General features: G+C 51.2%; 3 protein-coding genes across 4 annotated transcripts in view; 1 reads left to right on the top strand and 2 right to left on the bottom strand.

Moving 5' to 3' along the window:
• Positions 1–4,063, bottom strand: part of CUNH1orf159 (chromosome unknown C1orf159 homolog) — a 15,828-nt gene extending 11,765 nt beyond the window's left edge. Inside the window, exons 1-2 of one of the 2 annotated variants that reach the window (XM_027728774.2) lie at positions 3,949–4,063; positions 1,511–1,625 (exon numbers count right to left, since the gene is read on the bottom strand). The gene's annotated coding sequence lies outside the window, so the exon portion shown is untranslated. Of the gene's footprint in view, positions 1–1,510; positions 1,626–2,870; positions 2,941–3,948 lie in introns of those variants that run through there. The other variant, XM_027728770.2, reaches the window with a different exon arrangement.
• A 19,143-nt stretch (positions 4,064–23,206) lies between these two features.
• Positions 23,207–24,749, top strand: RNF223 (ring finger protein 223). Its single transcript, XM_027728581.2, has 2 exons — positions 23,207–23,258; positions 23,576–24,749. The coding sequence occupies exons 1-2, from the start codon at positions 23,207–23,209 to the stop codon at positions 24,430–24,432; spliced, it is 909 nt and encodes a 302-aa protein (XP_027584382.1). The 3' UTR covers positions 24,433–24,749.
• Positions 24,750–27,821: 3,072 nt separating this feature from the next.
• On the bottom strand, positions 27,822–66,635 carry LOC113991889 (tyrosine-protein phosphatase non-receptor type 11-like). Its single transcript, XM_027728590.2, has 16 exons — positions 66,558–66,635; positions 44,999–45,121; positions 41,149–41,343; positions 37,671–37,863; positions 37,307–37,426; positions 36,947–37,060; positions 36,458–36,554; positions 35,791–35,870; positions 34,997–35,152; positions 33,575–33,706; positions 32,542–32,696; positions 30,897–30,964; positions 29,649–29,800; positions 29,348–29,448; positions 28,521–28,632; positions 27,822–28,090 (listed from the first exon to the last, which is right to left on the bottom strand). The coding sequence occupies exons 1-15, from the start codon at positions 66,569–66,571 to the stop codon at positions 28,545–28,547; spliced, it is 1,788 nt and encodes a 595-aa protein (XP_027584391.1). The 5' UTR covers positions 66,572–66,635; the 3' UTR covers positions 27,822–28,090; positions 28,521–28,544.
• Between the last annotated feature and the right edge of the window lie 3,635 nt (positions 66,636–70,270).

Raw genomic sequence — 70,270 nt, 5'->3', positions numbered from 1 at the left:
TTAGATATTTATAATATATAAATATAAATATATATTATATATTTATAATATTATCTATTATATATGAATATATAATATATATTTGATGTATTAAATATATTATATATTTACTATATTATATATTAATATATTATATATTGATATATTATATATTAAATATATATTATATATATAACTCTCTCTGAATGAGGCAGAAATTCAAGGCATGAAGGTCACACTAAATGTCTACTTTTTTTTTTTTTTTGAGGATAATTCCCAGGGAAAAATATCAGACTTCAGCACCTCTATTCTTTAAATGCAACAACATGAAAAACATTAGTTAGAGAGTTCCTAAAAGCACAGCTCTTGGAAAGAGCTCCTGACCTCCGAGTCAGGGAATAAATGGAGGGCAGAATTCCAAGCCAGCAACCTCCAGCAGGGATTTGTGCAGTTCCTTGGCCTCACTGTTCAGAACCATGGAAAGGACACGACTCTTTTCCTGCTTCCCAGCCCCAATCAAAGATAAGTGTCGATATTTTAGGGCCTAATTTTAAATTTAGAAGGCAAAAAAAGCCCTAAAGCCTTCCAAGATATTCAATATCCGGGGATAGTGGCTGAGAGGAGCTGAAGGTTCAGCTTTGAAATGAAGGATGAGAGCAGCTTGGGAGTAAAAATTGGGAAAAAATTCCTTCTTGGGAGGGTGGGGAGGGCCTGGCACAGAGAAACTGGGGCTGCCCCATCCCTGGAAGTGCCCAAGGCCGGGCTGGAAGTGGCTGGAAAAGTGTGGAATGGGCTGAGCTTTAAGGTCCCTCCCGCCCCAAACCATCCCACCATTCCACCATCCACGAATTTTCTCAGGAATCAAACACCCCCAGCAGAGCTCTTTAGCATAAAACACATTTCTCCTCTGGCAGGGCTTTCCCTCTGGACTGTGGGAGAAGGGAGAATGCCACGCACGCAGAGGAGCCCGGATTGGGAAGTGTTTGTGTTCCGGGAGCCAACGCAGGCGCCTCGATGGGAACGAGGATTTCACACCCCGGTTTTCCCAGCTGAAGCAAACCTCAAATCACTGTCAGCTCCACAACACACACACACCCCCCCCAGTGAAACACAGCCACTGAGGGAGTTCTTCCTCTGGCTGCTTTTAAAAAGGAACACAAACAATTCATCAACACCAAGCACTGGAAGACTTCTTCCTCCCACTCCTTTAATTTATCTCTTTGCCTGCAGTTTCTGTGTATCCATGAGTTCTGCTGTATTAGCAGGATCTTTCTTGCTTCAAGTGTTGCTGGAGGTTTTTTAGTTATTATTTTGAGCAAGGGGATTCCCTCAGGTACCTGGAAAAAGGTGGCAACGAAAAGAAACTTCACCTGAAATTCAGGTGGTTTTGTAATTCCCTCAGCTCAGCAGAGTTTGAAACTGTTCCACACTCAAAGCCTTCTTAATTCTGATGAGCCCTGAATTAATCCTGAGAGCAGGAAAGGTCAAAATGCAGTCTCAGAGGGCTGTAAAAGTTTAAACTCTCACTTACCAGCTCACAGGCACACAGGAGTCCTTCTGCATCTTCCTCGGGGAACCCCAAACCCCCGAGGTTTGTGGTTTAGCTGCTAATTCCTCCCCGCCACTGCCACTGTTTCCCAACAAACCTGCAGTGGCAGAACATCAGACAGGGAACAGAACAATCTTTTATCAAGTTAAAGCACAAGGAGGACTCGTTTTTCCAGCTTCCTGAACGTGCCCCAGTGAAAAGAACCCCCGTCCTACCCCTCCATCCCCAGGATTATGCAACCAGCAATTAAACCCACACACCTCCTGCTCCAAGGGGGATCTACCTTAAGCCAGGCTTTGCTGCAAAAGCTGTTTTTATTTCAAGGCACACCTGCCTTGGGCAAACACTCATTAACACCACCATTTACTGCTGTTACAACAGTTGTTGCAGCCCAAAAAAACCCAGAGCAGGAATGAATACGCTACAGGGAAAGACTAGAAAAAGGGACATATCATAGAATGGTGGAATGGTTTTGGTGGGAAGGGAACTTCAAAGTCATTCGGTCCCACCCCCTGCCACGGGCAGGGACAGCTTCCACTATCCCAGGGTGTTCCTACCTGGCCTTGGACACTCCCAGGGATGGGGCAGCCACAGCTTCTCTGGGCAACCTGTGCCAGGGCCACCCTCTGAGTAAATAATTCCTTCCTAATATCCCACCTAACCCTACTCTCTGCCAGGGTGAAGCCGTTCCCCCCTGGGCTGGAGCTCCAGCCCCTGTAAATAGTCCCTTCTCCATGTTTTTTGGAGGCACTGGAAGACCACAATTAGGTCATCCCAGAGCCTCCTCTTCTCCCAGCTGAGCAACCCCAATGTTTGTATGGCCTGTTTAGGGGTTTGGGGGCTTTTTTATTCCAAAAGGGTGCAACAAAAATCAGTGTTATTGAGGCGTGTATTGGGTGGAAGTTTAGGGGAAAAACAAAACAAAACAAAACAAAACAAAACGAAAAACCCCCAAAGAAACAAAACCAGTTACACCAATTGCCCACAACCCCAAAAATCTCAGGTTGAGAAAAAATCCTGTTAAAACTGACTTGGTTTATTAGGAAATAAAGTATCCAGAGTTTTAGCGGGTGATGAGAAGGAGGGGATTCGTTCCCAAACGCACCAGGAGCCAGCGAGGGGCGACTCTCCCCATCTTCACCCTCATCCCAAACCACCTCCGCCCTCCCCAGCCAGAGCATCGGGGTGGGGGCTTTTCCCCCCAGGAATTCGCCCCCTTCGGCAAACCCAATCCCACCCCGGCACCCTGCGAACAATGGGGCACCGCCCGGGGGTCTCCGCCCGCCCCGGGGGTCACCTCCCGTGCCCGCTCCCGCCTCCTCCTCTTCCTCCCCCTCCTCACCTGCAGTCTCACCTGAGCCCCCACCGCGGCAGCACCGCCGAGGTTCCCGTTCGTACCCCCCGCCCTCCGCCGGCGCCCTGCCCGCCGCTCCCGCTGCCCCCTGGGAGTTGTAGTCCCGCGGCCGCCGCCCGTCGCCCCACTTCCCTTAGAGGGCCCTCCGCTTTGAACTACAACTCCCAGAAGCCCCCGCGGCTCGCCCCACCTGTGCCCCGCTCCCCGCAGGTAAATGCGCTCGCTCGGCCCTTCGCGCGGCGCCGCGGAGCGTGATGGGAGAGCGAGTCCCGCGCCGCGGGCGGGACGCGGGGGCGGCGAGGCGCTGGACTACAACTCCCGGCGTGCCTTGCGAGGGCGCCGCCATTTTAGGCGTTGCTTGGCAACGCTGACGCGGCGGAAGGCAGGAGGTAGCGGGGCCTGTGAGCCCGCAAATCCTGAATATCCAGGGAATCCCGGGAAAGGAGGGATCAGGCTGCCCAGATGTGGATGCCCCAGCCCTGAAAGTGTTCAAGGCCAAGTTGGATGGAGCTCGGAGCAACCTGGTCCAGTGCAAGGTGTCCCTGCCCGTCACAGAGGGCTGAAATGAAGTGGTCTTTAAAGTCCTTTCCAATCCAAACCATTCCATGATTTTATAAGGGAAGCCTTGAGAAAGACAGGAGCATCACCCTGCCTGTCACTTACTCAGCCCCCTCTCCCAGTTACCAGCTGCTGCTGGAATTTTCCAGCAGAAAGGGCAGGAAAATTCCTGCAAATCTCTCAGGAAAAATAAGACTCGAAACAAAAGGCAACATCAAAGTTCCACTTCTGACCCGAAATCTTCACTTTCACTCAAGTTTCCTCCTCTTGAAGAGGAGAATTAAAATTTGTTCCAAGTGTGAGGCATCAGTACATCTTGTGACGAGCTTAAAATAAAGATATCACAGATAATGCCCGACATCAGCTGGGGAAAGATCTCTGTTCTATAAAACAGGGCTTTTAAAAAAGATTTTGGCATATTTCAATTCTTTCAAAGTTCTTACACCACGTATGGAAATATTTTATCCAGGAAGGAAGAAACTGCAATAATAAGAATAAAAATACTCACCAAGATAATTCCTGTGCAGTTTTGCTGAGCGTTTATATAACTGTGCAGATGAGCATGAAATGCAACTCTTCACAAATCTTCTACTGCAAAAAAAAAGGTGTTTTACTGGGGTTCTTCTTTCCCAAAGCAGGTGAAATGTTTCAGAGAAGAACCCCAGAGAAAGACTGAGCGCTGTTTATTCTCAAGGCTGAGGAAATCAGCAGGAAAAAACTTTTCCCTGGAGTTTGGATACAGAGTTTCTCCCCCGAATTTGGGATTCGTGATATAATTCAATGCTTTAATTCAATTCACTCCTTTGCTCGAGAGAGATGAAAGTGGGTGGACAGACTTTGCTTTCTGCTCTTTGTGGCACCCGCTGAACACAAAATGATAAATACACAGAGCAAAAAGTGCTGAAGCTGCAGGAGAATTATCATAATTGGGTTCATTTGCTGTTACCCGGAGCTGGGAGTTGCAGCATTTGCACATTAACAGAGCACTTAACGCAATTCTGAAAAGCCTTTTGAATTCAAAGAGTTGCTGGGTGCAAAGACACACACACAAATTACGCCGTGACAAAGTATTTGGAGTTAAAAAGCGCTGTTTCATCTCAATGCAAAATTCATCCTTATCTCTTCTCGGATTAAACCTCCTCCCTTTTATTCTGCTCACGAGCTGTAAAATCCTACGATGACTTCAGAGCCAGGAAAATACATTTATCTCCTCCTTTTCTCGGCTGTGCTTTGCTCTATTCCGTAAATGCATCGCTTGAAATTTGTTGTGCAGCTCCTTAAGATTTTTGGGATCTCTTCCCAACCCCATCCACATTCCACAAAACAGGACAGTGACAGCATGACTGGAATTTTTCTTGCCTGATGGATTCAGCCCCTGGAAGAGTTTGTGGTTTAAATCCTGTGAATGGGTTTAGGGCTTGACACACAAATTTATGACATTTCCCATAACCAGTTACACTGTAAAACTCAGCATCTTCCTCCCCAACACGTGCAGGACAAGATTTGCTGCTTCCAAGTTTATGGATGAGGAAAGGAAGGGGAAAAATGGTGAGATTTGAATTTAGAGTCAACAAACATCTTAATTTATGAGGCAACAAGTCCTGCACGTGGAGAGACAAAACTAGGATTTTTTTAGTTGTTTTATATTCTAGGTGTTTTCTTTTTTTTTTTTGAAAGCTGTTTTATTTTTATTTTTTATATTTGTAAATTTTTCTATTCATAATATGAAAATTCTATTTATAATTTTATTATTCTGCATTATGTTTCTATAGAATTTATGTATATAAAATTCAGAATTGTATTATTCTAAACTATTATATTATTATTATTATATTATTATTAAATTGTTATATATTATTATATCATTATATATTATATATTAATATTATACATATGGTATATATTATATATTATATATTATTATTAAATTGTTATATATTATTATATCATTATATATTATATATTAATATAATATATATTATATATGGTATATATTATATATTATATATTAATATAATATATATTATATATGGTATATATTATATATTAATATTATACATATGGTATATATTATATATTACATATTATATATTTTATATATAATTTTTATATATTATATATTATTGTATTATATATTATTAAATTATTTTATTATTAAAATATTGTAGTGTTATTATTTTATTATTCTGAATTATTATATTTATAATTCAGAAGGCAGCACTGCTGCAAGATAAAACTGCTGGGGAGCAATGGGAGGTGCTGGGAAAATAAATGAATAAATATAATAAATATAATAAATATAATAAATATAATAAATATAATAAATATAATAAATATCTTTCTGGCTGCTCCCCCAGTTTTTGCAACTGCAGCTCTAAACCCCAAGTGCAGCCCTTCAAAAGGAAATTGTTGCTAAAAACACGGATTTTACCCAAATAAAAGAGAAAAATCAGTGGGAAATGTGGTTCAAACAGCTTTTTCCAGGCTGAGGGGGGGGGGAAAAACGGGAGATGAAAAAGTTTCATGGTGAGAAAAAGTTCAATCCACTCCAACAATTAATAAAATCAGTGAAACAGTTTCAAAATGTGTCAACTCTACGTTATTTCAAAATAATAATTCAGTCTTCCTGGTGGAATTTTTCCTTCCTGCTCCGTGTATTGAGGTTTTCTCTCCCATGCCCAGGCAGCTCTTCCAAGGGATGTTGGCAGAAAAGGTGTCAAAATGAATCAGGGAATCACAGAATATCCTGAAGCTGGAAGGGACCCACTGAGATCATCAAAGGATTAATTAACATTCCTTTTGTAGACAGGGGATTACAAATTACTTCCAAATAAACAAAACAACTGTTATTGTGTGTTACTAATTACAGATCTAATTATCAGCTCCATGCCAGGCTGTGGGGAAGGAAAAAAAAACCCTATTTTTGCTCATATTATCCTTTTTCTCTGCAGGGTAATTCCAGAATATCTGTGTGATATGAACCTCTGCAGAGGAATTTATTGATCTTTAAGGTCCTTCCCAACCCAAATCATTCCAGGATTTTTAATTTTCCACTCTGGAATTCCATCTCTTCACCTGGAACGACCCTAAATGACATCCCCTCAATTATCCAGGTTCCTCTTCACTGATTCCATGGGATCCCATTGTCAGTTGATTCCATATTGATGCTTCCAAAGGTTTGATCCAAGCAGGAATAGGAAGGTTTAAACCTTTTCCTCTTTCCAATCAATGAAAAAAGGCAGATTTGCATTAATATCATGGAAAAGCTCAAAAAAACCCCTTTCTGTTCTCAACAAGAATATAAAAGTGACTTTTAAAAATTTATTATAGGTGGGAAACACCCCCTTTCCCAAAGATTTTTCTTCCCATCCTGTGCTTTTCCTGGGTCACACAAAGCCAGGCAGCCAACCCAAACCATTCCAGTATTCCATGATTTTTAATTTTCCACTCTGGAATTCCATCTCTTCACCTGGAATGACCCTAAATGACATCCCCTCAATTATCCAGGTTCCTCTTCACTGATTCCATGGGATCCCATTGTCAGTTGGTTCCATATTGATGCTTCCAAAGGTTTGATCCCAGCTATTATTATTATTATTATTATTATTAAGCTAAAATTTTTAATACTGCCAGGATGAACACACCCATCACTCGACTTACCACTTATATTTTACTTACAAGTTTGCTTTTAAGTCGTTTTCACCCTGAAGACAACGCTCTAGGAAGGGAAAATGAACTCACAGCTGCTTTTTATGGTTAATCCTGAACGTTTAAAAGCAGAAAATGAACGAAAAGGAGTCACAGACTTGATGCATAAAGCAGATATTTCCAGAGTTCACAAGAAAACAACAGATGGGCTTAAGAGCTGCCTGGGTTACAGCAGGGGATGAGATGAGCAATTCACAGGCTACACAGAGTCTGATAATGAATAAAAAGCATTAAAACCCACCAATAAATTATTCTGATGTCCTCTAATTTATCATAGAAGAATTAAAGTCTTTTATTTTTTCCCCCCTGAGTTAGAACCACCCTCTGTTCCCTTCCTCCTGGTCACCTCACGGCGCAAACTCAGCAGTGCTTTTGCATTTGTAGCAGTTTGTGAGCTTGTGTTTGAGACAAACCAGGCAGAATTCCAATTTTATCCCGAGAAATTCAGCTGGAAAGGACTGCAGCTGAAAACACAGGAGGACAACAAGCAGTTCAAGAAACCCCATAAGAACATTGCACCGAACCAGAAGTCGCTCCACTTTGCAAAACACCAAAAAAACCAAACACAACCCTAAAAACTTTAAAGCCAGAAGCACAAAATATTGATGGGGAAGCTTCTTTGGGTTCAGAACATGGAAAAAAATGCTGTATTTACTGTCAAAAGTGCTGCCACACACTGGGCTCGTGGTTTCCTTGGCACCGGTGGGAAGCAAAAGACTGTTGTAAAACACCCCCAGCCTTGGCCTGAGGAGTTACTCAGTAGTTCCTACTCCTGTTGGAGTGCAAAAGTAACTTGAAAACTTGTTCTCTACAGTGCTTTCAACCTTCCCTTGGTTTTGGTGGTTATTTTTTTACCATCTCTAATGGAGGTGTGAAGTCCTTTAAGAAGAATTCCTGCACGGGAGCGGAATATCTTCGTTTTCCTCAGGGGCACCCTGAGAGGTAAATCCTCTGCAAGTAATTCCCAGCCACATCCAAACCACAAACCTGCACCACGGGCACGAGTTTATTCTGCCAGCTCTGCCCTTAACTTGGCTTTTGATGTGGTTTCTTTTTCCCCTTTAACCTGCTGCTCTTTTCCATGTCTATGAGGACCAGCACCCTCCCCCATTCCAGGGTTATCCCCCTCCCACTTTGGAGCACACATCCATTTAAATTCGGCATTTCTGAGTCAACCCCTCATTTAAATCAGATGTTTTGCCAGTGGCAGGCTGACAAAGGGGTTGTGGCATTCAAATTAGAAACCTTGGAGGCTCCATCTAGACATGCTGGGAGTTGCTCCTCACCTTTACCCTCCCTCTCAAACATCTCCCTTTCCACTTAAACCATTCCTGTGTGGACATGGAAAAAATTCCTGGCTTTCTGTGATGTCTGTGAACTAAATTTTTCTAGACTAGAAGTTGTACTCTGCAAATTATACACGTAATATTCTAGATTCCTTTTTCCTCTCCTTTATTATAAAGCAACCCAGTGTCTTCCTATGCAAACATTTGTAAAGCAAGCAAAGGTAGGAGGTGAAAAAAACCTCCATAAATATTCATCATTCTTAATGAAACCTTTATTTCTGCGTGTTTAGTTGAAGGCAAATTTATCAAACATGCTAATTATACGAATTACAGCTAATGAGGTTTAAATGTTGCTCCATTTCCATGGCTTTGCAAACATTCCCTATACCTTAGACACGGGGAGAAGGGGAGGGAGGGAGAAAAAAGGGTGGGGAAATCACTCTTGAGGCTCTTGCTGCGAGTCCAAAGATTAAACATAAGCTTTATAAACACACCTAAAAGTGTATTAAATCTTTAATGCTTCCAGTAATATATAGCTTTAATTACTATCCCGTTGAAAAAAGAGAATTCCCGGTGATATATTGACTTCCTCTTAAGGTTTATTAAAAAGTAAATTGCATTTCTGCTTCGGTGGGGAGTTTTTTCATTTGGCTTGATAAGCACCAAAAAATCGATGGCAGCCAAAGGAGTTTGGAGGAGCTCAGGGCATTATTGCACAGGTGTCCCAGAAATAAGAAGTGCTGGCAGGGATCAGGGGCTGGAAAAATAATGGGAATGGGGGTGAGATCATAGAATCATAGAATCAGCTGGGTTGGAAGGGACTTCTGAGATTATCAAGTTCAACTCTTGACCCAACCCCACCGTGGTTCCCAGCCCATGGCACTGATGCCACATCCAGTCTGTCCTTAAAAACCTCCAGGGATGGAGAATCCCCCACTTCCCTGGGCAGCCCATTCCAATGGCTGAGCACCCTCTCTGCAAAGCACCCAAGAGACCAGGCAAGCAAAGACTAAACCAAGACACAGCAAAAATCCAGAATCACAGAATGATTAAAGCTGGAGAAGGCGTCAGAGTCCCCCCTGTGCCCCATCCCCACCCTGTCCCCCAGCCCAGAGCACCGAGGGCCACATCCAGCCTTTCCCTGGACACCTCCAGGGGTGGGGACTCCAAACCTCCCTGGGCAGCCCCTTCCAGTGCCTGACCACCCTTTCCATGAGGAAATTCCTCCTGATGTCCAATCTGACCTTCTCCTGGCACAGCTTGAGGCCGTTCCTTCTCCTCCTGTCCCTTGTTCCCTGGGAGCAGAGCCCGACCCTTCCCAGCTCCCCCCTCCTGTCAGGGAGTTGTGGAGAGCCAGAAGGTCCCCCCTGAGCCTCATTTTCTCCAGGCTGAGCCCCCCCAGCTCCTCATAGGATACTCCAGACCCTTCCCCAGCTCCTTTGGACACGCTCCATCCCTTCCATGTCCTTCCTGAACTGAGACCCAGAGCTGGACAGAGCCCTGAAGGTGCCCCAGCACGGGGGGGGACAATCCTTGCCCACCTCACCTCCCTCAGTCCTCCCCAGCACTAAGGGCTGGATTGTTCCTGAAGAAAAAATTCCAGCACGGGAAGCCACAAGGAAACAAGATTTACGCAACAGGATTTCCTGCCTGGAGGCTCCTGGCCAGCCCCGAATTTGGGGAATTTGGTGGCTCTCTCTCGCACTTCCAGGACCGGCCGAGCTTTGAGCCATTCATCAAACCGTCCCCCGGGGGGGCTCGTGCTTTTGCGAAGCTCTTTCTCACATCCAGGAAACTCGCAGCCTAATTCCAAAGGCACGCGCCCGGGGAGCTGCGGAGGGAAGGAGGAGCTGCAGAGAGAACAAGGAGCCTGGAGGGGAGTTTTTTTTATTGCTTTTCTGCAAGTCAGTCATTACCCCCGCGTTTGAGAAGAGCCCGGCTCAGATCCTTATCTCTGCCTCTCTCCCTTAAAGCTCAGAGCAATTTTCTCTCGGTTATTCTCCCAGCTCGAAGCTGAACAGGATTTCTCCAGAAAAAGCCATTACTACTCCTACAAACCCTCACTTTTGCATTCCCAGCCTGCCACGAATTCAGCTTTTCAGCCGTTGTCTGGAACGCCGGGAGAAATCCACTGCTGGCTTTAAAAACTTAGGGTTTGATTGAAATTAGTTCAGCTTTGTGGCAAGAGAGGCTTATAGAAAATAACCTGGATGCCGAGTTTAGCTTCCCAGTGCACAGAGCAGAAAGGAAATTCTCTTTGAAGGATCAGTCATGACAACTTTGTGCTCTTTTCCACCAGTGACATAACTTCCAGAAAACCAAAGTCACCTTCAGCTTCCATCCTGCAGCTCCCAGCCTGTCACAGAACGTGTCAACAGACATCAAAATTAGAATTACAACTCACTTTCTTCAAGTTAATCTCCTAGAGCTTGATTAGCACCGTCCTGTCTTCAGTTCATAAAGAAAAAGACACAAAATAAGGATGAAAAAAATCCTTTCCAGCACTGGGAATTCCTATTTATACTCCAGTCCTCCCAAATTAACACCCACTCAGTGGGAACACCTGCAGGAGCTTGTTAATCACTTCTCATCTGGAATTTTTTTAGCCCTCTCCTTGCCTTATATTAAAAGATGCAAATTATTTCTCCCTTTTCCCCCCTTCTCTTTTATTTAACATCTCTTAAACCATGTTTTCCATGTTTTCTGGGTCCATAAGCAACACATCGTTTCCATATTTAAATAGACCACCAGTATTTAAGCACTCCTTTGTTCACAGCAAATACAAATAAATAAGGAAAATAAACAAAATAAATGAGATCTCCTATGAGTCTTTGAATGTTGATAAAGATTCCACAAGGAAAAGTAAACAACCAGACCCGGGGAAAAGCATGAACAGGAACATGGCAAATCCATGTGATGCAATATAAAAAACTGAGGGAATTCATCTGCCAGCTCATGGAAAGGTGGGTTCAACCCTTCAGAAGCCAAATCTTCATCCTGGTGTCATTTTCAGCATTTTCCTGAGGATGGGATGGGTGATGGGGCAGGAATGTTCTAATGATAGCTCTGCCAAGCTCTGCTGTAATTCCATAGGGGATCCATAGGGGATCCTGAAGGGGGGGAGGGCACTGGCACCTCGTGGAGCTTCTGCCAGCAGGGATTTCCCTGCTAATGGTGCCCCAATCCATCATGGGGGCTGGGAAGTGAGATCCCTAAACCTTCCTGCTCCTCCTTTCCCACCAGGGTATTCCTTGCCCATCCCTGGGGGGTTTATCCCGGTCTGGGAATCTGGACAGGAGAGGCAGGGGGTGTTTATCCAGGGCTGGGAACCTGGAGAGGGAAGGCAGGGGATGTTTATCCCTGTCTGGGAATCTGGAGAGGGGAGGCAGGGGGTGTTTATCCAGGACTGGGAACCTGGAGAGGGAAGGCAAGGGGAGTTTATCCAGGACCGGGAACCTGGAGAGGGGAGGCAGGAGGGGTTTATCTGGGGCTGGAAACCTGGAGAGCTGGGGCAGGGGATGTTTATCCCTGTCTGGGAACCTGGAGAGGGGAGGCAGGGGGTGTTTATGCAGGACTGGGAATCTGGAGAGGGGAGGCAGAGGGTGTTTATCCAGGACTGGGAACCTGGAGAGGGAAGGCAAGGGGGGTTTATCCCGGTCTGGGAACCTGGAGAGGGGAGGCAGGAGGGGTTTATCTGGGGCTGGAAACCTGGAGAGCTGGGGCAGGGGATGTTTATCCCTGTCTGGGAACCTGGAGAGGGGAGGCAGGGGGTGTTTATGCAGGACTGGGAACCTGGAGAGGGGAGGCAGAGGGTGTTTATCCAGGACTGGGAACCTGTCCGGTGCCTCCCTGCACACACAGGACGTGAGCAGAAGGACCAGCAATTTCCCAAACACCCACTCACGGCCCTTAAATCCCATCCCTCCAATCCCGGGATGTGGCATTGCCGGAGGCCGCCCCGCTCAAGGTGACACCCGGAGGGCAGAAGGAGTTTCAACCGCTCCTTGTAAACAAAGACCTCGTTACAAACCTCGTTTAAAAACCAAAGCCAGGCTGAAACGAGCAGGATTTTTGTTTCCTGGGGGTGGAATCCAAAGCTCTGCGTTTAAAGTGCTCCGTAGCAACAGGAATTCCCTAAGGAAACACTCGGAGCATCCCTGTGTGCGGATCAGACTGGATGAATTCCTTGGGCACCTCTCAAATCTGCAGAGCAGGAGACACAGCCTTTGTTTTCTGCTTCATCTTTGTCCCCACTGTCACAGTTCACTGAGATATTCCTACTTTTTTCCTCGTCTCTGTCTCCCTGGTGTCAGTTTGGATCAAAAGCCCTTTCAGAACACAGAGACCTGTCCCCTCCTGACACCTGCAGAGCAGCCAAGATTTATTTCCCCAGTGAAAACCGTGTCAAGCCTGACTTGGGCTTGTTCACAGGTCAGGAGGCACAAGGTGTGGAAAAGAAAGAAGAAGCTTGTTCCTCAAAAAAAAAAATAAAATTTTATATCATAATATTGCTCATTAGCAAGAGGGGCCAGAAGGATTAGAGGAGCTTAATTATTTATTCCGTGCTGGTTGTCCAAATATTTAAGTTTGCACCTGGGAGAAGCAAATTGGTGCCCAAATGTAGCTGTTAATGTCACATCCACTGCTAAACCACTGCATCAGGTACATTAAAAATACATCAGAGTCTCCCCAGAGGAGCTCATCTCTCACTTCATGCTCTGATCAGTGAGGACTATATTTACTTGAGGACTAACTAAAGCCAGGTGTTGACCTTCCCCCCCTTCCAGGGGGGTGTTGCCTGGGTAATTCCTGAGGGATGGGAAGGCTGCAACAGCAGCTGAGTTTGTTCAGGGACATATTTCCCTCTCCCAAAAAGGTCCTCAGCTAAAGAAGAGAGTTCAAACCCCTTCCCTGATGTATCCCATGGAGGTGGAGCAGCAGTGGGAGGGATCTCCAAGGCACAGGGGGTGTCTGGAGACACAGAACATCCCCGTGCCATCCTTGAAAAAGGAATTCTGCACCAGCTCTCTGAGGCTTTGCTACCTCAGATCCACGATCTGAGGACTTAATCTTTCATTCTGCTTAACCAGAGAGGGGATTTCTGTGCAGAATATGCAGCAATTAGAGTTCAATTTTCAAAGAACTCCTTCTCCTCCTTGTGTAGTTTTTCGCTCAGGGCACAAGGCTGGGCTGGGCAGAGCCAAAGGGCTGTTCCCAGAGGGAACATCCTCATTTCCCACTGAACTCCCAGCAAGGACTTGTTGTTTAGCAGAGGATTAGGCTTGAAGGAATCCAGTGTTAAAAAAAACCAAACCAAACCCACAAACATTTTCATTTGATATGTAAAGCAGCGTTAGTGCTGCAGGAACAGATGGGAAATGCACTAGGAATGCAAATATTGTCCTGTTCCTCGGTGTTTTATCACACACACAGAAAGGATTCTGCCTTCCCTTTATCTGCAGAGGGACAAATCCCACAGCCCTCTCCCGAGCTCAGTGCAGGCCGAGGTGTGATGGTGTCATTCCTGCAGCTGGAAATTCCAGGGGTTGCCAAGTCCCCTGTCCTGCTTGTTTCATGGAAAAGTGTCCTTATTTATTTCTCAGGTCAAACACAAGGACTGTGGGGTTACACCTTGGGGGGGGGAAAGGAAGACTGATGGTTCATCCTTGAGGGGGGAGAATTAGGGAATAGAATCATGGAATGGTTTGGGTTGGAAGGGACCTTGAAGATCATCTTGTTCCACCCCCTGCCATGGGCAGGGACACCTTCTGCTATCCCAGTTTGCTCCAACCTGGTCTTGGACACTTCCAGGGATGGGGCAGCCACAGCTTCTCTGGGCAACCTGTGCCAGGGCCTGCCCACCCTCTCAGGGAAGGATTTCTTCCTAAAATCTGATCTAAACCTCTCCTCCTTCAGCTCAATGCCATTAACAAGACAGAAATAAAGAGTTTAAGGTCACCCTCGTCCCTGGAGAATGCTGGGAAAGTTTTGTCCATCATCAGATCCATCTCAAATCAGTGGATTCCCGTGGGGTGAAGAAAGCCAAAGGGATCCATCCAAAGCCAAAGGGATCCATCCACTCAGAATGTGCTGTTTATAACCTGGAAAGGTCAAAGCTGGTAGAGAACTCTCAGGGTGTGACACCACAGACACCACAGGGAACCCCATCCCTCCTCTCCACCACCAGCAGGTCCTTTCCGTGGGGATCCACGCGCCCGGAATTCGGGTCTGGCATCCCAAAAAACGCCCCTGGCGGGATGAATTACCATCCCACCCACCCCCCTTCCTGCCTGGATGTGTCTCTGGGCAGCACAAACCGCTCCTGCTGCGGGGGGTGAGGAATCCACTGGGCTGCAAAGGTGCGGATCCAGCGGGAGCGCATCCCGCTCCAGGGAAAGGGGGAATTTTGCCAGCAGAGGGCAGGTGGATTGTTAGGGAAGGAAAAGTTCCCGGAGAGGAGCAGCGGGAGGTCCCTGCAGGCATTCCCTCCTCAGCTCTGATGTCACAGGCCGTTCCCCAAGCTCGTGATGTCACCGGGAAGTGAGTAACTCTGCAGGAACACGAGCTGGGACAATCACCAGGGCAATTAACCGCCAATTAAGGTGTCCGTGAGAGCCCGTGAGCTCTGCCCTCCTCCTCCATCGCCGAGGGAGCTGGGGCTGCTCAGCCTGGGCAAAAGGAGGCTTTAGGTATAAGAAAAAGGGGGTTTTATTGCTCTCTACAACTCCCTGGAAGGAGGTTGTACCCAGGTCGGGGTCGGGCTCTGCTCCAAAGCCACAGGACGAGAGGGAGCGGCCTCAAGTTGCACCGGAGGAGCTTTAGATTGGATAGTGGGGAAGACATCTTCATGGAAAGGGTGGTCAGGCATTTGGAAGTGGTGGAATCACCATCCCTGGAGGTGGCACTTGGGGACGTGGTTCAGTGGCGGGCTCAGTGCTGGGGGAATGATTGGATTTGATGCTCTTGGAGGTCTTTTCCAACCTAAAGGATCCTGTGATTCCGTGACACTCTCCCTCCTCAGCAACATGCCATGGCTGCAGCTGCCTCTGGATCGCTCATTCCAGGGCTGGCAACAACAATTCCCTTCCTGTTCCGTGGGAAGAGCATCCCCTTGATGTTTAGGAGGGTAATTCCTTTCCTTCCTGGGCGCTGGATCTCAGATCAGCTGCACTTGAGGCTCTCACAGCCCCTAAAGGAGCTGGAGCTGCAGCTCCTGGGATGATTTAACATCTCCCCAATGAGGTCCTTGGGATACTCCCACAGACCTCAATTCTGGTGGGATTTCTTCTTTCTTTGAGCTGCTGTTTATGACTGTAGATCTCCAACTTTCCACTATGGAATCAGCACACTTGGAAAGCCAACAGCCTTCCTAGTCATGGTCTCAGGGATCACCAGTGATTTATAAACCACAATTCAGCCCTCAGTCCAAGTCACTTACTCCTTCAGAAATGATGGGCTTAGAAGACAAAAAAAACCCAACCAAACAAAACAAAAAAAAAAAAAGGAGCTGACCTTATATCCAGGGAATGGATGTTATTCCTGCTATGTGAGCAGCTGGCCAGGAGTGGCTGAATCACTGAGCCCCGAGGTGTGACAGTCACCTGAGCCACGGAGTGCCAGGCAAATTGCCCCTTGTAATAGTTATCTAATCGTGCTGCTTTCCTGGTGACTGCAGGAAATTGAGACCAAAGCTGGGTGCCAGGGGGATCCAGTGTTCCAGGGGGATCAAACTATGGAGGCACTTGGTTCCTGAACAGTGAAGGTGGGCATCACTTAAGGGACAGGAGTCACCTGTGGCTCAAACAGGAGCAGTTTTGCTCTAAATCTGTGTCAGGCTGCTTTAGTGGACATTGCAGGAGCTGAGGGGACTACAGGGAAGCCAGAGAGGGAACTGGAGTGACAGGACAAAGGGGAATGGCTTCAAACTGAAAGAGAGGAGGTTTAGATGAGATGTCAGGAAGAAATCCTTCCCTGTGAGGGTGAGGAGGCCCTGGCACAGGTTGCCCAGAGAAGCTGTGGCTGCCCCATCCCTGGAAGTGTCCAAGACCAGGTTGGAGCAACCTGGGATAGCAGAAGATGTCCCTGCCACACTCCCTGACCTTTGAAGGTCCCTTCCACGATCTATCACAACTCTGGTGGTGTTTCCCACCCCATCACCTGTTCAAAGCCCCATCCCTCTGCTCTGGGAAGTGACTCTGCCCTGCCAAGGGGCACCACTTGCCCAGAAATCAGGGCAGCATTTCTCTTTTACTGCCTGGGCTGTAAAACGTGCCCAGCTGGAAACATGGTTGGACAAACACAAGTTACTGGAAGGCTCAAATCACCGTGTCCATCAGGTACCCTCAGATTGTCTGATAGAAACAGTTAGAGAAGGGTAAAATATAATTACCTTAAAACTATCCCACAGTGAGCTCCCCAGCCAGCTTATCTGATGACTCAGCACGGCTCTTTCCTGGCAGTACCCAAACACATCCTTTGGAATTTAAATAGCCCAGTCTAGCCCGGGCACAAACGACTGCAGCAATGATAAGACTTCAGAGCCAACACCCGGGTAGGAGCTGCCCACACGTGAATTCAGGCAAAGAAAAGAGCGCCGTGATGGGAAACATCACTTAATGGAGCTGTTTACCACCCCGGAGCAGTAATTGCTCGGAGCATCAGCCCTCCTGACTCCGAGGAACAGCTGCAGGATCAAAAAGCAGCGTTAGCTCCGCGCCAAGGAATTGTTTATCAGCAGAACTCAGGCAGTACCAGGTCCCCACTTCTTCTGCATCTGATTAGCAGCTGATAAGTGGGAGGTGGGGAGCTCAGCTGCTGAGCTGGACCTGGCTCAAAACCCACAGATCTGATGTGTGTGTGTGTGTGTGTGTGCTTTCACTGGCTTGGAGCACGTGAATGGGTGAGCTAACAGAAAATGGAATTAAGGAAAATAGAATCTAATATAATCTAAATATGATCTCTGCGTTTAACCCCTCAGACACTTCCCTCCCTGTTGCACCAGGGGCTTGGGTTTAGCCAGGCTGGGTCTCACCCTGTTCAAACCAGCACATCTGGATATTTTTGCCCTGTTTGCAGCTCCTTGAACCCCCGTGTCTTGTGCAGGCAGGAATAGCGCTATATATTGGAATTTTGTCCTGCACAGGCTCCATGGGGGTTGGTTTGGCTCTTTTGCTGCAGGAACTGCTCCCTGAAGTTTCTCCCAGCACAAAAAGCCTCCTAAAGCCCCTCCAGGCTTCGTGCCCAGCCTTAGGATGGAGCCCCCACAAATCAGAGCTGTAAACAACCCCCAAAACATGAGCAAGAGGTGCTGCTGGGACATAATAAACCAGCCAGCCTTGGAGGAGGGGAGAAAGGGAAGAGAGGAACTTTGCTGCTCAGTGCTTGGTGCATTTTGACTTTTCTTTCCCCCCATTTTACTGGGTGGTTTAACTTATCAACTGAGATAAGATAAACTAACTACACAAAGGATGAAAAGAGTTATATACTTGGGCAGTGGTGGAGGTAAAGACAAGCCAAGGAAACAGCTTAAAACCATATAATCAGCCATCTGTTTTTATTTCTCTGCCTCTCTTCACACCGGCTTGCAAGTTTTCAGTGGTCCTGCCCTCAACCAGCTGCTGTTAGAAATAATCTTTTTCGTGACAAACCCTCCTAAATAAATCCCCCTGGCAAGAACCCAAACCCTTTAGAAGATCTCATCCCATCACCCACACTCCTGGATGAGGTGGCAGCGGTCACTGGTGCTGGGAAAACCAGGAGAGGTGATGGTGGGAAGGGTCTGATGGTTTGAGTGTCGATGTTTCAATCCCAGTTATTCACTGCAGGTGGGATCCTACAGGATCTCTCTGCCTGGAGCTGCTGTGACCAGCCCTATGCAACACCCATCCCTCCCAGGTTCCATCAAAATCCATAATCCAAGACCCAAAATCAAGGCTTACGGTTCCTTTTCTTGAATGACATAAAACAATCTGTTTATTTAGGAAACGGGCCCCAGAAATCCATGAAAATTCAGTGTTTTGCTCAAGATCCCAGCGCTCCTAGCAGGGATCTGAATCTCCTCCCTCTCATCTTGGTGTTCCAGCCACAGAATCCTCATTCCTGCATGGAAAATCAATTTGGAACAAGTGTTTTCAGGCTGCTCTTCGCACATCCCTGCACCGGGGAATCCCTTGGAGAAGCACCTGAGCCCTCCACGTGGAGCGAGTTCAAGGAAATAACAATGTTATAACCAAGGAGCTGTTCCTGCTTTGCTCCACTGCTCCTTTTAGGACAAACCCCAAGGTCTTGTGCCCTGGGATCCACCCCAGCCCAGCTGCAGCTCCTGACTGTGCTCGCTCTGCTCCCTCCGAGCAGAGGATAAAAATAACAGCAAACCTCCCACTCACTTTTGGGAGCCAAGCCCTGCTCGTCATCCCCAGTCTTCCAGCCCTTGGAGAGGGAGGAGCGTGGAGGAGCCCAGTTTGCCCCAGGCTCTCAGCTCCTGGGTTGGATTCCTGGTGGGAAACCAGCCTTGGAAGTGCTGAAACTCTGGCCCTGACTCACGTGGCAGTTCAGCAATCCCAGGCTGCCAGTGGGGAAAGGGTTAAAAGGCACCCGTGCCTTGCTTTAAAAATTAAATCCTTGCTGTCCCACTGACCTCCAGGGGAAACAGCTGGACCCAAAAGCAGATTTTTAGATCCTCAGTGTGTTCCTGAGATAACACAGCCTGCCATGGTGCTGAAATGGTGTCAACTCTGAGCCCAGTTTGCCCCAGGCTCTCAGCTCCTGGGTTGGATTCAACCCATTCCTGGTGGGAAACCAGCCTTGGAAGCGCTGAAACTCTGCCAGGGCAGCTCTCTGCTCACGTGGCAGTTCAGCAATCCCACTCTGCCAGCGGGGAAAGGGTTAAAGGCACCCAGCTGGACCCAAACCAGAGATTTTTGGATCCTCAGTGTGTTCCTGAGATAACACAGCCTGGTGTTAACTCCGAGCCCAGTGTGCTCCTGCCATGACTAAGGGAGCGACACTCCTAAAGCTCTCATTCCCATCCCTTCATCCAACATCCTGCTGTGTCAGCTGCAGGCAGTGCTTGCTGCCAGCCCCACTCATCCCTGAGTGAGGGATAAATACCTGGGAAGTGCTCCATGAGGTGCTGCCAGCTCAGCCTCCTGCAGGGATTGTCATTCCCACGCTCTCCTGGGATGCAGCTCCGGGAAAGTTTAGTCCAAACCTGCATCTCCACTGGGTGTTTGTCTTCTAGAACCACCCATGGAGCTCAGCAGGAATCCACTGGAGAATGATGCTGGGGAAGGACCCAGGAACCTTAATTTTAATCCTAAAACATAATTAATCCTAAAGCTTTGGTGATTTCAACTTATTTAGCTCCTTGGACGGTGTGACCTGGAATAGAGGAATGTTGAATCCAAAGCCAGTTCTATCTGACTGCCCCTAAAATCAGTGAGATTTGGACAGTTCTCTGTCCCAAGAGAGTTCCAGGATGTCTTTCACCCATTTCTAAAGAAGGCACTTCCTGATACCGGCCTGAAAAAAAAAATCCAGTTATTTATGAGTGTTGGTTTTGTTGAGAAACCGAACAAAGAAAAATAGTGTTTGCAACAAATGAGGGCTGGAATAAATGCTGAATGTTTGTCTCTCCCCCCCACCCCTCTTTTGTGTCCTTATCTGCCCACAAATGTAAATTTGCTGGTTCTTTTTCTGGCTCGTGGGCTGATGTCCTTTGAACCACACACAAGTTTTGCAGGTGGAATAATATTTCTCCACAAGAAATATTAAGAAATATTAAGCTGCAAAGAATGAAATTCCCTCCCTGTGCCAGTCCATTCAGAGGGGCTCAAAGCAGGCAGATGGGTGTGTGGAGTGGTTCAATTAATTTACAAACAGCTTTCGAATTATCCTGTTTTTTCTATCACAACCATTTATTTTTCCCCTCAGCCAATCATAAGAAATGGGACTGTCAGAATCCGGTTTCTGCCATAAGGCACTTCCAAATTATTTAGGTTTTATGGGGGCACGATAAGAGAGGAATAACTGTGTTCTGAGGTGAAGTTTTGGGGTGAAATTTTCTTTCGGGAGGCGAAAACGCAACCGGGAAACAACCCAGAAAACAACAGGTTATGGGAAGCGATTAAAACCCCCCCCTAAAAACTAGAATTTACCAGCGAGCAGAGGGTCAGGGAAGAGGAATAACAAAGCATTTCTCCCAGGCAGGTGTCCCTTATCAGGAGCATTCCAGCCTGCCCTGTTTGTCACAGGAACCGGCCGGAGCGGGAGCGCTCGGAGCCAGGGAATGATTCAGTGGGGATGGGGAAGGGCAGGTGGAGCAGGTAAAGTCACCTCCAGACAGGAAGGTATAAAAGATCCTTGGATTGCAGCTCTGGGGCCACTCGTGCACAGGGAGCTCCTGGAGGTCACTTGTCCTGTGCCAGGAAAAACCACCCGGAGCTGGGACACCAAGAGGACACTTTTATAAACACAAAAAAAAAGCCCCTCTGGAGAGAAGACTCTTCAGGGGTAGAAATCAAGAGCCCAGAACATGCTTTCCTCCTTCTAACAGCACCCTGAACAGGTATTTATTGACTTTAATCTGCTCCACAGCTCTTGCCTTGCTGGGGGGTTCATTGCTCTGAGTTAAAGATCCCATCAGGGGACCATCAGAACAGTGCTGGCCACTGGCCTGATGGAGCAGAACCCTTGTGATCTCCTTGGTTTTATGGGGTAGAAAGAAGTTTTCTAGAACTTGTAAGAAGCCCTGAATTACTTAGTTTTATTTATTTACTTAGTCGTATTTATTTATTTAGTTTTATTTATTTACTTACTTGTATTTATTGACTTTGGTTTGTTTATTTGCTGAGTTGGTGTGTTTCTTCTCGTTATTTACTGGTGTTCCTGAAGTTTCTGGAAAGCCCAGGTAAAAATATTTGGTAATAGGAGATAAATAGCAGAAAGGTCTGGGAGAGGCCGTGGGGGTCTGAATGAAAAAAAACAACATCAGAAAACCAAACAAAAACCCCCAACCCCCAACCAATTCTATTAAAAAGACACAGGCAGAGGGGGGAGGCTGAGCATGAATCCAACCTGTCTCGTGCCTCAGCTCTGTTCCCTACTCTTTGTGTCTCTCCAGTTTAATTCAATTATCTGTGTAATTACCTGAGCCAGGTGCCAACATAACACCGAGGGGTCGATATAAAATAACCAGCCTCTAAATTTATTAAAACTAAGGCACATCCACGGCGTCACAACCCTGCTTAGGGAAGTTAAAACGCAGGCAAAGACTTGTCCCCTCGTTTAAAAGCAGCTGCTGTGAGTAAACTTCAAGTTTACTATATCAGGATGTTGCTCTGACATGTTACAGAGCAGTAAAAAAAAAAAACCTCAACAGAGCAGCTTTAATTTCAAAACAGGGGTTGTGAAATCGCAGCTTGTGCAAGCCCAGGCTCTCTCTTTCTGAGGTTACCTCCTGCCACTGGTTTTACTGCTCAGAAGCTCTGAGAAACACTCAGGAACTGCAGAGAACTGGATTGTAGAGGATGGAGTTCTGCAAAACAGAAATTTAGTAAAAAAAAAACCAAAACCAACCAAAAAAAACCAAATAAAGAAACCCAGGGGTTTTTCCTCGTCTCTGTGCCAGCTTAGGCTTGGATTTGTGATTCATCAGCATCTGCCAGATTGTGTTAAACATGCATGGGGATCTGGAGCCAGGAAATAAAAAAATGACATTAGAAACCATTCCAACTGGCTGCAAAGTGCACAAAATTGGACTTGAGGAGAAGCTTCACCAAAGTTAACATTTAGATTAAGAGAAGGAAAAGAAGGGAGGTTCTGAAGGCTGGTTTCAGCTCTGGCAATGCCAGCTGTGAGGGGAGAGGGGAGAATTCTCCATCCTGAAATAATGGAGATTTATTTTAGTGCAACGTGAGGGACACTTGGTCCTTCTGATCCCTTAAATTACCCTTTTTGTGGCTCTGCTCCACACACTGGGCTGCAGAGCTGTAATTACAGCACCAACCTGGACATTTCTGGCTTGTCATCAGCAAATCTCCCATCAAGGGAGAATCAAGCCTGGCTAGTTGGGTGACACATCCCAAAAAAATGTTCCTGTCACCAGGAATTTCCTCCAGCCAAACACTTGCTTTCGGGTAAAACCACTCAGCAGCTGCAAAGCTGAGAGGGGCTGTAGGTGAGGCTGAGAGTTTGGGGTAAAACAACCTGAGCTGAAGGTGCTGCCGAGGTGGGTGAAAAAAATTGGAGTAATTTGGAAACCAATTTGCTGGAATTGGTGGCTCAGCCACTCCAGGCTCCTCCAGGGAGCACAGGGCAGCAAGGCTTTGGTGCTGAGCCTCCTCCTCCAGGGCTGAGCTGGGTGTCCTCAGGGAAACCAGAGTAACAAGGAAGCAGCAGAGAATTGCCCCTGCTCTGCCCCCAAGGCCATTTCCTCCAGCCTTGCCCGCCTTGCTGTGTCACGGTGACAGGCCAGAGGTGCTGCTGGAGGCTGAGGATGGAACAGACGGTGCCATAAAACCATTTCCTCCCCTCCCTCGGCTTCTCCCGTGACACGGGGGAGTTCAGATCCCGCTGTGGATGGAGATAACCTCGGGTGGTGCCTCACCCACCTGCAGCAGGACCACAGATCAAGGCACGAAGCGCCCCAAAGAGGCTCCCCCCCGTTTCCCTCCACGCCTGAACAGTGTTATCTGTCTCTTAGGCCTTGCTCTTGCTGCCACCATAATCCCTGAGGGCCTCCCAGACTAATAGATTGCCAGGGCGAGGCCCCTCATGGAGTCTTCTGCTCTCCTCCCTGCTCAGGTGTCGGGGAGCACCACCCGGGGTAGGTCCGTGTCGTGTCTCTTGGCGCCCAGAGGGAGGAATTCAGGGGGAAGGACTGCTCCCCTCTGGGATCCGTGGTGTCCTGGTGCAAAAGGCTTTGGCTCCTGGTGGATCTCTGCGGGTTCCTTGCTTCTGTGTGCAGGATTTTTGACTTCACCTTCGGGATGCAGCTTCCCACAGGCTCCCTGTGTGCTTCTCGCCTCTGGATGCAGTGGAAGCCACCAACTCGCTCTTTGTTCCTCTGAAGGGGTTAAAGCTGGTGATGGGGGTGTCTCCACCTTGTTTAAAATGAAGGCTTGTGGTTTTCCTCTCTTCCAGAGGCTCCCAGGGCTCTGTTTCTCTCCCGGGGCTCCGTCATGTCGTGCTTCTCCCAGCTGTGGCATTCCAGCACTCCGGACTCTCCCACCAGCCCGACCCCTGCCTCTCCTGGTGAAGTCCCCATCCCCATCAGCCCCATCGTGGTGACCTCCCCAGGAGATGGCAAGAGGAAGGCGAGATCCCCCACCAGCTCCCCGGGCTCGCCCAACCCGACCTCTCCCAAGCCGACCTCCCCCGTGGAGTGCTCCATCTGCTTCAACACCTACGACAACACCTTCAAGACCCCCAAACTGCTCCAGTGCTCCCACGTTTTCTGCCTGGAATGCGTGGCCCGCCTGAGCACGGGGCTGCCCCCCAACCAGCCCGAGGACCTGCTGCCCTGCCCCTTCTGCAGGCAGCTCACCAACATCCCCCAGGAAGGCGCTCCCGCCCTGGAGACCAGCAAGGAGCTGCTGGCCACGCTGCCCCCGGAGCTGCAGCGGGAGAAGGTGCTGTGGATGGAGGGCACCAAGCTGTGCTGCCGCAGGGCCTCGGACGACGCCGAGAACCCGGAGTCCTGCATCTCCATCGACGTGGCCATGAGCAAGCCCGAGAGCCCCGAGGCCCCGCCGAGGGGGCTGGCGGGGAGGTTGTCCCGCTGCGAGGTGTGCGACGACTGGAAGCGCATCCTCCTCCTCTCCGCCCTCGTCATCATCCTCTTCTGCATCATCCTCTGGCCGGTGCAGTGCGCCCTGAAGACGGGCAACATGCGCTGCTTCACCAGGACTGTGGCCACCATGAGCAGGCCCGAGTACCTGCCCCCCAAACCCACCACGGCGGCGGCGGCGGCGGCGACAGAACCCCCTTTTTTCCAGTAGCGGCCCCTGGCTCTGCTCAGCTCTGCGCCCGCACCGGGGAGGAGCAGCAGGACCTGCTGCCCTGCCAGCATTCCTTGGATTGCTGGGCAGCCCCTGCGTCCCCTCCTGTGCCCGCCTCCGGGGGCTCTCCACTGGAATGCTGCTCCAACCCGGAATGCTGCTTCAAGGAGCCGCCTCTGCATCCTGCTGCCAAACTCTCCATGGAAACCAGAGCTGGGAAAGCCGCGGGGAGGGTTCCAGGACTGTTTCCCTCGTGTGTGTATGTGTCGCTGCCTTGGCTAGAGACCAGGTGGCAGCGGGTGCAGTTCCTCGAGCTCCCCGAGGGAATAAAGGGCTATTTTTTTCTTTTTTGGCAAATTGAAGGATCTACGTGATTATTCCTACGAGGAGCTGGGATTGGGAGGGTAAAGACATGGCTGTATAAACAGGTGAAAAACATACTTACTCCCCACGCTGCAGAGGTTTCAGTTGTGTTATGCAGCGTGAGAGGTGTAACTGCTGCCTCCTGCTGACAAAACGCGGATCCATCCCTGCTGCCTTCCTTCCCCGTGTTACCACCCTGATGAGCTCTTCAAGTAGCCATTCTACTCGTTTTTCCCAAGAAGATGCTTAAAAATCACTCATCCCCACCTGGAAGGTGGTTCTGCACCCAGGGGTGAGCTCTGTGAGGCACAGACACAGCACCACCCCGACCCTCGAGTTTCTGCATCAGCAAACTTCACTCAGAACCTCTCACCGTGGCCAAAAAGTTCCACCTTTCGACAGCTTTACCCTCCTAATCTTCAAATGTGTCAGTATTAAGACACAGGCCAGTGGCTGACACTCTACTTTTATTTAAAGCAGTGATCTGACAGTGATTTAAGAGTCTTCATGCTGAAGGCGGCTCACAATGAATATTTTCTATTCAGACATGGATCTAAGACAGTATTGTATGCGAGTGCCATTATGTGTATGTATTAAATTATGTTTTCTACAATGCAAGGTGTCAGTCTGTAGCAATTACCCCCCGTTATCCCTTTTTTACTTGCAGTTGGAGGTGCTCCCTCAGCAGTCCAGCTGCATCCCCAGGTCACGGTGGCACGGCTGTGCTCTGCTCCATCCCAGTGCTGTGCCATCCTGCACGTTTATCCTGCAAATTCACTCCTCCCACCGCCGGGGTGGGGTTGTCCCAGGTGAGACTTCCCTCTGTGTTCACCTGATTCGACCTGGAAAATGAGAAGCTGCAGAGCCTGCTCATCCCTCCCTCCTTCCCAGCTGGTGACGATGCTTCCAGCCTCCCTTTCCAGAAAAAAAACAATCTCATTTGGAATAGAAAAGGCCGAAGCAATGGCAGAAATAGCTCAGGGGTGTTGCTGTGTGGAATTCTTGGGGAAAGCTGCTGCATGTGCTGTGCCTGCACCTCCCCTGGGGTTCAGCTGCAGGCTGGTGTTACCTGTGCCAGCCCCAGGAACGCTCCAGGCCCTGGAAAAATCTGCCAAAGCCACTGGGCTTGACAGGGATTCTCATCTGCCTCATCCTACCTGCTCTTCATATCTTCACAGCACCAAACTGAGTGAGTTCCTGGAAAAAAAGTAACTCACCGAGGCTTCAGGCAGAGAAGGCACTTCTATTTTTCCTCTCTCTTCCATTTGGGACTAAGCCCAGCAACCAGGCACTGGGAGGGATGAAGTGCTTTGTCATTACATCTTCATTAGCACTCGGCTCCCACTGAGGAGACCCAAGGACAGGGCAGAGGGAAATAACATTTGCAGCCTCATAAAATCTACTGTTACAGTGGAAAACAGTTCCAACTGTTCCCAGTGGTCTGTCCCCTCATGGGGGTTGTCCCTTTGCACATCCCCAGCCCACCACGGACTTGGAAATAAAGGCTGAAAGGTTTAGGTAACACACAGCTGAACCTCTCCCTTCTTATGGTCAAAGGAAGGGAAAACAGGGCCCTGAACAGCAGCATTTGGCCATAGGGACATTCAGGGTGTCCCACTGTTCACACCATCAGTCTCTTTCCCAAAAAAATCAAACTACTTAAAAGAAAGGAAAAAAAAAAGCCTGGAGAATATTCAACATTTATTAGAAGTGCAATAAAAATAAACAGTTCTCCTGCCCCTGGGACAAAGGAGCAGAAAGACCAGCCAGGAATTACAGCCAAGGTGTGTCACTGTGCATTTGTTCAACCCTTTGGCTCAGCACTAACACCCCAACCATGCAGAGTCCTTCCCATTCCAGGGATGCAGGAGGAGACTGGGACATCAGCCCTGTGCCTGCTCTGGGGGTTCAGCACTGGCTCTGGGGCCCAAAACTGCTCTGGGGGTTCAGGCATTTTACCCTCAGACCCAAAAATGCTTTGGGGGTCCAGTACTGGCTCTGGGACCCAAAACTTCTCTGGGGGTTCAGGCACTGACCCTAAGACCCAAAACTGCTCTGGAGGTTCAGGCATTTTATCCCCAGACCCAAAACCGCTCTGGGGGTTCAGGCACTTTGTCCTCAGACCTAAAACTGCTCTGGGGGTTCAGGCACTGACTCTAAGACCTAAAACTGCTCTGGGGGTTCAGGCACTGGCCCTCAGACCCAAGGCTCCCCCCAGAACACACTTCCAGGCTGAGGGATCCTGCAGGAAGGGTTTCTTTGGCAGGACTTGGGGCTGGAACTGCGGGAAGCACTAAAGACTTAAGAGAGCTGGGACACTCCACTCTGCAACACACTCGTTTCCTGGCACTGCTCAGGTCACAAACACACCTACAACAGCCCTACTCGGCAGAAACAACACTTGCCTTGTCACAGAGGCGTGGAAGGGGGTGGCAAAAAGGTCGTGGCAGAGCTGCATCGAGCTTAGAGGGGGCCCAGCTCCAGAATTCCAGCTGGGATCATCCCCCCAGGCTGCTCTCAGCAGGGGTGGCTGAAAGCCCAGTGCCCAGAGCTGTGTCCCTGCTCCTCAGCACCCAGGGGGGACCTCCCTGAGCCCAGCATTCAGGAGGGAGGTGCCCCCTCTGTGCCCCTCAACTCTGCTGGAGAACTGGGAAGAGCAGTTTGGAGGCTGCACACGGAGCAGGGATCATTCCATGTGCTCTGGCAGCGTTGCATAGGAAATCTGGGAACTGCTACAGCCAAAAGGAGGGGTGAGGAGAGGCATCAGCTGGGTCCAGGCAGTGCTCTCCACTTCTCCCCCTCACAGGCAAAGTTACTCCAGGATTTAGGCTTCAAACCACTTTGTAGCTCAGAAATGGGTTGCCCCAATGAAAACCTGACAGTGCTAAGGTTTTACTGAAGCCCTGAGTGGGCAAAGACCCCGGGAAAGCTTCGAGCAAAGAGTTGTTTCCGTTCCTTTTGCGTGTAAAAAATAAGAAGTTTAAATTAAAATAGTAAAAAAAAAAAAAAAAAAAAAAAAAGGCAAAAATCAAAACAACCCTGAAGCTGAGCCTTGATGCCCTAAAGAATGTCCAGAGGCACTTTCACATAAATATCAACCTACTGATGCAGGGGGAGAGTGGGAGGAGATCCTTCTCATGAATAAGTTAGGATAAGGCGTGTTCTTAGGTGCAGGTTCTCGGGCAGCTTCTCCCCTCCTCTCCAAATCCAAGGTGCTTGGGGGAAGGCAAGACAGGCAAACAAAACTGTCCTCAGTTGCAGAACTTGGGGAGGGTGGACGTAAACACTGGAAATCCTGCATTCCAAAAGGAGAAGGGAAGAAGGGTGGCAGGTTTACAACTGGGAGAAAATAAGGTTACAGAGCTGAGATAGTCCCACAGTTCCCTGACAGAACAGCCTGAAAAGCTGCTATTAATTGATAATATTGAATACTGAGAATATTGGGATTTCCCCCCTCCCTGGGAACATCATAAACACGTTTCTCTGTTGAGATCTCACTTCCACCCCCTTTCTCCCACAGCCACATCTTTAAGCTGCCCCAAATTCCACCCCACATTTGCAGGCAGAGCCTCTGAGACGTGCCCAGGAAACAAATTGTGGGAGGCCTGAAAATTGGATTTTTGGGGGAGTTTCAAACCACGACACTGAGCTGCAGAGGAGCTGCTCGGACGTGGCACAAAGCAGCGTGGTGACACTCTGGGGTGACCCCAGGGGGACATTCCTACCTGTGGAGCCTCCACACAGCTCCTCTATCGCCCTGAATTACTCATCCCTGAAACCTTTGGGCTTTTGATGTTGAGGTTCTCGTAGAGGACGGAAGCTGACTCCTCATCCACCCTGTCAGGAAACAGAGCCCTGTCATTAACAGCCTCACCACTCTGGATCTTTGCCCAGAGGCTGCTGGCCAGTGGGAATGGCCCAGCCAAGCTCCCTTTTGCCCTCCCCACTGTTCTCATTCCCTGTTTTCTCCCCCTCTGGCTGGGCCACCCCTCCTTGGTTCAAATGCTTGGGAGTGGAGCCTATAAATGACACGTGTCCCCCCCCCCCCGCCTTCAACCATAATCCCTCTCCAGCACTCACAGGTGTCCCATTACTTGGGGCAAGGGCAAAAACATAATTTGGGGTAATTTATCTCTGCTTATGTAAGGAATTCACGCTCCTTAACCCATGCTCCCTCTCCACACGGACTCAAATCCACCTCTGTCTGCTCTCCTCTCATCTTCCTTCAGATTAAAGTGGCAGTGGCACAGTTTCCCTCTCCAGCTGATTGCCCAGAGCCATTCTCCAGAGCCAAGGATAACAGGATACTACTCTCTAGAGGAGTATTTTATATATATATATCTATCTTTATATATATAAAGATCTAGTTCCTCCTCCCCCTTCCAAGAGTGCAGCACACCAGCAAGGTGGTGCTACCCCTGCTGCTGACAGTGGGGTGGGATCACCTGTTTATTTGGGCCATTCCCACACGATATCCAGCAACTGCTCAGGATTCAGGTGTGGGAAAGACACTCTGGAAAAGGACAAACACCGGGAGAGACCCTCAGCTTACCCAGAGGGGGTCCGTGGGGAGGGGGGCTGCCCTTTGGCTCTGCCCTTTTCCATGGGAGGGTAGCCAATGTTCAGGTAGTCTCGTTCTTTCCTTTTATTCCTCTGGAAGAGAAAAGCAAAGACAATAAAACCCCCACTTCAGGCAGGTGGAGAAAAAAAGCTTTTCCAAGACCCTTTACGAGGCGGGGATTGACTCGACCTCGCAGGTCTTTCCCGACCTCAACGACTTCGGATTTGAGTTCCAGGGAGAAGGGGGGATGTTGTTCTCCTCCAGCCAAGCCCAAAGGGGGACATTCCCTCACCTGTTCTTCCTCCAGCCTCTTCTGCTCGGCCTCGATGAACTGCTGCACCGCCATGTACACGAACTTGTACTGAGCCTCCGTCTGCACCATCCCCGAGCGCTGCCGCCGCACCATCTGGATCGTCTTGGGGATGTCGATGTCGCAGTCCAGGCCTGCCCCAGAGCCAGCAGAATGACGGTTAGGGAAGGAAAATTAATTCCAGGAATGGTTTCCCTAAGACAGTTTGAAAGCTCTGGGTCTCTGGCTGCGCGACGGCGCCGCGGAGCACCGGAATGTTGAGGGTGTTGTGGAGGGGTTCGGGGCATCGCTGGGACTGAGGGAAGGGTTAGCCCTGCCAGAGGAGAAAAATGGGCTGGGGAGGGCTGAGGAAGGGCTGGGGAAGGGCTGAGAAAAAGATGAGGAATGGGTGGGAACGGACTGAGAAAAGGATGAGGAAGGGCTGAGGAATGGGTGGGAATGGGCTGAGGAAAGGCTGAGGAAGGGATGAAGAAGGGATGAGAAAAGGATGAGGAGGGGCTGGGGAAGGGATGAGGAAAGGCTGAGAAAGGGATGAGGAAGGGATGAGAAACGGCTGAGGAAAGGATGGGGAAGGGATGAGGAAGGGATGAGGAAATGATGGGGAAGGGCTGAGGAACAGCTAAGGAAGGGCTGAGGAACAGCTAAGGAAAGGCTGGGGAAGGGATGAGGAACGGATGAGGAAGGGCTGAGGAAGGGCTGAGGAAAGGCTGAGGAAAGGCTGAGAAAAGGCTGAGAAAAGGCTGAGAAAAGGCTGAGAAAAGGCTGAGGAAGGGCTGAGGAAGGGCTGAGGAAGGGCTGAGGAAGGGCTGAGGAAGGGCTGAGGAAGGGCTGAGGAAGGGCTGAGGAAGGGCTGAGGAAGGGCTGAGGAAGGGCTGAGGAAGGGCTGAGGAAGGGCTGAGGAAGGGCTGACTTGCTTGGAGCAAAGGGAGAGGAGGGGAACTTGATCTATTCTGCAGCAACTCCCTCCAACCCCAAACTTCCCACCCTTGAAAGGTTTCTCAGACAGATTCAAAGAAGGCCCAGCTGTGTCAGGGCTCCTGGGACAGCCCTGGAAACCCCCCAGGCAGTGCCAGAACCACACCAGAGTTCAGGGGAGGGTGACAGCCCTTGCACAGGGAACAATTTGGGGGGTTTATTTGGAAATGCTGGCACTGATGCCAACGAGAGCCTCCCCTGGGCTGTGTTGCTGCCAACCCCTCCCTTCCCAGAGGGAGTGCCAGGGCCACCCACCTTGCCTGTGGATGGTATCCACCAGGATATCGATCACTATGATGGTGCCCGTGCGTCCAATGCCAGCACTGGGGACACAAAACAAAAAGGCTTTGCAGGAGGGAACAGTCTGGGAACAGTCCCAGAGTTAGGCCAGGCCAGCTCCACATTCTAGATATAGAATATAATATACTACACACATTATATCTTTACATATAAATATATTTATATATTTGTATATATTTCATATATTTTTCTATAAATATATTTATATATGTTATACATTCAATATATATTTGTATATTATATTTGTATATTATATTAGTATATTATATTTGTATAGAATATTATACATTACATGTTATATATTTTACATATAAATGTATTTATATATTTTTATATATTTTATATATTTTATATATTTTTCTATAAATATATTTATATATGTTATACAGTCAACATATATTTATATATTTATATAAAATATTATACATTACATATATTTTATATATAAATATATTTTTATATACTTTATATATTTTTCTATAAATAAATTTATATATGTTATACACTCAACATATATTTATATATTTATATAAAATATTATACATTACATATATTTTATATATAAATATATTTTTATATTTTTATATATTTTTCTATAAATATATTTATATATGTTATACAGTCAACATATATTTATATATTTATATAAAATATTATACATTACATATATTTTATATATAAATATATTTTTATATATTTTTCTATAAATATATATATGTTATACAGTCAATATATATTTATATATTATATTTATATAGAATATTATACATTACAGATATTATATATTTTATATATAAATGTATCTATATATTTTTATATATATTATATATTTAATATAGATTTTATATAGTATATTTAATACAGATTTTATAGTATATTTAATACAGATTTTATAGTATATTTAATATAGATTTTATATAGCATATTTATATAGAATAGATATTTTAGATATTTTATAGATAATATAATACATTATATATTTTATATATAATATATATATATTCTACGTAATATTTTATACATTTGCACATTTAATAAAAATTTTGTATATTTTTATTTTTAATATATTAAATTTACATATTTATAGATAATATGTTTTAATATATTTTACATATATCTATTTTGATATATTTTACACATTAGATATATTTTAATATATTTTACACATTAGATATATTTTAATATATTTTACACATTAGATATATTTTGATATATTTTACACATTAGATATATTTTGATATATTTTACACATACCTATTTTAATATATTTTACACATTAGATATATTTTAATACATTTGACACATACCCATTTTAATATATTTTACACATTAGATATATTTTAATACATTTGACACATACCCATTTTAATATATTTTACACATTAGATATATTTTAATATATTGTACACATATATATTTTAATATATTTTACACTTTATATTTTAATATATTTTACACATTAGATATATTTTATATATATTTTTATATATATAATATATATGAAAAAAATATATATTTTTATGTATTTTTATACATGATATTTCCCATTATATTTCCTGTGCTGCCCCTGGTGCCGCCCCACTGCCCCCTCACCCCATACCTGCAGTGCACCACGATGGGCCCGGTGCCCGGAATGCTGCGCTGTGCCCGATTCACTTGGTCCAGAAAGCTGAGAACCCCTCCTGGCTCGTTGGGCACGCCGTGGTCGGGCCAGCTGAAGTACTGGTAGTGCCTCACCAGCCTGGGCCGCTCGTCCTGCAGGGGTGACACCACCACAGCCTCCCGTGGGGACCTGGGGACCCTCCACCTGCCCCAGCAGAGCAGCCCCATCCTGGTTAGAGCAGCTGGGCCCAGTTCATCCCTGGGTGGTGTAACCCAAAGCTGGGTGTTCTAGAGCCTTCCATGCCATTGCCCAGAAACTGGTACCAATGAACCATCTACACCCCCTGCCCAGAGCACCCCTGGCTCCTCAGGCTGTAAACTGGGTGTTCAGAGGCCTGTGAGACAGGAGGGTGCTCCTGTCCTCACACCCATTGTGGAACTCCACACCCTGAGGGAGGCACTGGGCATTCCTGCCTGAACTGGAGGATAGATAATCTTGGAGTCTTGGGACTTTTTTAACCACTCATGGGATCCAGAGAAGGACTGAGACCACCGCTCTCAACCAGACTGAGACCACCACTCTCAACCAGACTGAGACCTCCACTCTCAACCAGACTGAAACCACCACTCTTGACCAGACTGCACCAGCACTCTCACCAACAGGTTTTCCCCTCTCCTTTTACTTTGGACTCAGGGGGGGCCCAAAGAACACCACTCTGTTCATGCCCCAGGGTGCTGGGTTATACATTTGGGTTTTGTGGGTTCAAACCAACTGTTTGTCTGTATAATCGTACTTATTGTATTATTTTATTAAACTGTTATTCTGACTTATGATCTCTCTTTTGAGTCGGGTTCATTTTCCCTGCCGGTTTTTACCTTTAAACCAGCACAAGCCCCGAAACCCATCCCAAACCGGCGGCACCCAAAGCAGTGGGAGCATTAAGCAAGAAAACCCAGCGAAGGGCAAATCCAGCACTCCCTCCTGGAAGGTTCCAGCCCCGTTCCCACTCCCAGGGAGCTGCAGGACTCACCCTGTCCGGCCGCAGGACCTCCAGCTCCCGCAGCAAATAGCCCTGGGCCTCGCGCTCGCTCACGTGGCGCACGCAGATGCCCCCAAACTCCTTGGTGCTGCCCTTGTCGGGCCAGTAACGGAAGCATTTGTTCTGCAGGGACGGCAGAGAGGCTCCTTAGCCAAAATCTGGGGGGGTGGAAGGTGGCTCTGAGCCCCCCCCCTGGGGTCAGGGGGTGATGCTGCATCTGCCGGGGGTGCAGCTCCAGTGGGGAGGTGTAAAGGAGAGCCTTTGTGCACACCGAGTTAACCTGGGACTGGAAAGGGCCATTCCTATGGGATCCCTGGGGGAATCCTCTGGGGAGACCTTATAGCAGCCTCCCAGTGTGCAAAGGGGGCTTACAAGAGAGCTGGAGGGACTTTTCACAAGGGCATGGAGTGACAGGACAAGGGGGAACAGCCTGAGGCTGAAGGAGGGCAGGGTTGGGTGGGATATTGGGAAGAAATTCTTCCCTGTGAGGGTGGGGAGGCCCTGGCACAGGTTGCCCAGAGAAAGCTGTGGCTGCCCCACCCCTGGAAGTGTCCAAGGTCAGGCTGGAGCAAACTGGGATAGCAGAAGGTGTCCCTGCCCATGGCAGGGGGTGGAACTGGCTGATCTGTAAGGTCCTTTCCAACCCAAACCATTGCATGATTCCACCATCTCCCTCCTCCACCAGCCCCAGCCTCAGCTAAGGCACTGCCTTGCCAAAATTATGGTCTTGACACACAGCCCCTGAGCTGTCGGTCTGGTCATTGCCTAATTCCTGAGCCAAACCTCCATCCCAAGGGGCTCCCCAGCCTGCCTGTCCCTCCCTGTGCTCCAGCCCACCCCCCTGTGCTGTGTGGCTTTGCCAGGCTGTGAGCAGAGCTATCTTTATCTCCTCCTTGCAGCTTCCCCCTCATTCCTCAGCCAAGCTGCCTGTGCCAATCCTAATTAGCTCCTGTCTGCAGAAGGCAGTTCTGCATGGCTCTGCCTGGAATGTCACTGTATTCCCTGGCCCCTATTCCCTCGATGAAACACATTCAAGGTGGCACACAAATGGGTGGATAATTTCTTTTCCCCCTCACATAGCCTGGAACACCCCTCACTCCCCCCTCAGCTTGCTGTGACACACATGATGATTTCTGTCTCTCTCTCCCTCTCTATCTCTGTCACCTGCAGTTCCCCAGAGCCTTGAAGCAAGTCCTGGGAGGGTCACCCTGCTCAAATCTATGGGGCTGGGGATGTGCAGAGCGAGGTGTTATTTTTCCTCCATGAAGAGGAGCTAAATCAACATGACAAGACAGAGGAAAAACTAAATTAAATGAGAGCTAGACAGAGACAGCTTAACTGAACACCACTGGGACTGGCAGCAGGAATCTTTCAGGCTTGGGGACGGTGCCAAGAGACCCTCCAAGTGCTCACCCGGCCCCGTTCCACCTCCTTGGTGGTCATGACAATGACGTGGGTGTTCTCCTGGTACACCATGGCCCAGAAGTCGTTCACAGTGGTCTGCAGGCAGCCCTGGGTGGCTATATAGACCTTGCAGTGCTCCGAGCTCCTTCCATCTTCAGGGATGCTCTGAGGAACAAAGAGAAGGGTGGGGGGAGAAAAGCCAAGGATGCTGGAGTGAGGAACCTGGAATTGCTTTAGCAGCCAAGTCAGCACATTCAGCCACGCAGGATTCCCAAACCAGCTGATTTCCCTCAGGTTCTTCAGCCACTCTCATCACCAGCTTCACCAGAGCTGTCAGAAAATGCTCTGCCAGCCCCCAGGGACCTTCCTTCTGCTGTGCAGCAGAGCCTTCCCAGCAGGAACTGCTGAAGTTTCAGGTGGATGTGGCTGGAATGAAGCCACTCCCATGGTTCCCCAAAGGATGGTGTGTAAGAGCCACAGTAGCATTGCTGGAAATGCAGCTTCCAGCAGCTCTTGGCTGAGAGATACAACTTCAGAGATAATGTTCAATAGCTGAAAGGCAAGGTCAGGCCCCTGGGACTCTCTGAACAGGTAAGGAAAGGAAGGGATGGAGATAAACTCCCAGAGAGGGGCAAAGAGGGCAGGGTAGAATGATGAGATCCCTTGGCACAGAGTAGAAAAAAATCCAGTGTTTGGCCTGGATCCAGTGAAAGATATGGAGCCTGAGAGGTTATTCCCTCTAAACTCACACAGAAGCAGAGCTGGGCTGAAGGGCAGCCCCTCATGGGGTGTCCCCCAAGTACCTTGATGTAGTTGGCATTGATGTAGTCTGAGCCAGGCACACTCTCATCCACGTCCCTGAGGGCCACCCGGGTGGTGTCAACTGCAGGAGGAGAGTCCAGGATGAGCAGGAGTCACCCAGGCAGGAGTAGGGAGGGAGTTTGGGTGCACATCAGTGATACTCAGTGGTGGAGACCGACCCCAGACCAAGTTTTCTACTATTTCCTTTGGAGGCTCATAGAATCAGAGAATATCCCCAAGCTGGAAGGGACCCACAAGGATCATCCAGTCCAACCCCTGGCCTTGCCCAGGATACTCCAACAATCCCACCCTGTCCCTCAGAGCGTTGTCCAAACCCTCCTGGAGCTCTGGCAGCCTCGGGACTGTGACCAAAGCCTGGGGAGCCTGTTCAGTGCCCAACCACCCTCTGGGGGAAGAACCTTTTCCAGAACCCTGCCCTGGCACAGCTCCATATGACTCCTTTGGATTCAGAGGAGAGCAATTGGCCCGTTTTCCACACAAAATGGCAGAACCAGGTTAAAAAGGGGATGGAGACCACCACGACCTGGACAGTGACCACCTCCTTCCAACCCAGCTGTGATCAGAAAGCTCTGCAGGCTTCCCCAGCCCCAGAAAAGGCTGCAGGAACCGTGGTGGAAAACCCCAAACCCCTGTCCAGTGTCTCCTTACAGGGAAGGATGTTCTTGTAGCGATTCTTGGCCTTGTTCTCCGGCCGCTGTCCCTCCTTCCTGGGGTACAGGAGCTTGCACTCCTGCTGCTGCAGCATCTGTGGGGACACACCAGAAGAACAGGCAGTGCTGGGCACACAAGGGGAGTCAGAGGCAAGGGAAAGGCTCTTTGGACTTCCTAATGCTGGGAAGAGCAGAGGGAGTGCTGGCAGGAAGGGAAAAGCAGCCAAGAAGCAGTTTGATAGAGAGAGTTAATGAGGGGAGAAGGCACAAATCCCTGCAGGGAACAACAGGGATAAGGAAACAGAAACTGCCTCGGACACGGGAAAAAGCAGCTTAAAAGAGGAGCGGGAATTAACTCAGTTGAACACAGAAAACAAGGAAAGGAGAAACAGCTCGTCAGTGCTGGAAAACCACGATGCTCCCAGAAAAAATGGGATATTCTTCACCCACAGGTATAAGCAGGACGGAGCAGGAGAGCATCCCATACCTCAAACTCTTCCCAGAACCCCTGCTTGGCCTTCTCACTGTGATCTGCCATTTTGTTGAGCTCCTTCACCCTGTTCTCGATGTTGGCTGCGTTGATGCGCGTGGCGTTGAAGGGCTGGAAGGCGCAGACAGGACACAAATCACCCCCAGGAACAGGACAAAAAAAACCCCAGTTCCCAAATCCCCGGGGTACTGGCAAGAGCTGGGACCATTCCTGGCGCCAGGGACCTCTGGCAAGTGTGAGCCTGGACGAGCAGGATGTTCCAGAGGGGAGCAGGAGTTCCCAAAGAGCAGGGGGCAGATCTCTGCTCTCCCCCAGGGGTTTGGGCAAGCCCACAGCCAACCAACACGTCGGTTTTACCTGCTTCAGGTGAACCACAGCTCCAGACTTCTCCACCATGGGGTTCTTCTTGTAGTGCTCCACCAGGTCTGTGAGCGTGTCGAACCTCTCTCCTCCCCCCACGTCATACTTCCCATCCAGCTGCAAGGAGAGGACCCCAAATCAGTGACACATGGTGGGGGAGACCGACCCCAGACCAAGTTTTCCACTATTTCCTTTGGAGGCTCATAGAATCAGAGAATATCCCAAAGCTGGAAGGGGCCCCCAAGGATCATCCAAGTCCAACCCCTGGCCTTCCAACAATCCCACCCTGTCCCTCAGAGCGTTGTCTCAGCTCCCAGCGGGATCACCCGCCCAGTGGGAGCAGGGACAGCCCCTCTCCCACCTGGTAGTGGATCATCACGTGGGTCACGTGTGGTTTTCGGTCCCCGCTCTCCATCTTGTCCTCGTTGGTCAGCACCGACAGGACGAAGTCTCCCGGTTTGCTCTGGCTCTCCCTCACCAGGAAACTTCCCGGCTTCCCCTTCTCCGTCAGCAGCTTCTCTGCCTCCTTGCCCGTGAGGTGCCCGTGGTACCACCTGGGCAGCAGCAAAGGGGGGAAAAGTCAGCTCAGAAAGGTTCCTCAGGCAAGGGTTGAGGGGGTGGTGCTCATGCAAAACCTGTTCCCAGGCTCCCAGTCCGGCTGGCATGGCACAGACCTGGATTTATTTTGGGAACAGTCCCTGGTGACCCTCCTCCAGCAGCCTGCAGTGTCACATCAGCACCTTTCCCCAGGCTGGAGGTGCCAGGACGTGGCTGTGTCCTCCAGACAGATGTGACATGGCAGTGCCACGTGGGGTGTGACAGGGCCTGCCACCCAGGGACAGGCTCTGAGACACGATTCTCACTGTGCTTTCCTGAAGGTGGTTTTTTCCTTAGTTCTTAATAATTTAGTTCTTAATAATTTTAATGATTTAATAATCCTTTAAATTTTTTTTTAATTGATTTCCCTTAATTTTGTTAATATGGAAGAAGAGGAACTCTTGGAGTCAGACGGTGCCAGACACAAGCACAGGGCTCAAGGCCAGGTTGGACAAGGGCTTGGAGCAACCTGGGCTAGTGGAAGGTGTGGGAAGGGCCTGGAATGGGCTGGGATTTAAGGTCCCTCCCAACCCAAACCATTCTGGGATTCTGTGGACAACACTGGCCAGGAGCAAGACGCTTTGCCACAGTTTGGGAAGGGTTTTCCGAGGGTCTCCCTGGCTGCAATCACTGCTGCCACACCTGCCCAGCTCACTCACCTGGCTCAGGGCTGGCTGAGGGAGCACAGAATTGTCCTGCACACTCACCTGGAGTGGCCAAACTGGGTCCCCAGTGGGTTTTTTCCCAATCCAGCCCCACCTGCAGCCACATCTCTGGCCAGTGGCAATTACAACATGCAGAGGTTTGTGCTCAGCTCTTCCCAAACCTCACTGCATGAGCACAGCTTGCCCCACCTCCCTGTCTGGGCACATCTTGCCCCTGTTTCTCCACCTGATCTCCCAGAATCCTTTCTCCTGCTCTGCTGACACACTCCCACTGCAGTCCCAGGACATGCAGCCTTGCCACGGTGCCCTGAGGTTAAACACACAATAATCTGGGAATTCCTTGTTGCTGCCTTCTCCAGCACTACCCTGGTAGCTCCATGCTCTGGCCAGCACCTCACCTGCCCTTCCCTGGGCAGCAGCACATCCCACCCACCCCCAGCAGCTCCCCGGGGTGGGAATGTCCCCAGCCCTCTGCTCCAGCCTTCCACAGGGACCCACAGCAGCTCCTTCCATCCCCACACTCCATCAGCAGCTCTGGGCAGATGCCACAGGTCCCCTTGAAGGCAGCCAAGCTGCCAGGAACCCAGAGAGGCTCCAAAGAACCTCCCAGCAATGCCATCACGTCACGTCTCGGCAATGCTGGCCCCGAGGATGAGGTTTATGGAAGGGCAGGGAGTGATGTTGGGCCTTTGAGTCCCAACCCAGCATCCTGCAAGGGCAGCCAGGCCAAGCCTGGCTGGGAATCCCCTTTACTCCTTCCCTCAGGGTTGAGATCAGGCCCACGGGCTGCACGAGGGCAGGATGACCCAGCTGAGCTGAAGAACCTCCGTGCCAGCACTGCTGGTATCCAGCCCCAGGGCTTGGAAAACCACCGTGGTGCACGTCCTGCTGTATCCCAACACCACCCTCATCTCATCTGTTTGGAGGATTTGGACTCTTCTCCCTCCTTTCTCCTCGATGCCACCACCTGTGAGGTCTGGAGGAGTGTTTCTGGCCCTTCCCTGCCAAGCCAGCCTGTCCTTGGCAGGAGAAGAGGGGGAAGCCCGGCTGAGGGAAGGGGGTTTCCACTTTTCCAGGCTTTCTGCTCACGTGGGGGCTGCTTTTCACACACAGGGAGCAGAGAAACCTCCCTGGCAGCGAGGGAGCACATGAGCTGGAGGGACTTCCCAGGGCCTGGGCTCTCACATGGCCTGTGGAGGGCAGAGCTCTGCAGCATTTTGGGAACTGAAAGGAGCCCGTGCCAGCCTCCCCCTGCCCACCATGTGGCACTGGGGGAACTGAGGGGGAGGAAAAGGAAAAAAGGGGTCACTGGAACATTCGTGGCTGGGGCTTCATCACTGAACCACCACAAATACAGTCATTAATGACTTATGCTGGATTAGTCTTTTTAATCTCAGTTTAGGTATTAACTTCTGGTTTCTTTAACTTTATTTAAGCCTTGTTTAATTTCAATTTTCTTTGCTATCCTTTTCCTCCCAAAGAGCTGCTGATCACGGCTTTAACTTCCCAATTGTCTTTAAGAATAAGTAACCCACAGACTGAAAAAAAAGCTTTGGTGATTAAGAGTCACAAGCTGAAACAACACCTTGGTTTTAAACACCAACAAATTCTCCTTACAAGACATTGTTTTCCTTGCCCAAACATCCTCCCTGCAACACCCCCTCCTACTACCATTACAATAAAAAGTAAGAGTTGTTTCTGCTGTGACTTTTGGGATTAGTTGAAGGGGTGTTTGCATGTCTTTAAAAAAAAAAAAAAGGGTTTGCAAACACTTCAAACTAAGACAAGGAAAAACAGCTCTTTCAGGGAACTAATCTTCTGTCAGATAAAGTGGCATCAATATATCCCCCCAGATGAAGGGGAGGAAAAAAAAGGTCATTAAATCAGTGGAAACAGCCTGAAGGAGCCCAAGGAGAGTCATCCATCCCTGCAAGGCAATCCTTGCTGGGATGAACAGGGGTTACAGGCTGAGATGGGGTGGGGGAAACACTTTCTTTGGGGGATTTCTTGCCCAGGAGGACAAGCCACTTGTAGGTGGTTTTGTTTCCTTTAGAAACAAAAACGTGGGACTGCTGGGATAGACCTGTAGGGCTCTCTGTGGATGGATTCACCCTGCTCATATTGGATGGGGCTCTGAGATGTCCCTGCCCCTAAATGCCATTTAAATGTCCCTTCCAACCCAAACTATTCCAGGATTCGATGTTGCCTAAAAGCTGGAGAAAGCTTTTCAGCACAAGTTGACACCGAGCAAAGAGCTTGCTCGTGTCACCTGCCAGCTTCTGGCTGTAGGGTCACAGAGTCACTGAGGTTGGAAAAGACCTCTCAGACCATCAGATGGAACCTTTGGCCCCTCACCACCTCGTCAGTCAGATCGTGGTGCTGAAAAAGTGCCACACCTGTGAATGTCTGTGTGAATGGCTGCGTCCCAGAGACAGGCAGCTTTTGGGTCACCAAAGTTTCATCACACCAAGCACACCCTTGTTTCAGGTTCCTTCCCAAACCCAGGTCTCCAGGCTGAGCCACCTGGGAAGAAACCACCCCCAGCCCGGGGCAGGGCAGTGGGAGAGCCTGGTTTACCTCTCCGAGGTGGGGTCCTGGCAGTTCAGAGGGTACTTGAGCTCGATGACGTTGCTGTTCTTCTCCCTGAGCAGCCCCTGCTGCTCCGTGTAGTACTGCACCAGCTCTGCCAGGGTGGCAAACTTCTCACCCCCATACAGGTCATAGTAATCCCCCGTGTTCTGGATCTTGATGTGGGTCACCTCGTCGTTCCTCCTGAGGGAGGAGGACAAAAAACACCGTCAGGGTGAGGGAATGGAAACTCGACTCCAGCCTGCAGGGCTCAGCTGCCTCCTGAGCACCAACCCACCCCTGGGAGCTGCACCACCAGCTCTCCCTGCACTCAGGTGCCACCCTGCTACCCCCAGGAAAGGGATGGATGCTCCTTGGATGAGGTTCCTCAGCCAAGAGCTGGCTCTGTGCCTCACCAGCTGCCACCCAGAAAGCCTCACACAGAGGCTTCAGGGAGACAGTGTTTTAGGCTCTCCTTAAGGCAGCCCTGACTTGCTAAAAAATACTTTATCAGTGAGAACCAGTAGCTCCAGTTTGCTCTTGGATGCTTTGTCTGGCATTGAGGTGATTTCCGGTTCGTGCCAACCCAGTGACAACAACCGAGTGTGAACAGGCAGAGACAGCATCCATGTATTCCCATCATCCCACATTAACAGCAGAATAAACCCAGGAAAAGGCTGACAATCGGGCCTGAGGTGGGAAAAGCTGCATCTGGAGCCTGGACAGTCACGCTGCACCTCGAGAACAAGGTCCTGGAGACAGAACCCAACCATCTGTAGCAGGGGAAGCTGCAGGGTGGCACTGCTGGGTGTTCACAGAGACATGGATAACTCTCCCTGACACGTCTGCCCTGGTTGCCACCCCAAACCCAGCTGTTCTGCGGGCACAGACTTCAAAGTTTGGCAATATTTGCATGGGCAGAAGTCACTGGATGGGAAAGAGAACTGGCTGTGAGATTCCCAGCCCGGCCAGCACGATGACAATGCCTCTTCTCCAAGAGGGGCTGGCACACGAAGTGCTCCTGCCATTCATGGCAGCAGCTGGACCTGAAGAGCCCTTGTGCAGCCCAGAAAAATACAGCACACACTGTTTTTTCCCTGAAGCTCAAACCCTCCCTTCCTTCCCCAGCTCCAGCCCCAGCCCAGCCCACAAAGGCTCAGTTCACAGCCCCAGCCCCGAGGCCTGAGAGCCCTTCAGGGATGAAAAGCAGAGAGATAATCAAGGTCATTCATCCCCCAAGCCCTCAAGGTCACTATAAACACAAAGGACAATGATCAGTGCCCGTTTCCTTCCCATTTCAAGGTCTGCAGCTCCAAGCTGGGCAGCAAAACTGGGCTGTGCAGCAGCAGCGTCCTGTGAACTGTGCCCTGGACTCTCTGGCTGGGGAAATAAAGCACAAAAGAGGTGCCCAAAAATCTCTCTGCTGGAGGGCATGGCCACATCTGGCTAAGCCCCACCGAGCTGGACAGGGAGGCAGCACTGATGAACAGCACAGCCCCACTTTTTGGCGGCTTCAGTGAGAGCTGCCTCCATTCCAAGCTAAGCTTCTTTACACCACCAGCACAGCTCCTCAGCCAGATATCCACGAGGGTTTCTTGATCCAAAATATTCCCACTTGGGAATCTGAGCCCACACTGCAGTGACCACCAGGCTGCTTTTGTTAAAGCAGAACACAGTCAGTAACAACAGGACTCACAAAAAACCCAAGCAGACCCTTTTTTTTGGCACTAGAGGTAAAAGAACTACTTTAAACGTCAGAAATAACTGCACCAATTGCATCCTCAAAAGTCTTTTTTGGTCAGGTGCCTGTGTGTCAGACAGAGGCAGCCTAAAACTTCCCAGCACACACACAGATGACACCTTTGACAAGCTGGAATCAGGTGGGAAGGGGCTCTGAGCTCACGGGGGCATCACCCCCCCCCTCACACACACGTATTTCCTCAGCAGGAGTTTATTTTCCACTCTAATTAAAAGCACTTCCTGCCTCTCTCATTAACTCACAGCCACTGCTGATGGGGAGATTACTGGGGAGCCAGTGAGGTCACGCTCCCCACCCAGCCAAGGCCCAGGAAAACCTGGAATTCTTCCCTGGAATTCTTCCCTTTCCCACCGTGGGAGGCTGTGGGCAGTCAGAGCCCCGGGAGAGGCAAAGGGGTTGGACTGCTGGGATGGGTCCCCCAGCACTAAAGGGAGCACTGAAAACATCAGGCAGCTGCAAACCCTCTTGCCAAGCTGAGAAAGGACAGCCCTGGGCAGAGAGGGCGAGAGGAGGGCAGGGTCAAGGGACAGCTGGAAAAGGGAGGAGAAATTTCAGGCACTATTTCAAAGGTATCTATATTGTTTCCTTTGAAAACCTTTTATTTCTCAGAAAGGAAGAAATATATATATAGAGAGAGAGACCTGTCCAGTTCAGATACTAAAAAAAAAAAGAAAAGAGCTCTGTCAGGATATAATTCTAGATGAGAATAATAACACATTGTTCCACCTTTATCACAGGGAAAGGGGGAAGATAACTGCCCCAAGAGGGGTTTGATCCAAGTGGTTAAGGCAGCAAGGAGAGGGGAAAAGCCTCAGCAGAGCCACTTGGCTGCTCCCACAGCACAGGGGGAGAGAGCAGGGCCCAACCACGCTCCTGGGAGATGTACCATCACTCCTGGGAGATGTACCATCACTCCTGGGAGATGTGACATCACTCCTGGGAGATGTGACATCACTCCTGGGAGATGTGACATCACTCCTGGGAGGTGTGACATCACTCCTGGGAGGTGTGACATCACTCCTGGGAGGTGTGACATCACTCCTGGGAGGTGTGACATCACTCCTGGGAGGTGTGACATCACTCCTGGGAGATGTGACATCACTCCTGGGAGGTGTGACATCACTCCTGGGAGATGTGACATCACTCCTGGGAGATGTGACATCACTCCTGGGAGGTGTGACATCACTCCTGGGAGGTGTGACATCACTCCTGGGAGGTGTGACATCACTCCTGGGAGGTGTGACATCAAGGTGAGATTCTCTGTCCTGCCAGGTGGAAAAGCTCTGCCCAGCCTGTCCTTTGCACAGAGTTTCTCCAAACACAGCATTGGGTCAAGGGATTTATAAACTCCCTGGAGCTTCCTAAACAAAACAAGGGTTGTTTGAACTAAACAGAAGCTGCCACAAAAGAGAGAGAGAGGCCCATGTTCCAAAACAGGTCTGTGTGCAAGTGCCTGGGGAAACCTCTGCTGAGCCAACTCCCTGCAAGGCACCAGCTGGATGGTGCTCATGGAAAGCTCAAGCCTTGAACCCACTGCTTTTCTCTCAGGGACTCACTGGGGGATGTCACTCTTTAGCTTTTCCCTTCCAGAGAGTTCCTCCTGGTGGTTCTGCTCCACTGCATCCCTTAAGGATGCCCCTCAGGGCTTCCAGTCACAAAGACCACTGACAGAACTTTCCTCCTGCCACTGCCTTGGTCCCAAAGAAAACAGGAGCATGCTGGAGGTGATCTTAAAGGGAATTCAGCTGTGGTGAGGCTGGGCAGCAGCTCACCCTCCTCTGAGGGTGATCCTGGGATCCCTCACAGACACAGAAAACGAGTCTCTCCCAAAGGCAGCTGCATTTGGGTCCTTTGGAATCAGAGGGAGAGGGTTCATCCCTGCTGGGACCGAGCGTACTCTTCCCTCCTCTGGCAACAGCATGGAAACACGTGCCAGGAGCCCAGCCCTGGCAGGACAGGGGCATGTGCAGCCCCCAGGGATGAACAAATCGGAGTGTGGCTCCTGGCACAGCCTCTGCAGCAACAGGGAGAGTTCAGTGAACCTTTGACTTCACGGAGAGGTGGCCTGGAGAGCTCCATCCAGCCCCTTGCTCCTCTTACCTGACAGAGAGAGTGAAGTCCCCGGGGTTGCTCTTGCTGGGGCGAGCCAGGAAGCTGCCATGGACACCCCTGGTCAGGAGGAGCTTCTCGGCCTCAATCCCACTGATGTTGGGATGAAACCACCTGTAAAGGGCAGAAGGGACACGTGAGAGGGTGATTCACCCTTTTTCCACCTGCAGGCACAGTCTGGTCCTGTCCATCTCACCCTCCTGCCGCGGCAGAAAAGGGAAATACAGACAGTTCACCCCGAGGGGGGAAAATGTTTCATCATTTTCTGTGCTACTTTAATGTAATCTTTGTATTTTGAGCGTCATCAAACCACCTCCTGATCTAATTTCTGCGCTATCAGTCTCCATCAAGTTCCCTTGATCACAAGAACTGGTGTTTCCCCAGGCTTTAATGAGTGCTTAAATATGCACATTACACCAATGATTCCCCACGTGGCACCGGTTTTACGGCTCCTTTTTTTTCCCCCCCCCCCCAGAAGCTGCTGAAAACCCACTTTTCTAAATGCCAGGCTCTTTTGAGTAATCTCACAAGTCCCACACAGAGCACCCCAAAAGGAGAGGCACTCGATTCTGAAAGTATTGCTCAGCTTTAGGTCACGCTCCAGCAGACACTGATGGAATATTCCACATGAGCAAAGAGGAGATGAGCCACAATTAACGCTGAATGGTAACAAGGGGGGTTTATTTAAGAGTATTTTTGAGGCAGCACCAGCTGCAAGAGAACTGGCTGCACAGCCAAACCCCCCTTCAGAGGAAAGGACAATGTTACAGGAGTCCCTGGAGGTTGGACAGGTCTGAACTAAACAACTAAAAACTGCAAGGTTTAGAGTTCAGAGAGTGAGTGAAATGCGGGTTTTCAGGAGGAGAATATCTGGAAGCATTTAGGAGGCTGGTTTCTGGGATACAGCTGCCCCTGGGTCGGATTTAGCCAACACACTGTCCCCCCCCTCCCCCCCAAAGGGTTTGCAAGTTTATCTCAGTGGGGGCAGAGAAATGCCTGTGCTAGGAAATACAGCCAAACCCACCCTACAAACAGAGTGTGTGTTTGTCTCCGAGGTACACACAGGAAAGGTCAAGAAATGTCACCATCTCCTCCACAATTTGGGATTTCCTCCCCGCCACCACAAGCCAAACAGTTTTGACTGCAGATCCCTGGATTTCTGCAGGAGGAGAGGTGTTTCAGGGAAGGGTCGTGGAAACAGATGGTAAACAGGAATCCCAGTGTTTCCAAGCCTGTATTCCTGACATCCCACGAGTGCCACCCTTTCATAAACCCGCTGTCTGCAGGGCCAGCACTTAACTGGGCCCCAGAGCTGCTCCTGGGAGGGGAAGGAATGTTCTAATGGGGCTTAATGGAGCTCAGGGACACCCCAAGGCTGCCAGAGGCCACACACAGCATTCCCACTGAATGCTAATGGCAGGAAAAACTAAGGAAATATCTTTGGTAATGAGAGTGGGATGAGAGCTCTTGCAGATATGGACACACCAGCTCTGGGAACGTCCCAGTCTGTGTGGCAGTGTCCAAACCCCTTCAAAGGCTGCTCAACCCCCCCCCCCCCATGGAAACTCAGGTTATCCTGGGATGCTCAGTTGGAGCCAGACCTGTGGGATGCTGAGAACAGACACCTCTGTCGGTGCCAGAAGAGGGCAGAGGTGCTGGGGCTGTGAATATTCCAGCAGCCAAGGCACTGGGATGCCACAAGGAACAGCCAACAGGGACAAAAGGACCTGATGTCCAACCTCCCTCCTACCTGGGAGGACCACAACCTTCTTCCCTTTCCACTGTTGGCCACAGCCACAAAATCCATCCACAAGTCCCTTTTCAGCCTCTTTTTCTCAGCTTTCAAACACTCCAAGAAGGAAAGCAACTTAAAGAGGATCCAAACTGGATCCCCACCACAGGAAAAAAAAGTCCATTGTTAATATCAGGCCATGTTCTGATGTCAGCAAATAATAAACATCACTGTGCAGTGGGTCACTCAGGCAATGGCTTTTTGCAGGACTGAGTCACCCCTGGAGAATCCCTGGAAATAAAAGTGGGGATCCAGGTAAATCAGACACAGGTACCTCCTTCTCTTCCAAACAGGAGCAACATTCCAGCAGAAGCCCTGAAAAAGGGACTCTTTCCCCACATTAAAAATTTATCAAATAATTTCTCTTTAATTACTAAAGAGTCATCATTTCCATGCACTGTTAGTCATTTCCTCCCTCACATGAGCAGGAATGCTTTCTTCTGCTGGAATGCATCCCTGTGCTCCTGTCTTGGGATAAAACAGAATAAAGAGTTGAGCAACACTGTTACACCCTTAAGAAACCCATAAAACGAGGCAGTTTTAAAAGCCTGTCTGGGAATCCTGGACTCTGAACAGCTCCAGCAAACATCCCATGAAGTGGATAAAGGATAAAAAAGCACCATATCCAAAAGGATACTACAGCAATGGAGCAGAACATGGCACTGGGGAAGCAGGGTGATCCCATCCTGACCCAGAGGAACCCTTAGAAATGACTGTCTGAGGTGCCACAGGGGGATCCAGCTCCCAGCTAGGATGACCCTTTAACCTACAGCTAAACAACACAGTTCTTCAGTGAGGCCCCAAAGGAGATGGAAGTGAGTTATTTCAGACCACCACCTTTCTTTTCCCCTTCTCTCCCAGAGCTCAAAAGCAGCACAGAAGAGGAAGGTGTCAAAGTGGGGTCGAACTCGATGATCCTTGTGGGTCCCTTCCAGCTCTGGATATTCTGTGATCCCATGGACACGGTGGCTGCTGAGCCTTACAGACCAGCAGAGCCAGGACGTCTCCCCAAATCCTGCCCACAGGAAAGCAGAGTCACCCCAGAACACGGGAAAGCCACGGTCACAGGGCTTGGGGACAGCGTGTGCCCTGGCTCTGGGGGTGCCCAGAGCAGCCAGCCCCAGGTGCACGTGCCCTGGGTTTGTAGGACAGTTCAGCCCAGAGGCAGGGAGAGAATTCGGAGCATCTGGAATGGTAAAACTTCTCTGTGTTTGGCTTGGAGAGGATCAAAGCAAATATGGCTCAAGAGGCTCCGTGTGTGGTTCAGCACAGGCTCCGATCCAGCAGCTCAGGAACTGGGAGAGGATGGGATCAACCACCACCAGAGCTCCCTTCTGCTCTGCTCCAGCCCCCCAACAGCAGCCAGGAGCTGGGGGACAATGCTCACAGTAGATGCTGTCGATGCAGGGCAGGCAGACCCCCAAATCCCCAGCAGAGTCAGCCCACCTCCCTCTGCAGTGGGGAAAGGCAGGATGGATCCAGGAGGATCCAGGAGGATGGATCCAGGAGGATGGACCCTGCCCTTGGAGGCAGCCAGGCAAATAATCAGCTGAGGATTCTTCCAGCAGAGAAAGGAGGTTGTGGACTGGTGAGAGGAGGTGTAACTTGGGGCAGTGCAGCTCTTTGCAAGGCTAAGTGTCCTGTTCAGCAAATAGGGAAAAAAAACAACCCTTCAGATCTGCAGAAGGGATCCAGACACTTCATATCCATTCAGAGGGAATATAAACATCCATCAGCTCGTTGTGTTGGGCTGTAGGAACCGCTCAGCCCCTCAGCAGGGTGGGTACCAAGCCCTAACCCCAGAGGGAAGCCCTCTCTCCATGTCTCTGGATATTCCCTTCCTGCACCCACTGCCTTCTGGGCAGCTTTTCCAGTCACTTGGCACATCAAAATCCAGGCAAGGGCAATCTCCCCTTTTCCCTCAGCAGCCTCTGGACCACCCCAGCCCACTGTCCTGCTGCAGGACACCCCAGTGATGCTTCACCCACCCACAGGGGGTGTGAATCACCTGAGGCTGCAGCGATGGAAAGTTCAGCCCACGCCTCTGCCCATCAGCCAACGACCTTCACGAGGGGTGAAGCAGAGCTGGTGGGAGCTGCAGAGCACCCAGAGCTCCTCTGTGTCACAAAGAGGGGTTTAACTCACCACCCACGCTCTGGTTTGAAACCCAAACCCTCCCGTCGGCGAGGGTTTCACACCCAGCTCTCGAGAAGAGCTTCTCCAGAAGTGCCACCTGCACAGGAGCACCCTGGGCACAGCAGTTTCCATCAAAAAAACCCACACCCAGCTCTCGAGAAGAGCTTCTCCAGAAGTGCCACCTGCACAGGAGCACCCTGGGCACAGCAGTTTCCATCAAAAAATCCCTGGGTTTAGGCAGGGATTAACTGAACTACATCACTAAGATCAGTTTTACGACTCTTGTCATTTAATTCCAGTCTCAACCCCGTCCCTGAAGACCTGGAGGAAGGTGCTGGACAGACCCATCCTGGGGGAGGGGGTGGCTTTTGCTAAAGCAGGAAGAGCAGAGTGCACATCCAAACCCCAGAGACAGCAGGGAAAGCACTCCAGGAGCTCTTTCCTTCCAGAAGCAGGAGCAGGCACCACCCTCCTGGCAGGGAGCTGGTGCAGACAGTTCCCATTTACTTGGCTCTGGAGCCTCAGCTGGCACTAATTGCTAATTAATATAAATTCACATCTGTCCTGTCTCCATGACACACGCAGCAGTCTGCACTCATCAACTCCCTATGATTCAGTTCCTTTATCTAAATTATTCCAGTCCACGCCTGTCCCTGGCACATCTCCCTCTCTCCACGTGCTGTCCCATTCCTTCCCCTCCTGGACCATCCACCCCACCTCCCAAAAGCAGCAGCACACCCATGATCTGGCACAGCCTCTCAGCAAAAAGGTTTCAAGTTGTTTGGGTGCCCCAAAGTGATTATTTTGCTCAGGGAACTAAATAGCTTGTTCGATCTGGCTGAGATCAGAGCAGACAGAAATCACTCCGAGGACAAGTAGCACGAAAAACTCCTGTCACATAAATAGCAGCCAGTTAAGGGGGATGCATCAGCTCCTCTGCCTGGGATGGATGCACAGGAAAACACATCATCTGGAGGAGTTGGCATCTCTGTGGTCCCAGATTTGCTTGGCAAAGTCTGCCAGGGTTCCCTCAGCCTCTCTGCTGTAAGTTCACATCTCTTAAAAAGGCCCTGATCTGAGCTGGGAAGGGTCGAAATGCAATCACACCCAAGTCACCTGTTATCCCTCCAGGGAAACCCCGGGTTATGAATCAGGTCATCAGCTCAAAACCAGCGATTTCCAGGAGAAAAACCCAGGAGCTGCAGCACAGCCCACGTGGTTGTCACTGTCTGCCTGCGTGGAGGAAGCCTGGGTGAACTTCCCAGGGAAAAGGGCACGTTCTTACCCCGCTCTCCAGACACCCTTTGTGACAGCCTTGCTCTGGGTGAAAAAACAGAGAGCTAAAACACTGTTCACACTTCTCCTTTTTCACCTAAACAAGCACTGTCCAGGGGGCAGGCTGGGACACAAAGCACCTCACCTGAGCTCCACGGAGGCTCCTCATCCCAGCCAGCCCAGGGCAGCCCTGGCCAGGGACACACTGCCCCATGTCTCACACTCAGTCACTCACACTCCTGTTTTAAAGGGCATCTTCCAGCCCTAGTTTTAGGGACACAGCTCTGCCTGGCTTCAGGAAAGGCAGGGGAAGCTCAGCAGCTCTAAAGGGAGGTGCTGATTTCCCAGCTCCTTCTCTCAGTGACCCTTCCCTCAGCCGAGGTCAGTCCAGGCCATGGCCAAGCTGAAGTGGCTGCAAGAAGCTTGGTCTCCCCAGCCTGCACACATTCCAGGGCTCTGCCTATCACTGGCACTTCCTCACAGCCCATCCCACACTCCTGATATGGGAGAAACCCCCTTCCACCATCACAAACCCCCCTCCACCACCACGGCTTGCGCTGCCCAGATAAAGGCTCGGCGGTGACGAGCAAAGGGAGCCACGGACAAAATTAAGACCCAGGACACAGAAAAACCCACACCATCTGCAGACAGAAAGGGCAGAGTGCTCCACAGGAGCAGAGCAAACAGGCACCAGAGCACAAGTGTGTGACCCAGGCTGTGCTGTCGGATGTGACAGCGACTGGCACCTGCCCCTGAGCTGCTGTGCCCTCCCAGCCCGGCCCAGTGAGCAGCTCCTGCACCCACCACTGCACCCCCGGGAGGCTGAGGCACACCAGGGGCTGGGGAACACGTGCAAGAGATGAGAGGGGTTGTGCCTGGGCCATTCTGAAGGTCCCTCCTCACTCCTGGTCCATCAGTTTGCAAACGCTTGGGTCTCACAGCTCTAGTCTTGCAGGCACAGCTTGTGAAAAAAATCAAGCACAGGTATTGCTCCAGAAGATTTTCCACAGTATTCCAATTCCCAGCATGCTCACCTTGACTCACCCAGCAGCTCTGGGCTTCTCTTTGGCCCACTGAGAGTCCATCCAGGGGGTGCAGAGGGATTGAGACACAGTGGTGGCCCAGGGCACATTTACCAGACAGCAGAGAAAAGTCTGACTGACCACTCCATGCTGTGCATCCATGCAAACCAGAGTGGGCCTGTCAGCCCTTGGATTTGGGTATCCCTGCACCCACATTCCCCAACCCCAGACACACAAGGACTGTCACCCATGGGGCTCCAGCTGGTCCTGTCCAGCCACAGCAGGAGGAGTGGAAGCTCCAAACTGAAGGCAGGAAGGAAGGAGCTGTCAGAGAGCTCAGCCTCCCACCACCACTGCCAGGTGGCACTTCCAAAGGAAGACATCCCACACTCCTGCCTGGATGCAAGAGCTCCTTCTGTGGAGCATCACAGGGTTCTCCATCCCCACCAATTTATTCATCAACAGACTCACATCAGGGCACCCCAAGGATGGAATCACAGCAGAAAGAAGGGTCCAGAAACATCTTTACTGCAGGCCAGGATGGGACACCCAAAGAATTTGGGCAGAGGGGTGTTGGGTAAACTTAAACTCTGTGATTAGTGTAGTAAAGGCTTGGGGCAGGGACTTCAGGGTGAGTGTTCTGTCCACTGGTGTTTGAACAAGGACAGATCCCAAACCTGCCACCTCTCCCCTTGAATCATCCATATCCCAGAAGGATTTGGCTCTCAGCCTCTCACTGCCGTTCCCAGCTGGCAAAATCCAGGTGGGAAGGAGCTGGGGAGGGAAGAGCACCTCTAAAATCTGCAGAAGAGAACAGCTGGGACTCCAAGGAAAGACAACAAGGGCCTGGAACAGGCACCAGCTGCTTCCCTGGGAAATGGTGCATATTCCCATGGAGCACATTCCCAAGGAGCAGAGGCCTTCCCAGAGGGGCAGCAGCTGAAACTGCTGGGAAGAAGACACCAATTTTGCCTGGCAGTTCTCAGTTTTCCCAGAATGGGAGAGGCAGCCCCAGCTTTTATCAGGCCAAGGAGTGTTTCAACACCCAGCCAGGCTCACCTGCACCAGCAGGGAACTGGCAGCTGGGGCTCCTCCAAGTTGCCCAGAGGATTTACACCCATGTTTTCTTAATTAAAAAAGGTGTTTAGCTCAGGCCCCTGGAGCTGTTTTGGCAGCAGCAGCCCCAAAGGTGTGCGAGGTCGTTATTTTTGGCTGCGGTTTTCAAATTTTCTGATTTAATTCTCCGAAACAAACTTAATATTTAAAGCAACCTTTTAGACTCGAAGGTTATTTCGCTGTAAGGACCACCATAAACACCAAGCTACACTTTAACATCAGCCAATAATGCCTTGCCTACTGGTCTCAAAACCTCTAACAGGAGGAGAAATCTCTTTAGAACTCCCTCCATCCATGGACAGTTTTCTGGCCCGTGTATTACAGATGGTTTTGGTCTCATAAAGCAGCTCAAAATTAAATTGCAGGCCCACCTGCCAGACAGCTGGAGCATTAAAAATACCTGTCAGCAGCCAGCCCCAGCTGCTGTCTGACTGACAGGCTTCCTCCTGGAGCAGGAAAGTATTTGTTTAGCTGCTCTGCTCTGATCCAGTGAAGCAGAAAACACCCAGCGAGCAGAAACGGAGCCACCAGCCCCTCCTGCAACACTTGAGAGAGCAGCACGGAGAGGAGGGGGGGGCAGAAGCCTTGGGATGCTCCCGAGGTACCAGGGAATGTAAAGTACCAACAGGCTGGAGCTGCTTCCATCCCCTGGCTCCCTGAGGAGCGCTGGGAGCGGCCCGTGCCCGAGGGAGGAAGGAAGGAAAACCCAAGGCAGGCTCCACTTGGCACTCCATGGCAAAGAGCCACTCGCACAACGCTCCCAAAGCCTCAAATGCTGCTTCAGGCACAGCCCTGAATCCGTTCCCTGCGTTTCCAGCCTTCTCCACGCTGCCTGCTTTGCCTCCCAGCCTGGCAGGGGGATCATTTCACACTCCATTCCCTGCTCCAGCAGAGCCTTGTACAGCTCACACCCCACAGAACCTTCACTGCTCCACACTTCATGCCCCATATAACCTTCATTACATGACACACCGCCCTTCTGACTAAACGCTGCCATTTCACGCACTTTGTAGCTACAAAACCCACCCGGGGAACGTCCAGCACCCCGAAATCAGGATGTTCCACCACCAGCAAGCGAGTTACCAAGCCCACAAAAAGCGTGCTCAGCCGGAGAGATAAGGCAGAACTCTTTTAACGCAGCGAGGTAACACACGAGATAAAAATCTAATAAGAGCACAAAATAACATCCTGCCCGGGCAGGGATCACCTCTGGCGGGCTGCAGTCAGCACGGCGAGCCACACGAGCTGCACTCACCCAAACGAAACTGCGAACGCACCGTTTCCCAGCGCCGACGGCAGCGCAGGGACAGAGTCACCGGCACCATGTGCTGCAGGGCCAGCTGAGGGAAGTTTCCACTGGAGAGCCCGGCCTGTCTGCAGACAATTTGCTAACGAGCGCTGTTAATCACTTTTCCCACCTTAAAGCACCCCCGCCTCCCCGGGGGCTCTCTGTTAATCAGCTCCTGCAGCACAAGTGGCACCTTTCTGTGCGCTCCCAGCGAGGCCCGTGACCTCCACACCTTCTCCCCTTCGCTTTGCTCCCCCTCACAACAATCAGCTTTGTTAAAAATAGAAGCCAGACACGCACACACACGCACAGAGAGAGCAGATCTCCTACCTCACCATAACTGGTCAAGGCTCCTGACCCGGCACAGAGACTCGTTTGTCCACAGAAACCACAGAGGCAGGAAGATTCGGAGGGTTTGGGAGGTGGGGGGAGAGCTGCTCTAGGATGCAGAGGGCACCTCGCTGCCTCCCAGGAACGCTCCAGCCTCCAGCATCCTCCAGCAGCGCCGGGCAGGGCGGCAGAGCCCGCAAAGTTTCCAGTGAAGTGACAGCGAAGTTATTTACCCAAAAACAACGCGGCTTGTTGTGGAAGGGGGCAGGGGGGGTGGGGAGAAGAAAAGGAAGTCATTTCGTTCTCTTATCGGCACCGAGGCAGCAGCTGCGAGTGCAGTGTCGAGCAGGGGATGGTGAGGGCAGCCACCACCGGGGCGTGACGGCATCTGCCTGACAGCTCCCGGGCAGCCAGGGCTGGGGGAGAAGGAGAAAGAGCCACTAAAGGGGAGAGTTCTATTCCATGGAGCTCTGGGCAGCACTTCCTACGACGTTTTCCTTCCCCCCTCCCTGCAAAGCAGCCGCGGAGTTTTCTGCTCCAAACCTTCTGGATGTTGTCTCCTGGGAGAGCACCAGCTCCTGGGTCCAGGTTCCAGGGATGGAGCTGCCACCCTCCTTCAGGAGAAACCTTCGAGATGCTCGGGTTTCCCAAAGCATCTTTGCATCCCTGCTCGTTTGGTTTTTTTTTTTTTTTGGGGGGGTGTGTCTAACTTCAGCTGACAAAGCTTCCCCCTTAGCTTGGCTCTGCCCCCCGGAGAGGGGGCTTCACTTGGCACCTTCTCTCTGCTCTGGGAGCATTTTGGGAGGGGACACACAGACACCCTGCCCTGCTTTTTTTGACCTCCCTTTCTGCATCCCCTTCCCGAGCTCGCTCCGGGCAGTTCCCAGGAGCACACGGACCCCAAGGCAACCACTGAGAGTCCAGTTCCTTCCTCGGGGTGGAGAGAAACAGTCAATCCAGGGGCTGATGCAGAGCAGAACCCTGAACCAGGAGCTGGCTGCTGACAGGTATTTTTAACGCTCCAGCTGCCTGGCAGGTGGGCCTGCAATTTAATTTTGACTTGCTTTATGAGAACAAAACCATCTGTAATACACAGGCCAGGAAACTGTCCATGGATGGAGGGAGTTCTAAAGAGGTTTCTCCTCCTATTACAGGTTTTGAGACTAGTAGGTAAGGGATTATTGGTGGAGTTTAAAGCGTAGCTTGGTGTTTATAGTGGTCCTAAGTAAGTCTTTGCCTTGATTAGACAGGGACACATCTCAGTCAGACAGCCCAAGCACCTCCATGGCCAGAGACAGCAAGGGAGAGAAAACATCTTTCATTGCATCCCATGGGATAACTGGGATATTCAGCCAAGCTTTCAGGCACACAGACCTCTCCACAGACCACCCCTGGGCAGCCAGAACTTGGGTTCTCAGTCCTGCAGGCTCTGGCAACAGGGGACAACTCCACTCTTCCAAACCCGAGCCCAAACCCACCACTGGCCTCCCTGTCTTGGCTCAGCGAGCTGGGGAGGAAGAGCACGACACCCAATCCCGGCAAATCCGGGATCGTCGCAGCCCTGCAGCCACACGACTGGCCAGACAGCTCCCTCCTGCCTCATCCTGCAAGCCCCTTGCATCACCAGCTTCCTAGAGCAGGAGAAAGCAGAGCTGGGAAAGGCTGTCCCTGGGCTGGCAAACAACTAAACGCCCATCAATCAAGGTATTAAATGGCCGGGAATGCGGCTGCCTCTGCAATCCTGAGCGTTTAGTCCATTATCCCGCGGACACTTAGCACAATTAGGGTTGCTTTGTGGCGAGCCTTTAATGTGCCAACAGAGCAGCTGAGGCACAGGGGAGATTTAGGGATCAGCAAATCTCCACCTCGGAGCAAAGCCCGGCACTCCGGAGGTCCCACCTCGCTGCAGAGGCTGGGAAATGCTGGGCAGGGCTGGGGAGCAGGGGGTGAACAGCACAGAGCTTGGTCACTTTGAGGGATTAATCCCACTCAAACAGCTCCTGGAACAAGAGCTGGGCTCCTCATCCTGCTGAAGGAGGAAGAGCAGCTCTTACGCTCCAGGAGGATGCTCAGATCCTTGTTTTCTCCTGCCGGTCTCCATGATAATTGCACCATCCCAAGCACCCTGTGGAGCAGTCACCAAATGTCACCCCAAAGCATTAATGTTCCTGCCAGAGTTTTCAGTGGATTTGGTGAGATTCCAGCCCTCTGAAATAACCGAATTTTGCTCCATCCTGAAGACAGGCAGAGGTGTCAGAGTTAGAATTATCCAGAGCCATCTCCAGCCTGACATTCCAGCTGTGCACAGCTGGAGCCTGTGAGAAAAAGTGCTCCAGAAGTGCCACCAAACACAGGGAAAGTGGTACAGAAGAGCTTTGGAAACAGCAAAGAAGCCTCAAAGAAACTTGTCTCTGGGAAAGGCAGTGCTTGGAATTGGCTCTGGAGCTCTTCTTATCCCTACAACACAAGCAGAAGGTGGATTTCTCCTGGGATTAGCCTACAGTTAACAGGTCAGCTCTTCCAAAGACAAAACACCCAAGGAATAAAACCACATCCTCTCTCTCTGTCACCATTCCAAGGCTGAAAGCAGCCCTGAAAAACAAGGAAGAGCTGAGCTGGCGTCCAACAATCGAGGGCAACAAGTGGTTTCACAACCAGAACAGGACTTTCCTTTGTTCACCGCCAGCACTTCCCTCCAAACCTGAGCTTGAAAACACACACCAGCTTCCTACTCAGCACTCAGACACTCCTCCTCTGCCCAACAGGCAGACGGTGGAGATGCCAGAGATAACAGCTGCAGTGATACAGCAAAAAGGGAGGAAAGGAAAAAGGAGGTTGGGCTGCTTGGAGCTCTGAATTCCCTCTCGTGGAGCTCTGAATTCCCTCTCATGGAGCTCTGAATTCCCATTTGCATCCCACCATGTTTGGAGGCAAAGCCCTTCTGCCATCACAGCCTTGGGCTCAGCACTGGGAGCAAACATGGGGCCACAGTCCCTATCTCCCAGAATCCAGCAGCTTTTGAGGCATCTGAACACCAGCCAGAACACCAAACTGGAGCTTTAAGGTTTGGAGGAGTCTGTTCAAATCCCAGAGGTGCTCTGCATCTTTCTTCTTCTTCCTGAGGTCAGGAGGGACACCAAAACCAGCCAGTTCCAAGCCCTGCCAAAGCACACCTTCCCCGCTGAACTGCACTTCTGGAAGTGCACACCAGTTCCTCTGAGCTGAGAGGACAACACTGAGAGTCCCCACAGCTACAGCAGCACAAATCCTGACCCCCCCTGTGCCCAGCTCCCCCTGGAACAGGGCTGGAATGGTCCAAGATGTGGGTTGGTTCAACACAGGGCATTGCCACTACAGCACATCCCTGCCTTGCCCAGGTTGGAATAAGCCCTGACCAAAGACATTCCAGGAAGTGGGAGCTGCATCCCCACATCAGGTTATGACCAAAGGGCAAGGAGAGGCTCGAACACACACTCAGCTGCTCCCGTTACATTGCCAAGACAACCCCCAGGACAAACCCTGAGACCTTCCAGGGGGCAAACCACGAGGATGGGCACGTTCTGCAGCAGCAGCAGTGCCAGGGCACTGCCAGAGAAACGTTTTGGGAGCAAGAAAAGCAGGTAGGGCCAGCAGCCAGCACCTGACTGCAGCATTTGGCTCCTACTTTTCCTGTTGGATCTGTAGGATAACACTTGGGCATCCAGACCTGAGCTACAGGAAAACAAACGTGCTCCCACTCAGCCAGGAGAGCAACAAACTTATTTTTAGTTCGATGCCAAGGGCAGGAAAACCCCTGAGCACAGAGGAAAACCAAAAGCAGCCCCCAGGGCAGCAGGAGGAGTCCAGGGGCTTTCACCCTCAGCCAGGACCTTCCTCATTCAGCAGGTTCCCCTCCCAGCAGCACCACAACAGAAATAACTAAGGAAGGCAGGAGCATCTCGGCTTCCCCAGCCCCATCCCACTTGGCACGGGGGCCAGCGGGAGCAGAGGAGATTCCTGCAGTGCCGTCCTCCCTGCCCTGCCACACCACCTTTGCCCCAGCCCCTGGCATCATGTGCGTCCTTGCCGAGGCCAGAAACCCTCGGCTTTCGGGATTATATAACCCGGGGAGCTAATTAAACACCAGGGGCTCTATTTCAGACCCCGGGCAGGGTGACAGGACAAAAATACCGCCCCAGAACAGGCCCGTGTCCCCTTTGAAGAGCGGCCAAGGCTGGTTTTTTTTTTACCTCGACACATCACGAAGAACTGGAGGGAGGCAAAAAAAAAAATACCGCGGTTATATTTAGGATTTAATCAGCGGCAGAGCTCGCCGCGTTTTCTTCGATGGGAGTTATTTCAGGAGGGTGGGAGGAAGAGGGGGAGCAAACAAACAAACAAACTATCCCCCCCCCAAAGAAAAAAACCCACAACCCAAGGGCAAATATAGCCCTGGCAACTCCCTCACAATGGGATGCTGCTCCGGGGTGTGAAGGGGACTTTTTTTTTTTGGTGCTGTTTTGGAAATTAAATCTCTGTCACCTTCCCACCCCCTTGAAATCCCCGAGGCCAAAGGACACATCCCGAGGGATGGGCTCCCCTCTGCCTGTTATCCCAGCTCCCAAGGCTTGTTCCAGGTGTCTGTAGCTGAAGGAGCTTCCCAATTCCCATGGTTATCCCAGAGGGAGCATCCAGCAGGGATGACGTTGCTGTTGCTCACTCTGCTGCCACTCTGAGCAGGTTTCTCCTCCGTTTCTCTCACGGAAAACACTCCATTTTTATAAACACCTAAAAGTTCCTCAGAGCAGAGGGGAAGCTGCACCTTCCACCTCCTGCCTGTGCCCTGCTCTTATTTTTAAGGCAGTTTTTTTTTTTACCCTTGTTTTGCCAACTCGACCGAGGCCTTTTTACACCCTCTTGGCACTTGTCCCTCGGGGGACAGTGTGTCCTGCTGCCTCCCCACAGCTGCTTCTCCCCCAGCCCCAGGCCAGGGGCAGATTTCTTGTTTGACATGTGCTGCTCACGAGCTGTTCTGGTGAGGGCCACTGCAAACCTGAAAGGGATTTAATGAAAAAAAAAAATAAAAATCTCTTTTGTAGCGCCCAGAGGAGATTTAACAGACAGCAAGAGAGTAGTGGCACCATCCAGATAAACACACTGACAGTGGGAATGTGTATTTTCCTACCTAAAACAGGTAGTATACTATATTGCTCCTGAAGTTAACCTGAACAGGCCAGCATACTTTATTACAATATTTCTGCAGTACCAAATCGCTTATGCTTTTCATAGCTTTGATAAGATTGTTCTAACATGTTAAAAACAAAGCCACTGCTAATAAAGCCACTAATGTATAGACTGTTCATCCTCACAAGTTAAACTTCAAAATACAACAGAATCATCTGCTTTCTAAGTCTTTGTTTTACTAAACGTTGTAGAGAACTGACTCAAGATACACAGTTGGGATTCCCACTGCACAGTGGGAATGGGAGGAATTTCCAGGCCTTGCTACCCAAAGGTGGGCAGGAAAAAGGAAAGGATGGGGTTGAATGAAAGGCACCAACAGCACAGGGATCTTCTGCCCCAGGTAATACAGAGGGATTGCCTGGAGTGCAGGAGGCAGCTGAGGGCACAGCCTGCCCCACACAAAGGTGCTGGAAAGGTTGGAATCATGGCATGCTTTGGGATGGAAGGGACCTTAAAGCTCATCTCACTGTGGAATGGGACACCTTCCACTGTGCCAGGTTGCTCCAAGCCCTGCCCAAGCTGGCCTTGAACACTTCCAGGGATGGGTTATCCCCAACTTTTGATGCTCTTGAAGGTCTTTTCCAGCCTCAGTGGTTCTATGAAACCCCCCCCAGCAGCCCCACCTCTGTGGGCTGAGGGGCAGGTTGAGGCTGCCCTGCCTTTGGGGTGGTGCCTTTTCTCCCAGCTCAGCCAACAGTCCCACATCCACTCACAATTCCCTCGGGAAGAGGGACAAACACCAACCACAACAAGGACTGGGAGGCTGGGAACATCCCCCACGGGCTCTGGGCTCAGGAAACCTTGAGCAGGTCCTTGCTGAGAGCCAGGCTCTTCACCTGATAACACAATCAGCACAGCTGCAGCCACCCCCAGCCCAGCCACACAAAACTCCACTTCCCTCTCCTCCCCCAGCTCTGCTTTCCACACCAAGAAGCTGCAAAAAGGGAGATAAAGGTTGTCACTCCTGCTGGGAGAGGCTTCCCCAGCTCTGAGCCCTCACCAGAGGGGCTGGAGGGAACCCTGCTGAGATTCCAGCCACGGCTGGACCCACTGACCCCCTCCCTGAGGGCACTTTTGGGGGCATCTGCTCAGTGCCCCAGGTGACAGGGGTGGATCAGAGCTCCCTGTGTCCCACACAGGGGTCCTTGGGGGCAGAGGGAGGGGACAGACAGAGAACAGGGCTGGGACTGCGCTGGGGAGACACTCAGAGCACCCCCCTGCTAATTACTCTGAGGGAATTCCCAAGAAGATGCAGCAGCTTCTCTTATCCACATAGAAAGCTCTGGAACCTGACACAGAATATCCCATCCCTGGAAGTGTCCAAGGCCAGGTTGGATGGGCTTGGAGCAACCTGGGCTAGTGGGAGGTGTCCCTGCCCGTGGCAGGGGGTGGCACTGGATGAGCCTTAAAGGTCCTTTCCAACCCAAACCATTCCATGATCCTATAAAATCCTCTGTGATTGCAGGTCTTAACCTGTACCCAGAGTGTATCTGTGCTTGTTTTTTGGGAAGGAAAAGCCCAGTTACCTCCAGGAAGGAATGCTCGGTGTCCGTGGGGAAATCCCTGTGGGAGACTGAGCTCTGAGCAGAGTTTGTTTCCCAGCATCCATGAGCCAGGATAAGATCTGTTCCCACAAAACTGACAGAGGAGGGGGGTTAGATTGGATATTGGGAAGAAATCCTTCCCTGTCAGGGTGGGGAGCCCATCCCTGGAAGTGTCCAAGGCCAGGTTGGACAGGGCTTGGAGCAACCTGGGCTAGCGAGAGGTGTTCCTGCCCATGGCAGGGAGGGTGAGACAAGAAGAACTTTGAGGTCCCTTCCTACCCAAACCATTCTGGGATTCCATGAATATCTCCTCCCAGCCCTGTGACAGCCACAGCATCTGCTCCAGGAGATCAGGAGATGCCGAGGTGTGCACCTCCTCCAAGGTGTGCACCTCCCCAGGGCCCAGCAGGCAGAGAGAGCCCTTTGGGAAGCTCCCTGGGATACAAGCAGCAGCAGCAGCAGCAGCAGGAGCTCTTTGCAGAGCAAAATGCACCCACAGGAAGCACACGGTTCCTGATTTCCAGCCCGGTTTAATGCGAAGAATTTCCTCCTTCCCTTTGGATCCGTGCAGGAAGCTGCAAAACAGAGGCAGCCCCATAATCTCATTAGGCTCCATCCCACGCACATTTCCTGGAACACACACACTGGGACTGCAGGAACCACTTTCCAGCCCTCCCATCACCAGGCAGCAAGTGCAGCCCTGCTTTTGGTCAAGGCAGTGGAAAAAAAAAAAAACAACAGAATAAACATTTCTACTGCAAAGAAAGGATTAATCGATACTTAAAGTGCTGCAGCCTTAGGAATGCTGCTTCCACACACATCCCAGAGGGTGTGGGGCTGCTTTGAGCTTGGAAGTAGGTATTGGCTTTGTTCATGCCTCGGGACAGGGATGGAAACCCAAATTGTGAAATCAGTTTTCAGCGATTGGGAAATCCAAGGGCATCTGCAGTGCAAGGGTGGGAGGTGACAGGGACACTCTGGAGGCAGGTGGTGGATGGTGAGAGGTGATAAACCTGGCTGGGCACAGAAAAGCTCCCAGCTCCAGGCTCCCCACTCACAGAACCCTCCTGGAGAGGGAGACCAGGCTGCTGGTTTGCTCATGGAGTGACAGAGGTGGTTGGCACCAAGAAGAAAGGAACCCTTTGGCTTGGCCAGTCCTTTCCAAGGGGAGGAAAAAGCTGAATCCCCCCTTTCAGAACACAACCCTTCCCTCCAGCTGCTTCAATGCTGTCAGTGAGAGATCCAGCATGAAAAGCCAGCCCTGGGGAAAACCTCCAGGAGAGCAGGGTCTGCCTCACTGAGCAGAGGGAGATGCCAATGCCCACCTTTTTGCACCCCCAGGAGCATCTCTGGGGCTGGCACATGAGCCAGGTTTGTTCCCCTTCCTGAGGAGCAGCAGCTCTGGCCATGGAGCCACAGGCACATTCCTGCTGAGCCCCTCACGTGCCTTGGCCATCCAAGGGGAGAAGGGCCTTGCTGGGCAGGCAGCTCAGGTGCTGGGAGCACTGGGAGCACTGGGAGCAGCCTTCCCAGTGCCTTGCTGGCTCACTTGCCATGTCCAAACAGCTCCAAAAACCCAGGAGAGCCCAGCTGGCTCTGCTGGAGCACAAAGCCCCGATTCATCCACTCAGGTGCCTCTGAGGCTCCTGAGAAGAATCATCTCCTAGAAACCAGCCCCATTTGGACCTGGCTGCAGCTCAGGTACCACCCAGCCCCGGGGGAAGCTCTGGCAGTGGGAGGGGAAGCCTGGCTTCCCCTCCGGAGCTCTGTGCCTTCCCTGAGCTGCAGCCAGTGAGGAATTCAGGAATTCTCCTTGGCAGCCCGCAAAGGAGGTCCAGCTGCATCCCACAAATGTGTTCCAGGGCTGAGAGAGCTTCATTTGTCGTGGGACCACAACGAGAGCAGCTCACTGTGCCTTGGGGAAAACCATAGGATGCTGGAAAATCACCGAGAGCCTGATCCAAAACCCCTCCTAGGCAAGGCCAGTTTTCTCTGTCTGAACTCAGGCATTAACCAACCATCCTTTATCCCTCCCTGGAAAAGGGGGGAGAACAGTATGTTTATGCATCTCATGACCTGCCCCTATCTGGAAATAAGCAGCAGGCTGTGGGCTTGGAATTGAAATGTAATTTAAGTTGCTGCTGATGTTCCAGTCCTCATTTCCCACAGCTGAGCCTGGTGCAAAAGCACGTCTGCTCCTCCCCAGGCACTTCTGCCCAGGCAGCCTCAGCACACACAGACAAGTCCCCTTGAGCTTTGATTCTTCCACCCTCTGTGAACAAAGCCTGTGTCTAAAGCTGTCTTTGTACAGCCTGGCCAGAGAGAGAAAACCAGGAAAGCCTCAGCCAAGGTCCAGGTGCAGCCACAGCAAAGGAGGGAGGGAAAAAGGTGCCTTTTGAATGTTCTTTTTTGAGCTGGAGCTGAGCACAAGCCAGCTGAGAGCCAAGGGCTGAGGTACCACCTGAGGAGATGGGAATGAAGAGCTCACAGGAACTGCCCAGAGGGGATTTCTGAACAACCAAGGGCTTGAGCCACCAGCCAGACCCACACTCCTGGTTCCAGCCACCAGCCAGACCCACACTCCTGGTTCCAGCCACCAGCCAGACCCACACTCCTGGTTCCAGCCACCAGCCAGACCCACACTCCTGGTTCCAGCCGCCCCTTCCCTGAGCTCTGCCCATCGTGTTGTTGCTGAACATCCGAGATGCCAAAACACTGACCTGGTTTTGCTTCCTGCACCAGAAGTTCCCACCTCCCCACCACCAGCCAGGCTGCCAAAGTAAGCAGCTATTGCAAATACTCAAACTTAATATTTACATTTGGATTCAGCACAGGAAGCATGTGTTTTCCCACTGCTAAGGGCAGTGGGAAAGCTGGGACCACAGGCTGGCATTGTATTCCCTGTCACTGCAGGGTTGGACAGCGAGGCTTCAGGGCACAGCTGGATGCATTTGATGCCTCAAAATGCCCAGAAACGTGGCCTGCACAAGCTTGGTAAGTCACCCTGGGGACAGGACATGGAGGGCTTTGGCCAATCCCAACTTACCAGCCACGCTGGAGCAGCCCCTGCTTCCCACCCCAGTGGACATTTGGGATAACAAACAAACCAGGCCTTCAAAGGGAACCACCCACAGCATGCCACAGAATTAGTCCCGGGCACAGGAACTCAGCCCTCAAAATTAAAATGTTAAAAAAGGTTAAACTGGATGCAGGGAAAATGTTGTCAGGTGTACTCAGCTCTGGGTGTGGGACCACTCAGCATCTCCGTGCCAGGTCTCAGGGGGTTGGGGAGGCCCTGGCAGGGGTTGCCCAGGGAAGCTGTGGCTGCCCCATCCCTGGGAGTGTCCAAGGCCAGGTTGGACAGGGCCTGGAGCAACCTGGGCTAGTGGAAAGTGTCCTTGCCCATGGCACAGAGGTTGGATCAAGATGGTCTTTAAGATCCATTCTAGCCCAAACAATTCCTCAGTTCTATGAAATCTGATACAGAAATGGAAGCATTTCACCAGAGGACTTCTGAGCACCATTATCTGCTCATTCAGTGTCCCCAAAACTGGAAACATTTGGTCCTTGCTCTCCCAGCATCCCCAGCCAGGGGCAGTTTCTCTCTCCTGGTGCTGTGAACTTGGACATGCACAGAGGAACTGTCTCCTCCACAGCAGTAACCCCCAAAGCAGCAGAACCCCAGCACAAAGTGCCTCCACACCCCATTGATCACCTCTGACAGCACTCAATCCTGCAGGACTGGAGCAACCTTTGGAGACAGCCAAGCCTCAGGAAGCTGGCATTTCCTCACTTCCCTCAGCCTTTCCCTTCCTCCCAGCCACAGCATCCCAGGAAACGTGGCTGTGGAGCAAAAAGCCTGCCCTGCAGACAAGGGCAATGCACAGGGCAGCCACCAAGAACTCCAGGCCCTGGGAAACCCTTTTCTAGGGGAAAAAAAAAATAAACAGGGAATTTGGGACTTGTGGAATCGGCACTAGGGGTGTGAGATTTATCCTCCCAGATCTTTATGGCACAGCAAAGGCTGAGCACCGAGGCAGAGGAGGGGCAGCATCACTCAGATGCCAGGCACAGCTCATGATCCCAGGAGATCCAGCTGGGGCAGCACCAGGCCATGCCATGAGCCAGGGGGAGAACAGCATCAGCCAGGGATCAGGCAGGGCAGAAAGGTGCCACAAACACCTGGCAGGTACCCTAAAAACCTGCTGGGCAAGAGGAGAAAGGCTGGGGGAAAAGGACCCGAGCAGTGGTTCAGAACCAGGAGCAGCAAATCCAGCACAGGTGGAAAGGATGGAGCGACAGATGTTGGGAGCAATCACCCCCCCAAAACACACAGACCCCCCCAAAATCCAGCCCACGTGGCTCTGCCCCCTGTCAGGTTCCTCAGGACTCCTGCAGTGCTCAGCTGGCAGCAGCATCCCAACCATCCTGCTGTCCCTGGCACTTCGGTGCCCCGGGTGACTGCCCAGCAGGGTGGAACCAGCAAGGTAAGGGCAGCACAGGCGATTTGCCTGTGGGCATGGGGAGCTCTCCCAGCGCTGGGAATGAAATCCAGGGCGCCCCAGCTCCCAGCCCTCTGCTTTTCACCCCATCGCCCATCGGCGTGTTTTGTAACTCCGTGTGGCACCGCCCCGAGAGACGCTGCCTCTTCCTAAACTTCTTCACGCTTTGAACCAGCCGCTCACAAAACACAGCTCGGCGCTCGCAGGGGAGGGAACAGCCCCCCAAAAACACATAAACCAACGGAGCCCCCGAATCGCGGAGTTACGGGAATGTGCGGGAGGAGAACGTGGAGCTGTGACACGTTCGGGAGGTGGTCGTGGCAGCCCCTGCCGTGACCCGGCCGTGCTGGGTCCTGCAGCACCACCGAGCACTCCCTGTCCTGGAATCGATCCCGGCTCCCGGCCCGGAGTGAGCGGCAGCTGAGCGGCTGCTCCCGGCCCCCTCCCTCCCCAGGGCTGTTCGGAACATACTCGACTTGTAACAGCAACAAAGGCTTTTCCAGGTCACCTTAAGGCTGTCTCGGGGAAAGGACAGGCAGGAATGAAGAACCAGCCGTAAGAATCCCCCCCTGCCCTGCAGCGCGGGTGTGTGTGTGTGACCCAGCCCGTCCCCTGGATGTCCATTTATCCCTTCTGAAGCCACAGCGGAGAAGGAGAACCAAGCAGGGACGATGTCCCCAAGTCACACAGGCTCTGCCACCACCCAGGAAAACACTGAAGCAACAGCGTCTTTGGGGGAAGCCGGGGGAGGCACCACCAACACACCACATGCTCCAAAGTATATCCTTTTTTCACCTCGCAACCCACAAAGACATTTCAAGCAAGTTTTAACGCTTCTCCTATTTTGGGATCCCCTCTCCAGCATCCCCAGTACTGGGCACGGAGCCGAATGGGACAGGATGCTCCCAAAGGTCTTGGGGTGCTCCGGGGAGAAACCACGGGGCCAAAGAGGGCTTGGGGTGACCCGGAGAGGGGCGGGGGTGGCGCGGGAGGTGCGACTTTATCCCGACCACCGGAGCTCCGAGCTCGGGCACCGCGCAGCCGGCGGCACGGCAAGGGACACGGGGACACGGGACACAGGCACAGGGCGAGCCGAGGGGCACAGGGCGAGCCGAGGGGCACAGGGCGAGCCGAGGGGCACAGGGCGAGCCGAGGGGCACACGCGGGGGCCGGGGGCAGGTCCGAACTAGAGCCGGAGCCGGTGGAAGCGGTGCCCGGGACCCCGCGCTCCGGTTGGTTGGGACGGGACGGGATGGGACGGGATGGGACGGGATGGAATAGGATGGGATGGGACTGCCGGGTCGATACGACTCGCTCCTTACCTGCGGGAGGTCATGGCTCCGCGGAGCTCCGCTCCCGGCCCCGCTCCCGCACCGACTGCCCGCACCGCCGCGCCCCGGCGGGCGCTGGGCCCGGAGCGCCGGGGAAACCCCTCCCTATGACGCGGGGGAATCCCCGCCCTCCGCCCCGCCCGGGTCTCGCTGCCCATGCCCGCAGCCTCCGGCCCCGCTGCCCGATCCCTGGGTCTGTTCCCCCGCGCCTTTGCCCTCCTGGATGCGCGTTCTCCGCGTCTCCATCGCACCCGGGGCTTGGCAGCTTGGGGGAGTTCATGGGATGGAGTCGCGGGGTTGTTACGGTGGGAAAAGCGCTCCCGAGATCATCCAGTGCAACCATGAACCCGGCACAGAGCTCACCACGAAACTGTGCCCCCCCCCAGTGCCACATCCACAGGGGTTTCGGGCACTTCCAGGGATGGTGTTTCCATCACTGCCCTGGGCAGCCCCTTCCAATGCCTGACCACCCTTTCAGTGAAGAAGTTTTTCCTCATATCCAATCTAAACCTGCCCTGGTGCAACCTGAGGCTGTTTCCCCTTGTCCTGTCTCTTATTCCCCAGGAGCAGAGCCCAACACCCCCCTCCCAGGTCCCCCCTCCTGTCAGGGAGTTGTAGAAGGTCCCCCCTGAGCCTCCTTTTCTCCAGGCTGAGCCCCCCCCAGCTCCCTCAGCTGCTCCTGCTGCTCCAGCCCCTTCCCCAGCTCCATTCCCTCCTCTGGACAAACTCCAGCCCCTCAATGTCCTTCTTCTTGTAAGGAGTCCAAAACTGAACCCAGGATTTGAGGTGTGGTACGGGGAGACCAGCAGCAATTTAAGACATCCCTCAGTACCCAAACACCACTAAAGGTCCAGATTTTGGGGCTGAGTTCATAAAAGTTCATAAAAGCTGCCAAAATAGTGGAACAAGCCACAAAGCACTGAGCATCCAAGGCTGGTGAGGCTCAGCCACGTCTGTTATCCCTAAAAGCCCCTGACTCAGGGGTGCTTTGGGGTCAGGAGGGCACAGTGTCCCCAGGGTGAGTCCCCCCACTCTCATCCCAGCATCTGTGGTGACACCAAAACCTCCCACTGGGATAAACTGGGGGCCAGGTGTGCTGTAGCCACGCCGTGCACTTCAGACAAATAAAGCCCATTTTGCCATCTGAAGTGTAAATTCAGAGGCCTTTAACAAACTCACGTGGAATATCTGTTGCTTCCCATAAAAGACAGGAATTAACCCAAAGAAATGCCCTCAATCTGGCACCTTTCATGAATGCTGGGTGAGAAAACAAAGCCAGCTGTCCGAGAGAGAGAAAAAGCCAGGACACAGCCAGTGACCCCCCCCTCCTTCTCCCCCAGTCTGCCCCTAGTGTCAAAAATAGCAGTTTTATAACTATAATAAGACTCAGCGAATTCCGTGTCTATTCGGGGAATACCCAGGGAGCTGGCAGCAGGAGCCAGCTCATTTCTGACTTCAGCTTCCCTGAATGCCACTGGATTGCTCACAGGGCAACGGGGACCACAGAGGCCAAATAGCAACCCCTGATAATGGTGACCTCTGGGCTCTCCTTCCTCTTTTCCCCTCTTGTCGAGGCTCCCGGGCACTGGGACCTTCTCTCGGGGCACTGAGGCTCCTTTGTGAGGCCAAAAATGTGACTTGTGTGTGTGTGTGTCACTGGGATGAGACCCTTTCTGGTGGGCAGGGAGGGACATGGACAGAGGTTCAGCTTCTTGGTTAAAAAAAGGAAACCACTGGAACTGTTCTCCCCACTTTGCACTGGTTTCCAGGCTGGGCAACTGGGAGGCAGAAAACTGGGGAAAACGGTCCCTTCCTGGGAGATCTTAGCCTTCCTTTCCATTGGAATGCTCTGATCCCAGGGAAATAACCCCCCCAGAGGAATCCACACCCTGACCTGCCCTCAGCATCCAGAACATCCCATTCTGTGGGTGTTGGGAATGTGCCAATCCCTCGGGGCACCTGCTGCCGTGGAGATGGACCATGGAGGTGTCTGGGGGGCCCCTCTTGCTCTCTGGGCTCAGTCCCAGCCTGGCTGGCAGCAGCACCCTCAGGAACGAGCCAGTTCATCCAGGTGTCCCTTCCAAGGAACCAGCACCCTGGAAGTGTGTGAGTTATCATCCTGAAAAACAAGCCTTGTTATAAATCTGCTCCGCTCAGGAGATGAGGATGTGTGTGTGGACTCCCTGGAGAAGCTCAGCCAGCCTTTACTGCCACCTCAGCACGTGGAGGAGGAACAGAGTGTTTATTCCACCTTTTTTTTGGCAGCTGTAAATTCCCACCAGAAGTAACCCAGACCCTCATTAGGCCCCATTTACATTTTAACTTTCACATCCCTGAGGCTAGAAATGAGGAAGAACACGAGGTCTGTGATACAGGTATGACCAAACCTACCAAATCCAACCTATAACACGTGGTTGGAGCCCAAAAATTTATAATGTAAAAGAGGGGGGAGCCAGAAAAGTCAGAGAGAGGGAAAACACACTATCTGTGAGTCTGGATCATGCAAATCCTTATTGAACATGACCAGCCCTGTAATCCTAGGTTGGTAAATTGAATTATATGTGAGTCTGTGCTTTTATAGAACCCAACCAGACCAACAGTGCTCAGTTGGTTATAATCAGAAATTAAGCCCAGCTGCACCCTGTGATCTCTGAGGACCAGCTGGAACTCAAGGGGGGGGTTTTTCTGCTAAATTTCTGTGCCTTTAATGAAGGTCCCCCTTTGACTGGAGCCCCAACTCAGGGGTTTAAGGGTGGATCAGCTGCTCCTGGCCCCACACTGAAGGCACAGAGAGGCTCACACACAGCCAGGCTGGGGTTCCCAGAGGGAGCTGAGGATGGGTGACACCACCCAACCCCAACTGCTGCCTCCTGTGCTCCCAGTGGGTGCTGACTGGGCAGCCAGGAGTGTTCCTGGGAGCCCTGGGAAGCTGCTCAGAGCAAGGGCTGCCAAAAGCACGGCCAGGCCATCCCCCGAGTCACACTTGCTGCCTGCCCAAGCGTGGCATCTGTCCTTTCTCCCTTCCTCCTTCCCCTCACAATGGCTTTTTCCAGCCTGTAGTAAAAGATCCCTCCAGCTGCCAAGGGCTCTTTTCCCCCCTGGCCGAGACAAGGATGGCTTTTTCTCCCGCTGCTCCGTGGCAGAGCTGGCCAAACGCCTCTGGAAGAGGGACTGGCTTCGCAAGCCCGTGCCTGTCGTGGCATAATCGAGTCATTGTGGAGGAGAGGCTGCACCAGGAGGCTGATCCTGAGCAAAACATGGCCCCAGTGGTGAGCTCTGCATCCCCCCGTGGCTGCTCACACACTGGCCCTGTTGTTTCCCACCCTTAGTCTGTGCTGGCTCATTGTCCACCCGAGAGCCAGTTCAGACACCGATCAACTCCCATCACTGCTGGGATCAAAATGACTCCATTTGCTAAATTAGCTGCTCCCAGATGGCAGGAAACCCGTGTCCTGGTCTCACTTCACCCCGCTTGGATGAACCTGGAAGCTCTTTAATGAATGAAATTTTCCACCTCTCGCCCTTTTCTGGCAGGAAGATGATGCTGCAGGTGCAGGTGGGAGAGCCAGGTGGGAAGGCACCATCAGGAAAACCTGTTCAGGGCAGGAATGGAGATGCTGGTCCATCTCACAGAACATCCCAAAGATCCCACAAGGATCGGAGTCCAACTCCTGGCCCCGCACAGGACACCCCAAAAATCCCAT

Source organism: Pipra filicauda, unplaced genomic scaffold (assembly GCF_003945595.2).
Source record: "Pipra filicauda isolate LSUMZ 115617 unplaced genomic scaffold, ASM394559v2 scaffold87_size3191425_pilon, whole genome shotgun sequence".
In the NCBI taxonomy this organism is placed as follows: domain Eukaryota; kingdom Metazoa; phylum Chordata; class Aves; order Passeriformes; family Pipridae; genus Pipra; species Pipra filicauda.
Note: the sequence above shows the minus strand (reverse complement) of the source record. Positions and strands in the feature narration are given on the sequence as shown.

Coding starts and splice junctions, on each gene's coding strand:
- LOC113991889 (XM_027728590.2), bottom strand. Junction 30,965..32,541: donor CCCATCGTGGTGCACTGCAG/GTATGGGGTGAG, acceptor TTGTGTCCCCAG/TGCTGGCATTGGACGCACGG. Junction 29,449..29,648: donor AGAGGCTGGAGGAAGAACAG/GTGAGGGAATGT, acceptor TTTCTCTTCCAG/AGGAATAAAAGGAAAGAACG.
- RNF223 (XM_027728581.2), top strand. CDS start 23,207: ATGGAGTCTTCTGCTCTCCTCCCTGCTCAGGTGTCGGGGAGCACCACC. Junction 23,259..23,575: donor GTCGGGGAGCACCACCCGGG/GTAGGTCCGTGT, acceptor CCTCTCTTCCAG/AGGCTCCCAGGGCTCTGTTT.